Here is a 71147-nt window from a genome sequence, read left to right on the forward strand (position 1 = left end):
TGACGAGGAAATGTAGGAACTGAAATGGAGGATGAATGAAAGTCTAAAACGTTTTGCTGCCGCCTGAACAACTGTTTTCATTTGAGCGTTGAGAAGAGAATACATTTATTTATACATCGATAAGTTTGTTTAAAATAGAGATTTAACTTTAAACCCTTCCCATAACCCAAGAGTCTTTTATAGAATCTGCAACACTGTGCTAAATTGTGTGTGTGTGTGTGTGTGTGTGTGTGTGTGTGTGTGTGTGTGTTCACAAAGGTTTGTCTTCTTAACCTTCTTACAGTCTTACGGGCAGTTGCCTCAGTGCGCTTTTTCTTCTCCTTTTCACTGATCTGTTCAGTGTCCAAAAAGACGACGGCCGTCTGTATGACGGGGTCAGGGTTCAACGGTCCGTTGGGGGGGGGGGGGGGGGGTCACTGGCAGAAGGGCGAGGCTGTGGGGTCAAAGCCTTTGAAAACGTCTTTCAGCGAGGCTTTGTCCTGCTCTGAGGTCGCCTGGTCGGGCTGCACCGGGCTGTTGCCTCCGAAGGGGCTACCCGTACCGCCGGTCTTGGCCGCCTGCTTCACCACACCAAATAAAGAGGACACCGGGAGGTTGTGGACGCCCACGGGCCCCTGTTCACCGGCAGCTCCGGGAGCGCCCTGACCTCCGGCGGCTGCGGCAGGCCCCCCCTGGGCCGTGGAGTTGGGCGAGGGCGCGGGCTTGGGCCGGGGCCTGTTGTAGCTGTTGTATCGGTCGGTTCCTTGTTCTGCGCTTTTTTCCGGCTCCGGCTGGTCCAACGCCGACTTCCTGACAAACAGGGGCTCCTTGGACTTGGGTTTGACCGCCGGCGGGTCGCTGGGTTTGGACTCCGTGCTGGCCGAGTTGGGGGAGTTGCTGGAGCCACTGCTGACACCGGGGCTGCCTGGTTTGTTAGTCCGAGGGTCATACAGACTGATGTTGCTCAGCACGCTTGCTCCCCCTGGTGGCCCGGCCCCCGCACCGCGGCCTGCCCCGCCTGAGGAGAGCAACCGTGGGTCGTAGGGGGCGATGGTGGGGGGGGAGGAGCTAGATGTGGTTGCCTGGGGAGTAGAGGCAGTGGGAGGAGGCACAGGGTCGGATGGTTGCTTCAGTGCCGACTTCTGCGGCTGCAGACGGGGGTCGGTGAGGCCTTTGCGGGACACTCGGGGGTCAACAGGCTTTTCTACCGGCGGGGGAGGCATCGGGGGAGGCGGGCCCAGCAGCGACATGGGGGCAATAGGGGTGGGTAGGAGAGGAGGGGAGGGAGTCTGGGAGGGGCTGGAGTTGACGGTCTTCAGGATACGAGACAGTAGTTCAAAATCTGGGAGGGAGGAGGAGGAAGAGGAGGAGGAGGAGGAGGAGGAGGACGAGGAGGAAGAGGAAGAGGGAGCAGGGCGGTCCAATGAGGAGGGAGGGGGCTGAGCGGGAGGTGGCTGTGGTTGAGGGAGCGGCGTTTGGAGAGGCGGTTGAGTGCGGGACAAACGCGGGTCTATGGAGGGGACGGGAGGGATGCCTGGTGGGAGTGGAAGGAGGTCCTGCTTGGGGAGAGGTAAAGGGAGGAGATCCTCGGGCGACCAGGTGATGGTTTTGGAGAAGGCCGGCATGTAGAGAAGGATATCCTTCTTGATGTGGCTGAACTGCTGCAGCTGCGAGCGCGGGTCTCTCAGAGCCATACCCATGAGCGGGTCAAGAGGAATCGGCACCGGCTTGTCCCGGAGAACCCGCTCAGTCTCCTCCTCCTCCACTGCCGGGGCTGTGAGCGGCGGGGGCTTGTAGACCAAAGGCTGCTCCGGTTTGGGAGCGGGAGGCGAGTGGGAGGAGGATCCCACCGAAACGCCTGTAACTACCCGGGCCAACCTGGGGTCCGCAGGCGGTCCGGAGGACGACAGAGTGGGCACGGGATGGGCGGAGTCAACCGAGTCTGTGGTTCGCGCCAGGCGGGGGTCCCGGGCCAAGCGGGGGTCCGCCGGCCGAGCCGGAGCGCTGGCGGGAGGGACCTTCTGGAGGCGGGGGTCGCTCGGGGGGCCGTCGGATTTTTGCGGAGCCTGGGTCTGCTGACGGAGCGTCTTCAAGATGGAGGTCACGCTACCGCCGCCATCCTCATCCTCACTGGAGTACCAGTTCCCCGAGTCACCTGAGAAAGAAGGACGCACATGTTTGGGTGTTAAAAGGTCAAATAGATTGACCAGACACACAGTTGATTATCTTTACCTACAGCTCACTGTTACAAAGGGATGACTAACTAATGATGCTTGTCTTTACCTTCAGTGTCTCGGCTCTTCTCTGCTCCTCCCTCCGCCATCCTGCGAGCCCTCTCCTCCTCCTCCTGCTGCTTCTGCTGGATCCTCATGAACAGGACGCGCTGCGCCGGGGGCAGGAAGTCGGGCACAGACATCCCTCCCTGATTGGCTGACGCTCCATTAGCAGAGCCGTCTGGGCCGCCAGGCTGATTTCCAGCATTTCCCCCTCTCTCGTCCATACCAGCAAAACCCTGGTAGTTGTCACCTGAGAGGGAACAGCAGGGTGTCAGAGCAGAAGCAGTAATACCCCATTTCCACCAAAATGAGCCCATATATGGAGGATTTCTTTCAAATACCAGATAACTGGTGTTTCTTTTCCCATCTAACTCAGTGATTTAATGTTTATTTCCTACAAAAACCAGAGTCGTGATTGTTGGAACAGCGGAAAGACGGTTCTGAGTGTTTATTGCATTTGTCTGACTGGAGTCTGGTGGCCTTGAGGAAAACTTATTAATTGTATCTTGTGTACAATATTAAATAATTATTAAATTCCTGCTGATATTATATTATATTCACTACAAGGCACGTCTCGTAGCATCGCGCCATGTTTCCATCACTGCTGAATGGAGCTGCAGCCTTCTGTCCCACTGACATCAAAAGCCAGATGTTTGTGGGTATTAGTGAGTTTAGTGATTTCTGGACGCTCACCTTCTTGCACCACTCCCTCCATCTGCATACCGTCCTGCTGATTGAAGAAGGGATTAAAGAAGTTTCCTCCTCCCGGAGGAGGACCTGGAGGCGGGCCGTCGCCGGGGGGGAATCCTCCCATCATGGGCGGTCCTCCGGGGCCCATGTTGGGGGGCCCCTGGTTCATCCCGAGGTTGGGGCCCATGTTCTGCATGTCAGGGGGCATCATACCCGGGGGAGCAGGGAAGCAGGGTGGGGGGCCACCGGGGACCCCTTGGGGTGGTGGTGTCTGGCCCTGGTTGCTGCTGGGAGTCTGACCTCTGATAGAGGGAGGAGAGGAGTTCAGATTCACAGAGTGGGCTTCAAAGAGACTTTGCAGGGTAAAAACTGGAAGATTTAAAGAGAAACTCACTGAATCCACTGTTTTTGAAATAGTAAATCACAGTAAATGATCTCACTTTGCCTGTAGACTAACGTTTAGAACTGGGGCCTAATGGTCATGTGTGACTTTAACTGTGTGGGGTGCTAAAGGAAACGGGGGAACTAGGAGGGACATAACTCTGCTTGTTGAACAGCTCTTAACTGCTCATATAGTTGGCAAACCATGTTCAGAGACCCCTTTCAATCCTACTTCATAATCCAAAGATGTTCCTTTAACGAGGTGCACATGACAACTTGACTGACTTGAATCTTGACTGCGTCACTCTCTTCATAAGATCAGCTACTGCATTTTCTACAGATGTGAAGACATAAAGTTTCTCTTTTATTCTTAATGTTTCCTTTCAGATTCCTTACCTGACGGCCAGTTTATGAGCCAGTTGTCCTGTCGGTTTAACTTTGATCTCAAACAGCGAGGGGATCTTTTTCCCTGCGCAGCCTCCCATTCCGCCACAAGGAGGTGGGGGGCCCATGTGGGGGGGAGGGACATTGGGATTTGGGGGCCCGCCTTGGAAGGGACTTCCGTCCGGACCATGAACAGGGGGACCAGCGCAGAGGTTAGGCCCACCAGGTCCCCCGGGCCCTTGACCTGGGGGACATTTGTTGGCCATGGGCCCCTGGTTAGGTCCAGGAGGACCTCCAAAGTCACCCACCGGAGGGCCGCAAAAATCCCCAGGCCCAAGGTTGGCGTCCAGAGGGACTGGCCGAGGAGGGGTGGGGAGGAGGCCAACTCCAGGAGGGGGTTTGGGGAGGGGGTTGATCCCCTGCTTCTTCAACTCCTCCACCTCCTTCTCGTCCTCGGCTCCGGCCTCGGCATCCTCTGCCAGCATCTAGAAAACAAAGATCTCCACCTGTGAGTTTATCGGAAATATTTTTCTCAAGATATTTATAAAAAAACAAAAAGATCTTTCATAAAGGAGCTGGACGTACATATGATACTAATAATAAAAACATTTAAAGATCTACATAGGACCAGGGGATCAGCGTTCAGAGGATGCTACCTTGTTGAGCAGGTCCTGGGTGTCATCGTTGAGGACGTCATGGGAAAACATGCACTCGTCTCCGTTGACGCAGTTCCCCGTGGTGTGGAACAGCTTGCAGGGGAATTCACGTGGCACTGGAGTCAAGGAGGAACAACAAACTGGACAGAACACACAAACTCCTGGATGTTGCCCTCTGAATTATTACGAATGGCAAGAACCAAATGTAAAGGATATCATGCATGTAAGGACAGTGGTCTGCTCGGGCACAGAATCCAGTGATGTAGAACTTGCACAGCTCCTTCTTCTTGGGCAGCTCGATGTCGTGGCTGAAGTTGCAGTGGTCCCCCTGGTGGTTGAAAAAATAAAAATAAGGGTCAGAATGAAATCTGGGAGACTGACACGTTTGAAAGAGCCGCCAACGCATAACTTATAAACCAGCGAGGACTAAAGAAATGTTTCCTTTTCTTCCCACAGCTCACAGGTGTCCTTTGAGAATTATTTGAGTTCAACCACATTTTAGAACATTTGTAGCCATTTGAATTCCAAGTAGAACTGTTTTTTTAGTCGGGCGATCTTTAGTGGCAGATAGCAGGTCATCTGAAAGCTGAGTTGTTCTAGTCATGAATCAAAATGAACTTAAGTGTAAAAAGGCTAAGGACACCATGGTGGAAGTAAACAATGGACATTTTCATATGTCTAAAGTTGTTTCAGCTTTTGGGTTGATACCATTTGTTACACAGATTTGGTGCTAAATTACTAAATAAATGTCCCACTTAAGAATTAATCAAAATGATCCCTCCAAACTACCAAATTATGGCACCAAGAGCTTGAGGAACACCAGAGACAAATCCATAATGTGATGACTACATATTTTCTAAACTTGTCTTACCCAGGTGCAGCGCCCCTCGATGTAGTACTTGCAGATGGCCTTTCCTTTCTTATCCTGGTGCTTCTCGTTCATATTCCTCCTCCCTTGCCCCGGTCCATCGCGTCCATCACCACCTCCACCACCTCCACCACCGTCCTAAAACACATCAACACAAAGGGAAAGCAGCGCATGAAGCAACAAGTAAGAACGAGAAGATGAATGTCATTTTATTCCTCAGGAGTTTTTCTTTGAGGGGTGTTTTGACAACAGTACAAAAGCCTCACCCCGTTGTCCATGTCCCCGTTGTTGTCGTCGTCGTTGCCCATGTCGCCTCTTCCTCTCCCGCGGTTTCGACCTCGTCCTCCTCTGATCATACCCCGCCCTCCTTTGCCCCTCCCTCGCCCGCGGCCACCTTTAAGCCCTGGTGAAGAAATTGAAGACAGCGTGAGAGGGACTGTAAGCCTGAAGGGACCGAACGGAATGAGCCTTTTCTTCAGGAACAGTAAAGATGAAACACACACACACACACACACACACACACACACACCTCTGCCTCTGTCTTTGGACTTCTTGTACTGATTGAGTTCCTTTGAGTAGTCATCGTAGTCATCGTCGCCCATGTTGTCATAGTCCTCCTCTCCAAACTGTAAGAACATATTTCAGGTGTCAAGTGACACAATAGCACCAACACACTAATGGATGGAGGCAGCCGTGAACCAGCTGAGGATATCACACATATGGCGTGTAGAGGCATCTAAAATATGTGTTGAGCTGACGGTTCTGAGACATTGTGACACGAGAGCGGAGCCGGTAAACATCATAACTTGTGCTCCCAGTTTGGTTTGGGCAAAGAGAACACAGCAATAGTACCAGGTGGCGACAAGGCCTTCCAATTTGTTTTCATGTATTATAATAATTATTCCATCGCTCTCCCTAAAACCACCATCCGGCTTGATTGGTCAATGCCGGTCAGGAACAGGAGCCGATCCACATCCAGAGCGTTGTGCGTGTCCAACGCAGAGTGAACCACTTTCTCACGTAAAAACAAAACGACAAAGTGTTTTTGTTTTGTTCACTGGAATGTTTCCATGTGAAATATAATATAATATAATTAAACAGGCCCTGTTTAAAACTGTGCAAATACACAAAATAACAACTTGTTTCCTGGACTTGGACCAAAGCTAATAGACAGCCGGTCTCATCCCGGACCCCACGCCTCACCTCCATCTCTTCTCCGTAGCCGTCTCCGTCGTCGTTGTCTCCCCCCATCTTCCCCCCGCCACCTCGGCCTCCCCTTCCTCTGCCACCTCCTCCTCGTCCCCTCCTCCCTCCCCTCATTCCTCCGCGGCCTCTCTGGTTCTTCATGCGACCTTTGCCCCCTGCGGAGAAAAAAAGGAGGAATGAAGCGAGTCGAATAAGATAAGAGATAAAAGCTCTTTTGTCTGTCCACAAATGAAACACAGTGGCACATTATTTTGAAAGTCTGTTCCTAGAAGGAACTGAATAAATACACATTTTCATAAATGTAGTTGAGGGCCTTTCCACCACATCTGGCCTCACACACACACACACACAAGATTCAATCTCAAACGGACAAATATTTACCGTGCAGAAGTCTGTTTTTCAACTCCAACAGCTTTGACCCGACGGCCGAGGAGCCGCCTCGTCCGCCGCCCCGGCCGCCTCCTCCCTCCTTGGCCTTGCGGTACTGGTTGAGCTCTTTGGTGAAGTCGTCGTAGTCCTCGTCCCCAATGTCCTCCTCTTCCTCCACCTCGAAGTTGTCCTCTTCGAATTCGTCGTAGCCGCCGTAGCTCTGCTTGTCCATCTTCATGTAGTTGCCCTTCTTTGGGCCGCCGTAGCCCCCGTGGGGCTGGAGACGGGTTCACGTGTTAGGAGATTTCACTTTGCACGGAACTTTTATTGAATATTGACTCATCAGGAATACTTAGTTACTTTTAAAGAAACAAACATTTGATTAAGATACATTTAGTAATCAATCTAGATCTTTTGACTCACAGGCGGCGGGGGGTACTGTGGACTGTACTCTCTGTACTTCCTCTTCTTCTCACTGGGACTGTAGTCAGAGTCGTCACTGAAGTCGGAGTGGTCGTCATCAGAGGACGCATGGCGCTGAGAGAGGGACGAATAATAGAGATGATCAGAGAATGAAGTGGAAATAAAAAGGTGGGTTTTATCATCTCTACTCGCCGACGGTCTTACTTTGTGTTTGGATTTGCGTTTCTTCTTGGACCTCCTCTTCTCTCGATCTCTGTCCTTCTTCCTTTTCCTCTTGCGACGGTGGGATCTCTCGTCATCCGAGTTGCTGCTGGCGTGGCCCTCCTTGCTTCGTCGGGGCCTCTCGCCAGCCCCGTCCCCTCCGACTTCGCCGCCTTCGCCTGCTTCATCACCGCCACCGCCATCTCCTCCTCCTCCTCCTCCTCCTCCTCCTCCTGGTGCTGCTACTGCTCCTGCAGCTGGTACAGAAGTACCTCCACCGGTGTCCTCCTCCTCTACTTCTCCCCCGTCATCTTCCAGCTCGCCCTCCTCCAGCTCTCCATCCTCTGGCCTGTATACATAAAAACACACACGGGTTACATATGTAACTTTCTCGTGGCCTGTGGCTCCCTCTACCCAGCTTCAGACAAGTTTTGGAAACCATTGAAAAAAAGATTTCCAAAAACACACACACAGAAATGTGTATTTTATAGTTTGTTTTCAGCGTCACAGATGAAAAAGGAGTACAGAGGCTCGGCGCGGTTGACATGAAGTACTGTGATACTTTAAGGATTCATAATGTACCCAGCACCCATGTTAAAGTCGCCACATTCCCATTTGAGTCAAACCAGGGTTACCTAAAATAAATTATTTCAGAGGAATTGAGAACCCGTTCAGCATCTAACAGCAGACTGAGACCCTGAGACACATCAGTTATTAAAGTATTATACTAGCAGCACCTATTGCCGTGAGGACTTCTCATTCTAAACAGCACAACAAGACATCTGGAATTTTAAAAACACAAACACTGTGCTCCTATTGGGCATTCCTGTCGCGCTTCTTCTTTTTTTCAGTTTGGAAATGCAAGTATGTCTTTCATATACGTTTCATATATATCCTGTGTGTGTGTGTATATACATACATACACACAGGATATTAATCCAATGATATTAAGTTGATTATGTTGTGGCCCTGATACACTTTCATTAAATATGTAGGAGGCAGCTATTGGCAAAATCTAAAAACTAATATTCTAATTTGATTTTACCACATCATCTCAGGTAGGTGTGTGTGTGTGTGTGTGTGTGTGTGGGGGGGGGAATCTAAATTCCAAAAACACTGATGGTTTTTGACATCAAACTAATACAAACATGTAGCATGCACTGTTTACTCCCCCACCAGCCATCACAATTGTATCTAAGATCATAATGAGAATATAAGACACTCACTGGTCAGTGTCTTTTTCTGTGGAGTGCGACATTATTTGTGTAACAGGTGAGGACGGGGATCACATTTGAATGATTTGACACTCCCTGTATGAGCAATCAGGTCCTGGCCCACACCCAAAGGGCTGCAGCAGCAGGCTGGGAGGCCTGAGGCCACAGGGAATGTGAACAGGATTCCCCGCATTACAATATCCCGAAAACTAAATTCCATCAAAGAGCACCCGGTTTACGGAGGAGACAAAGCAGGTGGTGGCTTTGAGGCAAATTGTGTGAGTACACACACACACACACACAAACCACATCCCACAACATCCTCAGCATGCCAGTTTTCTCTGGGAGACGGGCAATAATCAGACATAATAATATGGGCTTCATCTCTCTGCGGAGCAATACCGCCATACGGAGACTTGCTTTCAGCTCCCGGTGAACGCTACACAGCTTATTTCATCCTTGGAACAGAACTAATTCAAAGCAAACAACTTTTGTATTTATACTGACTATTAAAAAATTTTTTTGTTTGAACATTCTATTAGGGGTCGACTGTAGCTCATGGGGAGAGTGCTCGTCCCGTGACCACAAGGTATCCGGTTCGATCCCCATAGTGTTGAAGTGTCCTTGAGCAAGGCACTGAACCCGTTGCTCCCCGGGCGCTTCACTGCAGCCCACTGCTCCTTAATAACCAAAGATGGGTCAAATGCAGAGAAGAATGTACCCACTGTGGGATCAATAAAGCGTAAATTATTATTATTATTCTATTGAAGTCCCACCAGTTTGTGAATTTGCCGAAATCTTTTTTACATTACATTACATGTCATTTAGCTGACGCTTTTATCCAAAGAACAACAAGAATCAAGCAAGTACAATTTCTTCAATAAAGTTAAACTACAGAGTACTATCCGTAAGTGCCATTTAAGTGCTACTAAAGTGCTAAACAACAAAGTGCTATCGTAAGGGACATTTATGTGCTACTACGGCTCTACCTTCCCTATTCAAGGTATAGTCGAAAAAGATGTGTTTTTAGTTTGCGACGGAAGATGTAGAGACTTTCTGCTGTCCTGATGTCAATGGGAAGCTCGTTCCACCAATGAGGAGCCAGGACAGCAAACAGTCGTGACTCTGTTGAGTGTTTAGCTCGAAGTGAAGGAGCTACAAGCAGATTGGCAGAAGCCGAGCGAAGTGAACGGGCTGGGGTGTACGGTTTGACCATGTCCTGGATGTAGACTGGACCCGATCTGTTCGCAGCACGGTACGCAAGTACCAATGTTTTGAAGCGGATGCGGGCGGCCACCGGTAACCAGTGAAGGTCGCGGAGGAGCGGAGTAGTGTGGGTACATTTCGGGAGGTTGAAGACCAGTCGAGCAGCTGCATTCTGGATGAGCTGTAGAGGTCGAATGGCATTAGCAGGTAGACCTGCCAAGAGGGAGTTGCAATAGTCCAGCCGTGAGATGACCAGAGCCTTTTTACAAGTCTGAAGCCACGAAAGAGACTTTGCCCAAAACCTTCAGATTTGAGGGATGTTTACAGCAAAGTTATCCAGATAATTTAGTGAATTTTTGTTTGTTTTAAAGAGCAGGTTTAAAAAGCTGGAGTTGCTCCACACACAAACTCCTTGCATCTGCTGTGTTACAGAACACAATCTAGAACAAACATATTTCTTCATATTTGGGCTTGTTCGAAAACAGAATCCTCAGTTGCTTTCAGCATCTTTACCGTCAATGTACGAAAAAATCAGCCCCAAAAATATGAACACACACACACCATTGTGGCGTGTTTTTGGTAAATATTGGCTGAGTATCGGCATGTTTACTTAAAATAATTCAACAGTGGCACTTTTGTTGCTTAACGTTTCTGAACTCTTCACGGGTTCCTCGTTCCTGCACCAGCGCCAAGCTCTGAATGCAATCACGGCAAACTCAGGAACATCATCTCACAAACGACCGCGTGCCATGAAGCTGGCCCGTGAATCAAAAACCCCGTAAAGTAGTCGGACACACAGACCCGTCACAATGGAGGCCCCTCTATCACAGGGATGTCACTGTACTATGGGAGCAGGTCTTAATGAATAGGGACTGGCTAGGATTCATTGCAGCCAGAAATGGGGGCCTCCCTGGCCTGAGATGCTGTGCAAACATCACCTGCTGCCAACAATGTGCCGGTTTCAGGGGGAAAAAACAACTTACAATGCAAACAAACTCCATCTAGACTTCTCTACGCTCAGCCAAAGTAATTACCAGGTCAGGTTAGTGGGACCGCAAGTCTACCAACACAAAGCTAACAGGCCCGTGAGGAAAAACTGTTATTGATCAGACCCTACACAGGTACCCATGTACTGCTGCCAACTAGATGCAGACCAGGTACTTCACCCTTACTAACAAGGTCCCATTTATGCCCATTGACGCCACACCAACCCAATACCAACATCTCTGACCATGTCCAGCTAGCAGACAACCACCAAGTTGTAAAAGTTCAACAAAGCACAAGATCGATCTAGTCTAAGAGGGATGGCTGAATCACAGGATTTACCATGCATTATGGTACATTATCGACTAACTCTAGAAGCAAAGGGCCGTGATTAAAGTGGGGAATACTTACTGTGGCAGGGGTTCTTCACATATTGCACTCAAAAACATTGAAAACGTTTTGGTTTGTTTGTTCCCGAATCTTTTAGGGGGACACTAGTGGGGTTTGTGGGACTTGGAAATGGGGCCAACTGAGGCAGTAACATGCAGCACATTTGCCAACTGGGGGACTGTGGAGACAAAAAGGGAACTTTGTGTTTGACTTGAAACACTTCTGGGATGCTTTGCAGACGTTTTACACTTTTTTGGGGGGAGGGGGTGTACTTTTGTGGATGTTGTTTGGGACGACTGTGAATAAAAGTGATGTGTTAATAAGACAAACATCCATGACAGCAGCTAGCAGTTAGCTAGCTAAAGTACAATTTACAAGGCTACGCAACGGATTAGTCGAACACGTACTTTTCGCACATTCATATTTTACGGGTAGTTAACGTTTGAAAATCGACGCGGAATGATCCCAAATATTAAAAAGGACCAACCGGAACTTAAAATATGCGCACATACGAGTTATGAACGTAGAAATACGACGACCCGACAGATATTAGTAAGTGCGTAGAGCTAAACGAGGCTCCGTGTTGGTGGTACGTTTACACCAACTGGACGGAGTATACGATCATTGAATAGCCCTCACTGATCGATTCACATACACGCAGTTGATACCGACGTTATTAGTTAACGCGACGTTTGTTTCGACGGAGCGCTTTGAAACGTCGACGTGAGATTACCATCAAGTAAACATATTAGTCGTTAGCTTAGCGGGCGCCTCTCGTGCCAACAAGCTAATGCTACTCCGTTAGCTTGAAGTAGGCCCGTCGCTAGTGGTAGTTTGAGGATATGTTGCAAAACAGCTACTGGGACCACACACACACACACGGAGTGAATGAAAGCAAATTAGTTAACTTTTTTGTAACAATGGGAACGTAATCAACCGATGCGTTGTAATCGCTGCATTGCCTAGAATGGCGGTGACGGTATTATTAATCGGCTTTTTCAACCTCGTCTTTTCTTTCTTCATACAAGTTGGCTCGAGTCGATTGGTCGATGATTGAGGTAACGTAATAAAATACAGGGAATAACGTTATCCCAGGTGAGATTTGGCCTCCCAGTTGGCGGTGTCGTGTCAACATGGCGTTCTTTACCTCTGTACTCGTTTTCCAAAAAAGGCGAGTTTAATCCCTCTGACAGAAAAAGGAAAAAGAAACCCCGGGCTTTTTGTGTAAAAGCACAGGACAAATAAATGAATTCATATAAATATGATTGTAGAATTACTCGACCTTTCGTCAGTCAGGAGACTGTTGTGTTCGTGGTTGGTAGTTGGGGAGTTTGGATGGACAGTCATGCTTTCCACAGCCATTTCCTCTAGCTACATTGAGGTGCAAAAAAATTACAACTCGACACTGGAATCTACTGGCTTATGCGTCACTTCACTAGGATCTACTTGTTTTTGGTTTTAAGGAAGAGTTTCAGTTCATAGTAGGCAATTCTCCACTACAGTTGTAAGAGAAATATGATGAAATTGAGTCCTGACGTTCTCCGTCCTACAGTAGCGATGTGAAATGACGACTGATAAACTTAAAATGGCCGACTGTCTTCTCATAAGAGAAAAGGGGCGGGTTTCTCCGAGAATGACATCATGACGAATAACGTTCTTGTCCGCTTCTCACGGAAACTGCCGAATGGATATCACACAGGCAAAATTGGCCTCCGAGCTTGACTCGCAGGTGCACTCGCAGAGCAAATAGTGATCAGAGAATATCAGAACAGTTTATTGCGCAGTTCGTTACACATACAAGGATATGTACACGCACACACATATATTACACATAAACATATTAATATATAATTCATTCATATCAATATTTCATTTAACTTTACTTTTTCATTTGCCTTTATTTTGACTGTCACTTTACCTTCATATACATTTACTTACTGTTGTACTACCTGTTTACATCTCAATAAGCATTCATTTGCTCCATTCCTGATTACATTATAGTTCATTATCTCTTTCCATACAGTTAAAATTACCTGTTGACCACAAATACAATTTCGTTTTTGTTATATTTTATCTCTATATTTTAACTTCTTAACTTCACTACTTCATGTCTTATGTCCTCATTTTTAACCTACATGTTTATTTATTTATTATACATATTTATTTGAGCATTCCAAGAAATAAATTGCCAAAGACTGCTTCTCTGTAATTGTAGTGCATCTGACAATAAAATAGAAATTCAGCGGTCTCAACATCTGGTAATAATGCATAACTTTCAAGTGATGCTTTAGAGGTGCAGTATTCAAACGATTAAACTATTATTCACATTGCAGTTACTCCATTAACACACAACAAAGCCTTATGGGGTCCGTGGGAGTTCAAATGTTGCCCCCATTCTCACGAGAAATGAGGTACCCGTCTTATGAAATGTTATAGTTACAGTAATGGTTTTGTGTCATGCCAGGGAAGGAGACATTTGGAGAAAGGTTCAACAATTCCATGTTGAGAACGTGTGTAATAGTAAGTACCATGTGACGCAAAGGTAAACACTAGGATTTAACCACCTGGAGGCCAAGGTAGGGCAGGACTCTGTTCAGGCCTCCTGTATAATATAAAGATCTGCTGTCTGGTTAGGACTCAAGTAAAATAGTTCTTCTGAGTTTTTTGAAAATAGCTGTGTTCGTGTAAGACAACACCGAGGGTACATTAACCCAGTGTCAGCCTGCCAGCTTGTTGAACTACCGGTTCGACATGAAGGTTAAACCAAATATAGAAAAATAGCTACTGGTTTAAAGTTACGTTGCAGGGCTTACTGGCCGATGCATATTTTATTATTTAGTATTACAAGCCAGTAACAGTTATACATATATGATATTTAAATGAAAATTACAAACAGATATAAACACAACGATGAAGAAATGTGTTATATAAATTCAAACGGAACGTTCTACATTAAACAAACCGAGAAACTACATATATTAATATATACAAATGTGAAAAAAGTACGAAAACACATCTATTGTGTCGGCCGCATGACGTCATCACCCAGCGCCCATCCAGCGGGACAACCGTGGCATTTGAAACAACCGCATCTGCAGCTGCACTGAAAAGAGGCTCTTTTTGCACCGCGATCTCCGTCTACAGAGAGATCCAAAATGATCGACACGATCGAGAAGGAGGACCCGGTCATCAGCGAGGAGGAGGCGGCCCAGTACGACCGCCAGATCCGTCTGTGGGGGCTAGATGCACAAAAGAGGTCAGTTAGCTCACTTAGCTCGCGGGGCTAGTCGGCGCCGCGGAAGGTTTGAGACGTTGCTCTCCGGCTCGGTTATGACCGAGGTTTTCGGACTTCTGGGACTCAGACGTGGTGTGAGTCGGCAGTGTGGAGTGTATTCATCCTCCATACTTGTATAGATCGGCGTCTTTGCATTGTCCATCAGAAGAAGACACTCCCATTACAAGTAGTAATACCGCACTGCAACAAAATAGTCCACTACAAGTACAAGTCTTCCAATGCAAAGGGTACTAATATGTACAAGTACATTAGTATAACCAGGAAAATGTACCTAAAGTCTTGAAAGTGCCAAAGCAGAGAATTGTCACTCAGCATTATTGTAAAACCAGTTTTATCAGTTGTTGGGTATTTTGATTTAGAAAGAAACGTCATATTTTTAGAGCTTTTTGTAATAAAAATAAAAATAAAAAATGTTATCTTAATTTGTAATGTAACTAATTCTGCCAGATAATTGTCATGCAGTAAAAAGTACAGTATTTCTACTTGCGATGTAGTGTCACAGAAGTATAGTAAAGAACTAAGTACTTTAGTAAAGTGCTCATTATTTCTACTTTGTGACATTCCGCCACTGATGACCATCGTTGTCCTGTAATAACTGTTCGGATATCAATGTCAAATGTCTGAATGCTTTATCTTTGCTGTCAGACAGAATGGCAGTTTGTCGCTTTGATGTCGGGCGATATTGAGAGAGCATGATATAAATGGAAAATAATTTGTTATGGAAAATATTTTTTGGATTCAAGCTTTAACTTACACGCTACTTATTTATACAAAGAAAGTGCACAGGACTCTGAAACATCAGGTTATATGGAGAAAACAGTACTTGTAATGGTCCATGCAAATGAAATCGATAAACCCTTAAATCTGACTTAAATATCAGTCAAAGGTTGTTTCATCATAAACATAAAATAGTTCATCTTGTATGTTGTTGCTGAACTTGTCCCTGCACATTTATTTAGACAACTTTTTAATTATTTTATTGAGACATGCATTTCAAATATAGGTCATTTAATTTAACTAATTTGTTACAAACCCATATTGCACAAAATCTAAAATAATCATCATCATGATATGCTCGGCATGTTTTATTTATGTATTTTTATTTGCAGATTACGAGGGTCCCGCGTGCTCCTGGCAGGTTTAGGTGGTCTGGGGGCTGAAGTGGCCAAGAACTTAATTTTGGCTGGAGTTAAAGGGCTCACTTTGCTGGACCATGAAAAGGTACCCATGCTCACACGGTGCACACCATCAGAGGAGGGGGCTTGAGCTTGAATCTGGAAGTCTTTGTTTTGAGCTATCACCTAAACATCTAATGGAAGAGTAAATGGCCAGTCTTCACGGTTTGTCCACTAGATGGAGCCCGTGACACAGTAATGCTTTTTACTTTCAGTGAAGACACAAACCAGCTATTTTGCATCAAAGTTTATTGTGGTGACATTGCAATAACAGCGTAATTCTGGCTTCATAGCACATTTTGAGGAGAACATGTAACCCACAGCATGCATGTGAACCTGGGTAATCTTTGAAAAAAAAAATTATATATATATATATATATATATACATACACATATTACACACACATATTACACCCCCCAGGTGTCGGAGGAGTCATGTCGAGCCCAGTTCCTGGTTCCAGTGACGGCTCGGGGTCAGAATCGAGCCCAGGCCTCCCTGGAGCGCGGGCAGAACCTCAACCCGATGGTGAAGGTCCTCGCAGACCAAGACCGAGTCGAAGACAAGCCAGACGACTTCTTCCTGCAATTCGATGCGGTGAGTGTCACTCCGACTCGGACTGACAGACGGCTCCATATATGTTTCTGTCCTTGTATAAAAGTGGATGTTTTAAAACCAAGACTTAAAAAGTACTTCAAACTAATTTGAGCACACGGTCCCCTACACCACCCAGCCTGACCACTAGATGTCGCTCGTCGCCCGCATCGCGCCCCAAGAGCTCTCCTTGTTCTGCTCCGCCAGGCTCCAGGACCAAAACACCTGCCTGAGTCCTATGAAGCACAGCGGTGCTGAGCTTTATTCTGTAGGCGGAGCAGTCATGGACACATTGTTGTGTGTGTGTGTCTTGATTCAAAGATCTGTCATACCGCCGGCTTGTGAAATGATTCCTCTGTAAATGATATAACGAGGACACCTCCCGCATGGTGTTTGCCTTATATGGTTCTGTAAGGTGTGCAGCCGTGGGTGGAGGATGAGCTTTTTGATTGGCTATTAAAGAAATCTCTCCACTCATGTGCTACTTTGCCAAACAGTCAGACCTGGAAGACAAACATGGGCACCTTCCTGCACCAGGCTGATAAAATATGATCTAAATAACCACGTGTCATTTGTGATGGTAAATTAGTATTATATTTTAGAATATTGTCTCTTTAAAATTGACACTGGATGAACAGTGAAAGCAAGAAATACAGCGCTGCCATTGTCCTGCTGCACTCTGCAGAAGAACAGTTGTTAGACTTTAGACTTTATTCCCCTCCGCGGCGCCATGTACGCCCTGGAGCGCTGTTGAAGTCAGTCGTATTGTATCATAACTCAACCTGTAGCAGGTATTTAATGCCCACTGGGTGTCCACGCATTAAACTGTGACAAACATTTCAGAGGAAAAAAAAATGTTCGAGAATGAGGCCCAATGTGTTTCTGAATTTATTTTTATTTTATTTTGGAGAGCGACAGGGAACGTCTCCGAGATCGACGGCTTGGCGCCCCCTGGTTTAGAGTGAGCAATACACACATTTCAATACATTGATTTCCACAGGAGGCTCAACACAGGCTGGATCTCAGCTTTGAGAGGCAACAATTAGAACACCATCAGTGGAATAACAGGTTTTCTCTTCTGCCCTCCCGATGTGTCTGAAATGTTGGCGGTCTAACTCCCTCTGGGGTGCTGAGTGGGGGTGGGGGAAGATAGCACCGAGACAAAGTGAAGTGAGGATGGCATGAGGGGATAGGAGACATAGAGAGAGAGAGGAGGCAGGGATAAAAAACCTGAGATTAAATTGAAAAGCAGAAAATGGAAAGGGAGTGGGGGGGGGTGATTAAAGTGGAGCGGTTGGAGTGCGGTCACAGTTTTCATACGAGAGGCCTAATTACTGAGAGGACATAGAATAGAAAAGAACACACGCACACACACCGTCCATCTGTGAACTTTTAGAGTGCAGCTGATACTCAAGTTCATAGTACAATGTTAGAAATGTTCTGCTGTGCTTCATTTTAGTTTCTTGCAAGAAGGAACAGAAAACACTACATACATTAAACCATCACAGGCCAAGAGGGTTTTTTCTTATTATTTTTTGTTGCAGAATCAACAGATCAATTATATATATATATATATACTGATCAAGAACTCAAATTATATATATATATATAATTTGAGTTCTTGATCAGTTGATTCTGATAATTAGCTCCTCCCCCACACCTCATAATAGATGACGTCACTTTCCGTCGCAGTTATTTGAGTCTTTGATGTCCTTTAGTGACATCACGGAGGCTCCACCAGGCTGGTTGGAGAGGGTGTAGGCCGTTGGAAGGCAGACCATGCGCGACCAGTATGTATATATATATATATATATATATATATATATATATATATATAATTTTTTTGTCGCAGAATCAACAGATCAATTATTTGCACAAACAGGATTTTTGTCCAGCTCGATTTTCCTTTCTTTTATTAGTTATTTGGTTCATCAGGGTGGAGCTATTTAGTTTTTGCAGTTCACTAAAAATCCTCCTTTGACGACACATTGTGGCCGTCGGGACGCTGCAAATACAGCTTTGGTTCCAGAAGTGGACGCCTGGAAGCATCCCTCTATAACTGTGTTCGACCCCAGAACCTCCAGGGTCCAATCCTCCAAGTAGCACAAAGACTGCGTTAATATCAACTCGGCATTAAGCAGCAATAAGTGTTGTTTAATAGAAACGGTCAGCTGCTGTTGCCCTTACTGGTAGTTCTGGTAACACTACAGTTAACCATTTGACCAGCAGGCTCTCTGACCGGTCCCACTGCTCGTGTGGTTTTCTGCCTCCCTCAGGTGTGTCTGACAGGCTGCTCCAGAGACCTGATGGTGCGGGTCGACCAGCTCTGTTCTAAGCACAACATCAAGGTCTTCTGTGGGGACGTCTATGGTTACTATGGCTACATGTTCTGCAACCTCGGAAAAGAGCACAACTACGTTGAGTAAGTGCTGGGCGAACGAAGCATTGTTTTCTTCGATGCCACAAAATGGTATTGCAATTCCTTTTCCATAGAAGCATAATGTCAAAAGACACAAGAAAGAAGAATAAAAAGAGAAAATAGTCACCGCTCCTCTGTAACTTAACTCTTTGTTCCTGAAGTTACAGGATGTGGTCTGGAACACTGTGACAGTCTGCAGGCCGAAGCCACAGGAGGATACTGCCATCGTATTGGTTTAGATGGGCCTATATGGAGGACTTTCTCCAATTTCACAAAAGAAATTAAATACCACACTGAGCGGATTAGAAAATTAAAGTAGAAAGCTATTAACTTGTAAAAAAAACAACCACGTTAAGTAAACAGTAAACCCAGCCTGATTATATTTTGACGATGCATATTAATTGTGCCACTCAACTGAAACTGAGATTTGAAACATTTTGTGCATCACAACCACAAATCCCAGAAAGCATCTCTCCAACAGCTTAAAATTCATTTTAATTTTGGAGCCACTAGCTGGAATATCTATTTCATAATAGTGGTTTGTGTGTCCGTGAACCTTTTATGTGCATGTAATTCTCTCTCTCTCTCTCTCTCTCTCTCTCTCTCTCTCTCTCGCTCTCGCTCTCGCTCTCTCTCTCTCTCTCTCTAGGGAGAAACCCAAACTGGTGAAACCAACTGGAAACGACGGCCCAGAGGCGAAGAAGGCCAAAGTCGACCCCAACGAGACCACCATGGTGAAAAAGGTCAATGAGAGCGTCTTTATAAACATTAAACATACACATGTGTAATTGTTTTTTATTCTACCAGCCAAACTGATACAAAGAACTGTCCTGTGTGAAGAGGATTTCCATCTATTTGGCTCAAAGGAACAACTGTTTGAGCGGTGAATTGGAACACATTGACCAAATATCCTTATTTTGTCTTCAGTTATTTAATTTGTCCTAAGATGAGCAAATAATTCGTTCATACAGCTCTTATTGACATCACTTTTTAAAAATATTCTCCAACCAATCAGACGGCCAGCTTCTGCCCTCTGAAGGAAGCTCTGGAGGTCGACTGGACAACTGAGAAGGCCAAAGCCGGGATGAAGAAGACGCCAGTGGACTACTTCATGCTTCACGGTACCTTAAGCCTCGTTTCTGTGATTTGTTCCATTTCAAATTCAAAACCTTTAGTTTTTGTTTGTCAAACAATAAGAAATGTTTCGATGTTGTAGATACTTTGAGCTCTGGAAGCTGCTGATGGGTGTTTATGTTTATTAGCATTTTACGCCAGTCATCAACTAAAGGACATTCAAATTCGTACACACTAATAGATAATAAAGATAATAAGGAAGTAGATTTTCAAGATTTTAAAAAGTTCTTCAGAGATATTTCTGAATTGGAGGCAGCTCTACCTTTTACATTGTCCCATTCATCCTATGAAATGACAAATATTTAAGTGTTTTCGAAGAATTTTTGTTTTTGTAATGAGTGTTTTTAAGGAATTCATATTTGTTTGCAAAATGGTGCATTCTAGTTCCCTTATGAGATGATTTATTTGTCATTTAAAAGTGATATCAAGCGGTGGAGCCCACAAGAGGTCTCGGGACATTTCTGCGTAGGAGGCACAAACTGAATTTCCATACAAACATAACAAATAATCCTGAAAGGTCTCAAAAAAGAATAGAAATTTGAAACTGAAAAGGCGCAGCGAGAATGAAGCGCCTACCGTGAACATGCAAAGCCACTGGTGCTAAAGTCATGTCCGTGAAGCTTGTCAAATGTCGATCTGGAGAGGAGGGCCAACGGTTAAGATGTCGAGCCCCAAAAAAAACATTGCTGTGGTTGAAAAGGTTTCGGAACCGTCAAACCCGAAGGAACTTTTTGACCCTTTTTAAGTAAATCTGAGATGTTCCTTCCTGTTTTCAGATTATTTACGGTGTCAGATGACCTTCTGTCAGAGTTGTTATTGTCCCTCTTGTCACCTGGCCCTGCACCCCACTCACTGCACGCATAGTTTCCATCACAGGCGTTCCATGGCCAGTCATGTGCACTGAGCGTAGAACAGAGAACCGCCCGACAGCGCATGACGACACGAGCAGGAAGTAACCAGAAAATGGGCACCGGGTGCACACTTGATTTATGGAAACTGCGTCAGAAATAACGTTAAAAAATCTTAAGATTAAGAAATCTGTTAAAGCATGGCAGGTCGCACAGGTCGCACAGGACGCACAGGTCACACAGGTCGCACAGGTCACACAGGTCACACAGGACGCACAGGACGCACAGGTCACACAGGTCGCACAGGTCACACAGGTCACACAGGACGCACAGGTCGCACAGGACGCACAGGACGCACAGGTCGCACAGGACGCACAGGACGCACAGGACGCACAGGTCGCACAGGACACACAGGTCACACAGGACACACAGGTCGCACAGGACGCACAGGACGCACAGGACACACAGGACACACAGGTCACACAGGTCACACAGGACACACAGGTCACACAGGTCGCACAGGACGCACAGGACGCACAGGACGCACAGGTCACACAGGACACACAGGTCACACAGGTCGCACAGGACGCACAGGTCGCACAGGACGCACAGGACGCACAGGTCACACAGGACACACAGGACACACAGGTCACACAGGTCACACAGGTCACACAGGACGCACAGGTCGCACAGGACGCACAGGACGCACAGGTCACACAGGACACACAGGTCACACAGGACGCACAGGACGCACAGGTCACACAGGTCACACAGGTCACACAGGACACACAGGTCACACAGGTCGCACAGGACGCACAGGTCACACAGGTCACACAGGTCACACAGGACGCACAGGACGCACAGGTCACACAGGTCGCACAGGTCACACAGGTCACACAGGACGCACAGGTCGCACAGGACGCACAGGACGCACAGGTCGCACAGGACGCACAGGACGCACAGGTCGCACAGGACGCACAGGACGCACAGGTCGCACAGGACACACAGGTCACACAGGACACACAGGTCACACAGGTCGCACAGGACGCACAGGACACACAGGACACACAGGTCACACAGGTCACACAGGACACACAGGTCACACAGGTCGCACAGGACGCACAGGACGCACAGGTCGCACAGGTCGCACAGGACGCACAGGTCACACAGGACACACAGGTCACACAGGTCGCACAGGACGCACAGGTCGCACAGGACGCACAGGACGCACAGGTCACACAGGACACACAGGACACACAGGTCACACAGGTCACACAGGACGCACAGGTCGCACAGGACGCACAGGACGCACAGGACGCACAGGTCACACAGGACACACAGGTCACACAGGACGCACAGGACGCACAGGTCACACAGGTCACACAGGTCACACAGGACACACAGGTCACACAGGTCACACAGGACGCACAGGTCTCACAGGACACACAGGTCACACAGGACGCACAGGTCACACAGGACACACAGGTCACACAGGACGCACAGGTCTCACAGGACACACAGGTCACACAGGACGCACAGGTCACACAGGACACACAGGTCGCACAGGTCACACAGGTCACACAGGTCACACAGGTCGCACAGGACGCACAGGACGCACAGGTCGCACAGGACGCACAGGACGCACAGGTCACACAGGTCTCACAGGACACACAGGTCACACAGGACACACAGGTCACACAGGTCACACAGGACACACAGGACACACAGGTCACACAGGACACACAGGTCACACAGGTCACACACACAACAGGCGTCCGTGTCCCGTTTGAAAGAGCGTTATATGAGAGCCGGCTGCTCGTAGCTAGCGGCACTAACGGCACAAACGTTAGCATCAGAGCTAACGGTGTTTTTTTTAATGTACACTTTTAGAAAACTTTGTTCTTCAGCTAAAGACTTTTCGGAGGACTTATATTATATTTCACAGCTGTACATCATATGTAACGACAGAAGCAATAAGATGTTTTATTACAAGCTTCAGTCCTGGGAAATAAAATATCAGCCTAGTATTCATTTGATTGTGGCACGGTCACAACACACATGCACGTGACAACTTATCAATATGAAACGTGTGAAAATATTAAAATAACAGATATTGACAAAACAACAGCTTCACATTTCGTGAATTCCAACTCCATCAAAGCTGGTGTCTTTTACAGATCTGGAGGCTCTTTGTGTCATTTTTTGTTTTTTTTAGTTTTTAGAGTGAAAAATCTTAAAGTGACACAACTCTGAAAACCAGACGGGTGACATTTGTTTTCTTTGCCACTCAGTTACTTTCCACCACCTGTAAATAATTAAGTACATTTACTCAAGCTGCTTGTACTTATACTTTGTATTGTATTATACTTCTACTGCACTACAGTTCACACGCAAATCTTGTGTTTTTTTTACTTTAGTTACTTTTGTATTTAGTTACTTCTGTCCAGTGAAAGCCCCGTAACTCCAGATGTTGTTTGTAATGAACTGCATTTAACTTTTAGTTCTTAAAGTACTATTTGCTAATGCTACTTATATACTTTAAACGTTTTAAATGAATTTGTGGTTATACTTCCCTAAAGGATCTAAATACTTGTGTCTCATACAACAAGAAGAAGCAGTGAAACTGTAGCCCCGCCCCTCCAGTCTGATCTCTGAGTGGAAACACTTGTTTTATTTAGTGAACGTGACACAGGAGGTTGTGTTATTATTGTTTCTATATTTGGAGCTGGCGTTTTTTAGTTTTTGGGCGACCGATGAGGAAGTGACTCTTCCTTTGTTACAACTGCTTCCTGTCTGACTAGGAACAGTCGGGTGATCTGAACCGTGTGTGTGTTTTTCTTTTTATCATTAATACCTCTCATCTATATAATACCATTTTTGTCTCGATACAGAATAATACAAGTCCGACTCAAAAACATGTCTGTCTTTGACAAAACAACGTAGATATCCTTCTCACACAAACATGAACTCTCTGTACCCATTTTACGTTAATGAAAATACATCATCTGGTCGTCTTTAATCTGAAGACGTGTGTGTGTGTGTGTGTGTGTGTGTGTGTGTGTGTGTGTGTGTGTGTGTGTGTGTGTGTGTGTGTGTGTGTGTGTGTGTGTGTGTGTGTGTGTGTGTGTGTGTGTGTGTGTGTGTGTGTGTGTGTGTGTCGCTAGTGGAAATGGCCGTGGGAGGACTCGACTTCCTCGTGCGGTTTAAGTTAATGGACGAACAGGAAACACGGGGGCGAAATGTTAAAGTTTGGCGCTGGTGTCGGTTATTTGAAATATTGCTCATGACCAAAACAAAGTGCATGCTTCTGATTTTTCATTTCTCAATCAGTTCTGCAGCCGACTCTTAGTCACAGGAAAGAGGTTGTGTTCCCCTCTAATATGCTCATGAACATGTGTAGGTGTGCGTCTTTGCCGTCTCTTTGGATTTGTGGCGGGGGAATGAGGCGCCCTAATCGGAAGATGCGGTTCACACCGCACACTGATCTTATCGTGTTTCGGAGATAAGACGTTGGCGTGATGAAATTATGAATGGCAATAGATTATATGGGGGTGGGAGGGGAGGGGGTAGCTTTACAAAAACAGTTTCCAGCCTCTTTACTGCCTTCGTTCCGTTCACGTTTCTTTCCGTCTCTCCAAAGTTCTGTTGAAGTTTCGCACCGACAAAGGCCGCGACCCCGACCCGCAGTCCTACCCGGAGGACAGTCGGCTCCTGAGGCAGATCCGAGACGACGTCCTGGAGGCCTTGGAAGTGAGCGCCGACCTCCTGAATGATGACTTCATCAGGTATAAAGCGCGCCCTCGCCCGTCTGGTGACTTTAGTTTGGGACGAGTGATACGGTGAATGGATAATTAGCTGTAGAAGGCCGGATCCAGCAACACTAAGCCACGCAGAGCACCCATGTGTCCACTTTCCAGATATGCAGTATATAAATAAACGGAAATACCATTGAGATAAAGGTTATCGAAAAACATACACGGCCCATAAGTTAACAATAAACTATAATAGCGGTGTACACATTATGCTTGCAGGCCCACATTCCACTTTTACAAATTCGGGTTTCAGATTTCAATGAAAATATGTATTTCATCGTATTTCAGTGGCAGTGACCTGTCAATCACAGTAAGCCCGCCATAAAACATACTCTGCTTTATGGTCTGTTTGACTCTAAATGACCATAATTTACTAAATGATCATCACGCTGTATTGAAGAAGACTTAAAACTAGATTGAGATTGAGACCAAAAACTCATGTTTACAATGTTTACTGAGGGAATAAATAATTTATATAGACTTCTATACAACCAGAGGAGTCGCCCCCTGGTGGTCAGGAGAGAGAATGCAGCTTTAACACATGAATCATAGACTTCTATACAACCAGAGGAGTCGCCCCCTGGTGGTCACTAGAGAATGTAGCTTTAACACATGAATCATAGACTTCTATACAACCAGAGGAGTCGCCCCCTGGTGGTCACTAGAGAATGTAGCTTTAACACATGAAGCATAGACTTCTATACAACCAGAGGAGTTGCCCCCTGGTGGTCAGGAGAGAGAATGCAGCTTTAACACATGAATCATAGACTTCTATACAACCAGAGGAGTCGCCCCCTGGTGGTCACTAGAGAATGTAGCTTTAACACATGAAGCATAGACTTCTATACAACCAGAGGAGTCGCCCCCTGGTGGTCAGGAGAGAGAATGCAGCTTTAACACATGAAGCATAGACTTCTATACAACCAGAGGAGTCGCCCCCTGGTGGTCAGGAGAGAGAATGCAGCTTTAACACATGAAGCATCGCCTTCTATACAACCAGAGGAGTCGCCCCCTGGTGGTCAGGAGAGAGAACTCAAACAAATGAGTTCTAACTGTCAGTGAAAAGTTATTTGGTTTCGACATCAAAACACGTGAATCAGCTGGCTCACTAGCGGGGCTACAGACGAGGATTAAAAAAACCAAAACACATCGTCAGCGTCACGCTGTGCATGTTTGTCCTCAGCTACTGCTTCTCTGAGATGTCTCCGGTGTGCGCAGTCGTGGGAGGAGTTCTGGGACAGGAAGTTGTCAAGGTAAGCGTGTAAAGAGAGGGTGCGGGGGGGGCCTCCTAACACTGGGAAACGGAGCTGCAGAGGTTAAATGTCATCGATGCCCTGTCACAAGATTCCCTCCGCCAGTCAGCTGACAGGAGGCCGCTCAGCTGGTCCTCTGGGTCGGCTTCAGACAGACTGTAGAAGAAGGATGGCCACTGTGACCACGGCCAAACTCGGTGGGACGCTCCTGGCAGAAGCCCCTCATGAGGGGGAATTGATTTCTAAGTCCTCGAGCTGAACAACACAAAATACTCATTGATATTTGATAAAGATATTGGACAATGTTTGTTTTCATACACGTAGTTTCGTACAAAGTCCTGGACACACATTACATGACCATGAACCCACCCGGTCCTGGGTGGGTTCACCGTGAGGGCAACACACACATCCTCTAAATGCGCCCGTTACATTGGCACAAGGCCAACCTGCCTTGTCTCCAGGAGGAGGAGGAGGAGGAGGAGGAGGAGGAGGATGATGATGATGATGATGATGATGAAACCCACTGCAACTGGCCGACTGATCGCCAGGATATTCTGACTGATTTCACTGAGCTCGCCTTGCCGACGGAACTTCATACACTGTGTGTGCACGTGCGTGTGCACGTGTCTGCAGGCTCTGGCTGGTGCTCTCAGTTCACAATTTTACATGCCAAAATATTTCGTGGTGGTCGCAGTGTCATTACTGTGCACTCGTTTAGTCAGGTATTTTTATTAATTGTTTAATTTACATCTGACATACTGTAGTTTTGACATAAAAGAACATGTTCAGAGCCCAGTTCAGTCATGAAGGAGCGTCACTGAGAACACGTTCTACATCCTGTCATGTGACACTGTGGGGACGGCAGGTACTTTAAGTTAGAAGCATTTAAGTCTTCAAAACTACAGCATGTCAGAAGAAGTTTTGTACAAAATGCTCTTTCTCCACGTACAAAACCAAAAAGAGGACTTTGTACAAGATAAAAGATGAAATACCAGTTAGACGTGTATATGCGTCTTTCTGACATCTGACCAGCTGTTCTGTCTCCCTTCAGGCTCTCTCCCAGCGAGACCCTCCTCACCGGAACTTCTTCTTCTTCGACGGTCGTAAAGGCAACGGCGTGGTCGACTACTTTGGACCAAACTAAACCGTTTTACACACCGTGAAGTCCAGCAGATGTCTTTTCATTAGTTTGTCCTGTCAGATTATTTATACCGGTTCTCGTTCCACTACTCTTAAAGTTAGTCTGTTGTTTAAATGTTTTGGGTATTTGATCTTTGTTTTTTACATTTGCTAATAAAACATTAAGTGAAATGTTTCTGCCTCAATTTTCTGGATTTATTCAACAATAACAAGCATGTTGTTTTATGCCTGCATATCAGAATTTGGTGATGTGTATCTGCTTTGTGCAAGTCTCAGAATTTAGCATGAATCGTTCCGCTGCACTGGGGAAATTCTTCAGCTTTTGTTTTCATTATAATCAATATCATTCTTTTAATTATTTTTTTAAGTCCCGTGACAAGCTTGCATCAAGCAAATTAGTACAAACTAATGTTGATCAAGGAAATCTGTGACTCGATATACTTTTCGGTGCAAAAGTGCAGCCATGAAGGGGAAGGTCGGTCGCAGAGTGTATTTGCTAATTACCTCTCACCGGCCCGGCGTGTGACTCACCGAACCAACACATGACTGCCTCAGTGACGAATAAGGCAGTGACTACAACGAGCATTGCTGTGGGGGGGCAGCCCTGTGGTCCCGTGTCTGACCTCAGCCCCCTGGGAGCGGCGGATGGGGTTGAACCTGTTCAGCCGGCCGCACCTTGGGAACCTGAACTGCAGAGATGTGTCTCACTGTCGATGGAAACATTGACGCTTTTGATGCAGTTCAACTTCTGCGAGTGTCGACTGCTCCGTTTGTTTTGAACAGCTCGGCGGTGTCCGAGTCATTTTTGCATTGTCATGTAGGTTGATTCAAGATAGTTTTCTAGATAAAAAAATTATCATATTGTCTGTCTGTCTGTGTGTGTGTGTGTGTGTGTCTGTCTGTCTGTGTGTGTGTCTGTGTGTCTGTCTGTCTGTGTGTCTGTGTGTCTGTCTGTGTGTCTGTGTGTTTGTCTGTGTGTCTGTGTGTCTGTGTCTGCAGCCAATCTCTTGCACCACTGGACCCGTCAGCATATTTGTTTGTGCTCATTTATGACCGTTGGCTCAAGGAACTGTTGTGGTTATAGTGATTCACACTTTGAAAAAAAGATTTTATTAACAGTAGAAAACGCAAGTGACGGCTGACTCTTCATGAGTTGTTGCAAGTTAGTTTTTAAGCCATTATTGGCCTTTGTCGTTGATCCAAAACGGACAACCATAAAAAAAGTTTGGTCCCATTTTTAACGGCAGCATATGCAGATTAATTCCATACCCGATGGTTATGCATAAATCCCTATTTTTGTTATCTTGTTGCCGTCTTGACTGAGGGAGCCGGCGGGGGAGGGACAAATGGGTGAGATTCAACTTGTCTTTGTTTGGAAGGGGGAGCAGGAGACACGCCTGGCGGAGAAAAGCACTTACGTTCAGGATAGTTTGTCGTTCTGTGAAGCCGAGAATACAGACATGACAAATCCTCAAAAGGGAGATTTCAACAGGAACACACTGCAGTCAGAAGACAACACGAGGCTTGTGAAAGAAAACCAGAAACTTTTTTTTTGTGGCGGCCGCTGTGGAACACAAATGTTGCTCCACACAAACGCCTAAAAGGGATCAAACTGTGCCCCCCGTCTAAAAACACAGAAATGATTTTTTTGCTTCTTTGCAAATTAGGATTCAACATAGAAATTGTGTGATCATGCAATAAAACATCATGCACGGTCACAGATTTAACTACCCAACAGTGTGTGACACACTGGTACAACAGTCAAATACAGCGTATTCATTAATGAACATTTCACATTTTTACACATATTATATATTATATATTGTTTTTAAATTGCTGTAAGTTCTGTTTCTCTTTTATTAATTGATTGTTTATTTGTACAAAAAATAAATACACCAACCAGACTATAAATCCCTTGATACATTCCTGCTGAAACTAAATTGATATCTACTTTTATTCCCCGGGGAGGCTTTCGTCTGCAGAAATGTGTGAAAGTTTATTTAAATAAAGACAGGATTGCTAACACTCACACACCGGGTTCATTGGAAGTTCAGAGAGAATAAGAAAAGAATTGAATAATACCCATGAATACATATTAAGCAACGCAAGTCCACTGTTGATTGGTGTTTACGGCTGATTTAGGAACAAAACCAAAGGAGCTGTTGGCAGCACAGACTACCACTTCTCTTTTCCTGGGATTAGGAGAGAAGATTAATTACGGAACGTCCCTTTAAGCTCATTCTGCCCCTTTAATTAAACCTAAACTCTTATCTGCCAACAAATTCAATGCGCTCTTCATGCTGACTCTGCTCTGTCTTTCATGTCCTCTCTTGTTCTCTCTCAACACACACAGACACACACACACACACACACACACACACACACACACACACACACAAAGTTAAATCCCACAGCTCCTACTGTGTGGTCACTCTCTCCACTTAGCAGCAAAGACCAAGTGTCTGTTGCTACAACCAATCAGATCGCTGATTTGGCTCTGAGGGGTCACGTGATTGGCTCATTCTGTAGAGGAGTTTAAATGAGGATATCTGGTCCCAATGCTGCCTGTTGACTCAGCAACAGGCAGTGTGTGTGTGTGTGTGTGTGTGTGTGTGTGTCTTTACTTGTACAGCTATCTTTGTGAGGACCATTAAGAATTGTAGACCTTCAGAGTGAGGCCGCTTTTGGAAAGCGAGGACATTTTTGTGACGTACCTTCAAAAGCCTGTTTGAGTGTTCAGACTTGCACTTTGAGGTTCAGGTTAGAGTTGCTCACAGCGGTGGCCCTACACAAACCCCTTACTTGGCTCCCGGCCCCTGAAGCGTTGCTAGGAAGTTTAGTATTTTCAGCTTCCAACAGCAAAAGTGAACTGCTGTCAATGAGCGAGTCGTGGCCTGAAATGCCCCGCTGTGGGTGACAAGCTCAAGTCTGCAGAGCTTTGAAGCTCCGCCCCCGCTGCTACAGTTTATTAATATTGAACGTGTCGCGTATTCAAATTGCACCATGGGGACCGCAGGAAAAAAACACCCACCGAGTGTGAAGTAGATCTCGTGAGCGTTTCTCGAGATATGCGAAGAACACACAAACCGACAGACAGCGATTCCTCGCTTTGTGGTTCGATGTGAAGATTAGCGACACTGCAACTGACAAGTTATTTTCGGTCTTAATTAATTGGCCAATTATTTCAGAGTTCATTGAAATAGTAAAAAAAAGAATATACCATTTTTCACAGCACATCTGAGAAGCTAGGAGCAGCATATGTTTAGTACTTTTGCTTCAAAACGACTAAAATGATGAAGAAAATTGTAAAAATAGTTACTGATACATTTTCTGTTGATTGTCTAATCAATTAATGAACTAACTGTTTCAGCTATGAAGATTAAAGCAGCCAATATTGCTTCCTTGTGGATGTCAGTTTCTTTAGAAGGTTGATTTTTTTTCCTATGATGCATCAGTAATAACAATCTGATGAATCTAATAGAAATAGTACAATGTCAGGGTATTTTTCTCAGGAAAGACATTGAGCTCTTCTCGAGGCCCTTGTGAATGCTCAGAAGTCAGTAAATTGGTCTGAAATCACAGAGACAACATTTCAAATGTCATTCTTAATTTCCAAACACACATTATTTTTTTAATTGCCAGTTATGTACGTGTTGTGTTTATTGTCTGTTTATTTGCAAATTAAAACAAACAAACTGTAAATGATCAAAATAAAAACATTCCTGCTGTTTTCCGTTGATTAAAACCAGGCCCCTATTTCTCGTACATGGTTTATCTCCGTGGAAACAGTTATAATTTCCGCCATCCACCATGAAAGAAATAACCAATATTTCTGCTTTATACTTGTTGTTGAAATGTGTCTGGGTTCATAACATTAATATCATATATATATATATATATGTACGGTATATACCTATATATATGTGTATATACATACATATATATACGTATATATATGTGTATATACATACATATATACGTATATGTATATATACACACATATATACACATATATATACGATTGGAGGTTTTTGGTTTGTTTCAACCGCTCTGAGTCTGGTCTCAGGTCTATCTAGTCCCCCACCACGATAAGGTGGCGGCTCTCGGAGGAGAAAGATACTGGTGGGGGAACGTAATGAACACATCCAGAAGTTTCTTAAGCGCTAAATAAACTTTACGTACAGCACGACATGCAGCGGATTTCCCGATGTTCTGCATCACCGACACTGTACAACAATGTACCACAATGTACCACACTGTACAACAATGTACCACAATCTACCACACTACCACACTGTACCACACTGTATAACAATGTACCACAATGTATCACACTGTACCACACTGTACAACAATGTACCACAATGTACCACACTGTACCACACTGTACAACAATGTACCACAAGGCTCTGCATACAGTCTGTGAGACAGTCAATGCCCGGCTGTGGCATGTGGTGTTCAATGTAGGCTCCAGAAGGTCTTTATTGATTCCTTGAGGGCAGAATGGATAGCACTCATATAGGAAGTCATCATCACGTGATAAGAACTCTCTCCCTATAAAACGTTAATCTAACTAATATCGCTCCTTCATCAATGAGGAAGGGAGCGGCCACTTTCTTCAGGGGGCGTGGCCAGATTATCCAGCTAGACTGAATGAGCCTGGCTGGAGCAGGTTCAAATCTTTGGATGTGTTGCTATGGTGATTTTGCCAAACTTGCTTCGTGGAACCAAAAAGCCTGATTTATGTAATCTTATCCTGAAAGTTATCCAGCTAGCTACGTTAGCCAGGTACGAGAAATAGGACCCTGGTGATGTGAGTCAACAACATGAATAAATGACACAACAACAATGTATCCACTGTGCAGTACCGGGCTTATTCAAGGACGCAGTGAAAGCATCACAACATGCTCTCTGGAGTATTTTGATGCGCGTCTTGCACCAGCTTGTCATGTTGACCATCGTTGTAAACACACTGTGTGTGTCTGTGTGTGTGCAGCGAGGGTCTTGACCTTGCGTCTACTAATCCGTGCCGCTCTCCAGATGTGCAACAGAGCATGTTGTGAGGCCACAGCGCTGTCTGTCCATCCACTGTCACGGATGGCCAGAGGGCTGCTGCTCCAACCCCCAGACAAGCCGCCAACATCTGTAAACATCTGTAAACATCTGTAAACATCTGCCGAACCAATAAACTGTCGCTGTCCTCGCCTGAAAGCGGCGTCATCCCAAAGGGACATTTGAATCCCAAGTAGAACGAACTCCTCAACTTACTCCTGTGACTATCAGAGTACAAGGGTGGCAATCCTTTATTAATTCCTGAGAATGCATTATCGTACAATTTTGTGGTACTTGTACTTCACTTGTGTATTTCTATTAGCGGCACCACATCTTGAAGCAGCATATTTATTATGATAACTTTAGTTACCTTGCAGATTCATTCATATAAAATATAAACTAATTAATACATCATTTATTATATATGTATTCATTTATATATTCATATATATGTATATACTGTATATTTATATATTCACTGAGCCAAATTACTTATGTGTGTAACGTACTTGGCAGTTTCTGATTAATAATTCTGAAATGGGCCAATCCTGCTTTTATTTTTGATGGACGATGATTTTTGAGGGCGACTGTGGCTCAGTGGGGAGCAGGGTCGTCTTTCAATCAGAGGATCGGTGGTTCGATCCCCACGTCGATGTGTCCCGTAGCTGTGACTACAGCGTGTGAATGTTAGTTACTTTCAGTCAGCTTTGAGTGGTCGGAAGACTAGAAAAGCTCTGTACAGGTCCATGGAATAAGTATATTTTGTACTTTCCTGTACAATCTTGAAGATGTCCTCTTAGTTCTCTTTGGCCAATCGCTATGGCGATACGTGGTAATTGCAGGTGTGTTTTGATCTCACTTCAGAGACACATTTGCAGGATTGCAACACACACGTACGTTTAAAACCCAATTGTATGTTTCATTCAGTGCTTTCAAAAAGCTAGCTTTCTCTTTAACAAATATTATAACACTTTTCCTCGTGACACGTGCAGTCCCTAATATTATCTAATAACAACTATATACTGTAGATATAAAAAAAGATTTTAAAATAAAAATATATAATGTAATTGATGTATTAAATAGTGAAAGGAGAAGGGGGGACAACATAGAGCATAGGGGTTAGTTTCCAACTGTGCTGACTGCAAACGGGACTCAACCTTGAGACATGGGGTGCCCGCTCTGCCAGGTGAGCTTCTGGGGTGCTCCATTTATTAATGTTAGTCATAAGACACAAAACCAGCAAATATAGTTGTCCTTATCTTTATTGTATAAAAAAGAGGGGGGGGGGAGTACAAAATTCATGTAGAAAGTTTACAATAGAAACAAGTTGAAAAACAGCAACTACACACTGCATGGTGACTGACACTGAGCATTGTTGGGGGGTGAGCCCTGAACCAGGACCACTTAACGTTACTATGCGACGACAGCGAACATGGCCGAAAGCACTGCTAGCGAACGGATCTAAAAACACGAGTACACAAGCGTCTGCTGTCAGCCCGAGCATCTGCACGGAGGACTTTATACATCACGGCTCTCACAAATGGTGGAAACAAGAGGCCTGTGCTTCAAACAACAGAACAATGTAGCTCAGGACAAGTGGGAGTGGCAATGTCAAACCGCGACAGCCAATCACGGCCCTGTTTTGGGGTTTTAACGTCAAAAAGGGCCCTCTCTCAGTCAAACATTTCCCCCGATATTAAAAAATGAACTACTCCACTAAGTGGGCGCTTTTAACCAGAGTACGTTACAGTATATAAACGTATAGTTCACGCAGTTTGAGATTTAAATTCACATCAGAAATAATTTTGTAATTACAGGTTTTTTTTAGTTCAGTCAGTATTACTCTTCTCAAGAGTCCGTCGCTTTAAAACACAGTACCGTTTTAAAAGATCTTTAAAAATAAGGTTTTTATTGCAAGCGTAGGACAAAAAGGTGCCAAATTCTAAAGTGGATATTCAAAGTGATGTATCCGCCATCTCTGTGTGTAGCGCAGCGCTTTAGCTCCCATCTTATTCAATGTTTTAACAGTTACAACTCAAGTACAAACTTTATTCATAGTTTTGATCAGGAATTTAAGAAAGTAAATAAATAATACATAAAAAAAAGCTACAGATAGGCTACAGTCCAAAATAAATTATGCTCTTAATGGGAGTAATTCAACATTGTCTCCCAAACTACAGTGAAACCGAAGGGGGGCGGGTCATTTTACAAAAACATCATCAAATACTTTTTTAACAATCAAAAGATCCAGATTATATATTTTTTTCATTCAACTCATGGAATATCATCTCAAATCCACTGGATTTAAATTCAAACTCTGTTGCCGATGGCCGCTCAGAAGAAGAAGAAGAAGAAAAGAAATCTCCCGAACACCGGGAACACACAAAAAGTACTTAGTCCGTATTAGTTCAGATCCCTCTTCCAAAAGAGTATTTACAACCAATCAGGTAACTATTAAAGCGGGCGGGGCGACACCCTGCCCACCCCAACACTGGTGAACGGAGGAATGTACAGTGGCCCACATGTGGGCGGGAGGATTGAGCCTCAAGTCTGTCCTCAAACGTCCTCAAACCATTTGAATGTAATGCAAATGACACCTGCAAACAAAGCATTTTGAAGAGTCTGCGTGTGCGTGTGTGTGTGTGTGTGTGTGTGTGACTGTCCTAGTTTCAGAGATTAGCGCCTCAGCAGTGCGCTGAGTGGAAAAAGGCACGTCGTCGTATTGTGGAACAAAGCCGTCTCAGAAGGGGAGAGAAGTTCCCCCTGTGGGATACAACACCCTTCTTTTATCTTTTTTTTTCTCCCTACGATGCAAAAGCTGCATCTAGTATCACAGTATGTGAGAAAGAGAAACGACAGTTGCACGTCAGACGAAGGTCAAATCATGTTTTTGTTAGTTTACATAATCAAAAAGGGAAGAATCGGAGACGGATCGACCGTTTAAATTAAAAATTTTAAAAAAAGACATCCTCCCAAAAAAATGGGGACTGATATTAAAGCTGAATGAAGAAGATCCCAAAAGATTATGGAGACTTCCAAAAAAAGGTCACTTTAAAACGGGATAGAGAGTTTGAAGTGTCTGTATTTTCTCATTTTGCACTGAAATCTCAGTAAACACAACTTATTCGTTTGACCCATATCTGCCACACACACACACACACACACACACGTACACACGAGATGAGAGCCGAGGCAAAGACAGCAAAAGCAAGTGGATGTGATCAAATATACTGGTAGGAAAGTGACCGTCTGTCCGTCGACTGCAGTCCGGACCAGCAGACCGACTGACAGACAGACAGACGTGGTCCAGTCTCCACAGGCAGCGCCCTGATCCAGCCGACACCTCGGGTTGCTTCCCCCGAATTCTTTGTCCCCCGCGAAAAATGTTTCAGATTCCAGGAACAGCAACCAGTCCGACCAGCAGTAGCCGCAGTCCGTCGGCCCCCGGATGTGTAAAGTCTGGGCTGGCGTAGCGGACGAGGCGGCTCTCTCTCTACGTGAGCCTGTAGAGAGTGCTGAGCGTCTGGGTGATGAAGTTGAGGAGTCCTCGGCAGGCGTCCCTCCACTCCTGCCAGTGGGGGGGGACGTGCTGTGGGGGGGAAACAGAAAGAGATGTCAGTCCAAACTAGAGCCACCTCATCGTTTCATCCTATAAGATATTTGTGTATGAATTCTTATGGCCAAAACAAAACAGTATTTGTGAGGTCACAGTGACCTTTGACCAAAACCAGTCCATCCTTGAGTCCAGGTACTTACAGAAGAACGACCCGAAACCACTATTCCTGCCTGAGGTTTATTCAAATCATGTGGGATTATTCAATATCTGACCTTTTTTGAGAGGCGCCAAGATGCTAAAAAAAAATGTGCATTTATTGACGACCTACAAACAAACTTCATGCAAGTCAACACTGTCTCCTTTTGTCCCCGTCGGCAAAGGTGAAGCAGCAGCTAACACGGGCAGTTTAAAATCTAAACTCCTAGATGTCTACAAAGGGTTTAACCTCTGACCTCTGAGCCGTTTCTGGTGTCTAAAATTTAAAAACAACAGAATCTATATTTCCAAAATTTTTAAATGAGGCTTGTCCAATAATATATTTTGGATGAAATATCACAATTTAAAGCTTCGTTTTAGCTGCTTTTTCTGACGGAGGCACTTGTCACACATGGTGTGTTCAAGGACCGTTGGCCAGATGAAAATGTGACGGCCATGTTGGGTTTACAGCTGGTGGCTGTGATACACGTGGCGATTGTCTTAAAGAGTTTTACTGTGATGATTCTCAAAGTGCTTCAGATGATCATTCAACGGCTGTCTGAACACAAAATAATGACTACCTGGGTGGAGAGCAAAACAAACAACTGATTATTGGATTTCTCATAAAGCCATAAGGAAACATGATGTCATGGCAGAGGGGCTGCATGTCTGCATGGTGGGGAATTATGTTATATTAACACTCAACAGCTTGAACAAGAGGATAAACAAGTGTGTGTCAAAAGATGCTACTCTGAACCTCTCACGTGCCTGTGGTTAACCCTCCCCCTCCCCCCACCCTCTCAGTCGCCATCCCTCCTTGACTCGCTCCTTTTGTTTTAAACTGCTGCTTTAAAAAAGGTGCCTGGCTGTGCTTTTGGCCACGGCCCGGGTTGTAAACAACACACACACAATTTACCCAAATTCCCCTCGGGGGAATGCAGTATCTGTCTTTCTGCACACACACACACACACACACACACACACACACACACACACACACACACACACACACACACACACACACACACACACACACACACACACACACACACACACACACACACACACACACACACACACACACACACACACACACACACACACACACACACACACACACACACACACACACACACACACACACACACACACACACACACACACACACACACACACACACACACACACACACACACACACACACACACACACACACACACACACACACACACACACACACACACACACACACACACACACACACACACACACACACACACACACACACACACACACACACACACACACACACACACACACACACACACACACACACACACACACACACACACACACGAGAGCAGCGGTCTCAGAAACTTGCTAAACATGTCTGCAACAGGCGCTGTTCTGTCCTCCTGAAGTGAGTCATTACTCAGTGACGTCATCTTTGTTTGTGTGCACGAGGCGGGATGGCGAGAGAGAAGTGTGTGTGTGCGTGTGTGTGTGTGTGTGTGTGTGTGTGTGTGGTGGGGGAGGAGGTGGAGAGTTGCTGCCAACTCCTCACGCGATTTAGAGTACGAAGGGAGGGAGGGGTGAGATAAAGACATAACAATAAGAGGAAATAGATAGACAGCCGTGGAGAAACATCGTGTCGAGTTTTGCTTGAGCGTGTCCAGTCTTTTGTTTGTTGTTGCTGAAACGCTACCGTGCGAACAAAGTCATTAAACCATGTGGAGGGTGGAGCAAGAGCGATGAGGACTGAAACTACGATAATAATAAAAAAGAGAGGGGAAGAATGGGAGATGGTGAGGAAGGATGAGGGAGGGAAGAAAGGAAGGATCATGGATGACTGTGTGCGTGATAAAGTTTCTCAAAACGTAATTTATTATTTCTGGAGGAGGAGAAGAACTGCGACTCTCTCTCTCTCTCTCACTCACTCACTCACTCACTCACAAGTATTGATCTGTCCTCAGTGCTGACACACACACACACACACACACACACACAACACACACACGTTGTGTCTGAAGCGATATCGTTATGAATGAACAGGATTTAAAGCCTCATAGAAAAGTGGGAAAATTGAAATTGTCTTTTTTATTATATCATAAAATACTTTTTACGGGTCACATATTAACTCACCATTAAATACTAACTATACACACTATAAACTACACATCGAAGCCCGGGGGCCCCGCCCTCTTACCGCTCTGTGGAAGACTCTGGCGTTAAACTCATCCCCGATGGCCCTCAGCTGGCTGGCCACCACCCTGGCCTCCACCTCTTGCGCGGCTCCTCCTCCGGGGGGGGCTCTCTGGCGCGGGGAAGTCCGAGATGAGAGCTCGTTCTGGGGCAGCAGGTCAGGCAGGGGCCCCTGTCGGCTGGAAACGTCCCGGCGCTCGTCTGAAACAAGAGGCCATATTAATTTAGAAAAAAACAAGATGCCACCTTCATGACTCATATTTGTAACTCTCTCTCTTGTGTCCACTATGGAGGACACAGGAGCATTTTATTGGGTACACTGAGCCTCTGGTTATGCCTAGTTGGTTCTTAACAAGCCGTGTGCATTAATAGCCTCCTTACACACTAATAGTAGACAGTCCAACAAACATGCACAATATCACGCACAGACTTCAGCAGAAATCATTGCTTTCGGTGATCGTAACTGATCGGGACGATGTCGTAACCATACAGGGGAAATATTGCGCGTTTCTTTTGACATAAAAGAAAACCTTGCCAACAGTCACTGTGGTTGATTGTTTAGTTCTCTGGCCACACATATTTCTTAAGGAGCCTGATCTGGTGACTTATTTTCCTCTTAATGGAACCTGGGAGAGTAATCTCTTAATCTGCTTAATAAGTCTGGTATAGAGATGTACCGAATGTGTGTGTGTTTGTGTTGACAGACTTGTTGTGTTTTGTTAAAGGCAGACGGATACCTGTGCCGTCCTTTAACGTGACAAACTACTCGAGGCAGTCGGATTTTATGAGAGCTTGAAAACATGAAACATGAACATGAAAGAGGAAGAACTTGTTTCTTTTCCATTTATGTGAACATACTTGCTTATTTTGTTATTTTTCTTGCTTACATTTTCTTCTTTAACACTGTTAAACCATTTTTATTTGTTATTCAATGTAGAAGAGTGTCACACTAACAACCACATGAATTATTGAACTAAACCAAAGCACGAGCACGCTCTCTTTCTGTATTTGATAATTTCTTTTTACGTAAAGTACTTCACAAATGTAATTTAATGAGATAGAATTCCGATACATTTTTTTCCACTCACTGAAGACGGGCGTGATCCTATTATTTCTTGTTAGGTTCGGATGTGTTATATCGCATTGCATTTCATTGTCTTTGGCACTGTGTTCTTGAGAAAACCAATAGTTAGAAAACCTGTCCGACACTTGTTTGTTGACTTTGCCCACAGCAAACTGTGAAGCGACCCCCGTCTCCATCACGCAGCGCCGCCACAACCCGAGTTGCCACAGAAACGGGCACCCCTGGCAACCACAGCAGAGGATTACGGCTGATCCTTTAAGGATGCAGGTGACTAGACAGACGTAGAGAGATGGAGAGAGAGAGGGAGGGAGGGAGGGAGAGAGAAGAGAGAGCGGTAGAAGAAAAAACCAAAACAAATGGGGAAACCCTGGCTTGTTGCCAAGGTAACTCCGAGCCAGCGCTGGCGGAGACGTCTCTCTATGCGATTGGCTGGCAGAGCAGAGGCGCTGAGCTGCAATAGGGTGTAGGGAGGAAAGGGGGCGGAGCTGAGAGGGGCAAACCTGTCTGTTTGATTGGCTGAGAGACTGACAAGGTGACAGAGAGATCCTTTGACCAGTTAAATGAGTGGGACGGGGGACGGGGTGGGACGGGGGGGACGGGGGCTGGAGGGTGACCTGGTTGCTGGGTGGGGGGTGCCATTAAAAATCAAAACAGACTTAACAAGATAAAAGCTTAACGATGAGCTGGATAACGAACTTGACTTATGTTGTTACTTAACTGACAAATTGACTAAGTAACCGACTGATTAACTAAACAGATATTTGCCTAATTAACCAACGAGCAGACAACAAAAGCAACTAACTCACTAATAGACAAGCAAACTAACTTAGTAGCAGGTTTACAGATCATCTGTCAGGAGCGATTCTGAATATCAACATTTAATTACATTATTTTTGAGAGATGCAAAACAGTCGAGCTCCACGTTTGTATTTTCTCGCTGCAGGAATTCTAACAAAAAAGGGTAAAGTAAAAGGACTGTTCTCAAAACGCTTCTTTTCCTCAACGCCCTGCACGATTCAGCACCTTCATCGCTCATCTCAGAAGCTCCAAACCGTTCGCCCCCCGGCTCGCTGAATTCATCAGAAAAGACAAAACTCCTTTCTCAAACAAAAAGGCCCAAAAAGCAAATATTTTCCAAATCATTTTGTTTAATCAATTCCACCTTTGTCTAACACCACTGTTATCTGATATTCATCTTATGTTTCTCGTATTTGACGTTCTTTATATCTTAAAATCATTGTATTTAGGGTGGGGGGGGGCTTAGGGTCCTTTTTGTAAATACCTGCATTATTGATTTGGATCTCTTGTAAAGCTCTTTGAGCTGCATTTTACAAAAGCTGCTATATAAATAAAGAATATCAATATTCATCGCCTGATAACTGACTAACGAGCTGGCTAATTACACTAATTGGCTGTCATCTGATTCATTAATTAGTATTTGACCAATTGATTTAACTAGGTGAACAATGTACTCACCGACTAGATAAAAAGCGACTGCTTGACTGTGTGATTAGTAGCCTGACTGATAAGCCTGATTAACAAACTAAACCAACCAACAAGCAGAACTAGCTGATGAAATAAACGGCTTCAATGTGAGCGTCCTGGCTGAACGCTCACATTAAGTAGAACTGACTGACTGACTTGACTTTGTGCTGCCTGTCTGAGCGCCCAGAGCAGCAGGAAATGCAGCAGATTTGTCTCTGTGCTGCAGCCAGACTGCAGAGGACAAGTCTGAACATGCCCGATGCACAGCTGACCTGCAGCTGAGAGGAGGAGAGGTGGGGGCAGCCTATCTGTTTACATTGTTACGAATATGTCACAACATGTAAACCGGCCTTTCCTGTGGCGCCACCTGAATTTCCCTTTCTACGGGCCTCTAAAAAAACCCTCCGGGAACTCACCGAAGTTCAGATTAAAGAGAAAGAGGTGTCTCACTCTTTGGTTAACTCAAACACTGAGAAATAATGGCAGAACAACTTTGGTGTCGAGAATCGAACTGCTGGAAGGCACGAATTTACAGCTAAAGATGATTTTCAGCTTTTATTCCCCCAAAATACCTAAACAACACTAAAGAGCACCAGCTGCTTTAATACCTCTCTTTGAAAATGCATGTTTTCCTGTTCATTAATCCCTAACTCAAGTCTAAAGAATTATGTTTTAATTAAATTAATAGTATTGATGCCAGTCATTATAACTGTGATAATGAACCAACCAACCAACGCCCCCCCCCCCCCCAACACACACACACACACACACTCACCTCCCCACACCTTGTGAACTCAAGCAAGTCAGACTTTGAACTTTGTCTGGTGAACAAAACCAGTTTGAGCAGTCTTATAAAAGGCAGCACCACGGACTCCCGTCATGGAGGCCTCAGCCCCCGGGGGACCGCACCGCACACACACACGCACACACACACACACACACACACACACACACACACACACACACACACACAAGATACTCTCCCGCCAACTGACATCTTTGGTGTGTATTTAAGGGTGTCAACTTTGGTGTGTATTTAAGGGTGTCAACTTTGGTGTGTATTTAAGTGTGGCGGTCTGAAAGGCAAACTGTGGCTTGGGGGGCCGAGTCACGTTTCTTGATGATTACTGATGTGCTTGGTGTAAAGTCGGTTTTAATGACGCCACGTGACAACTCACGTCCTATTACTTTTCATCCTCCTCAAAACGTTGTTTTTTATCATGACTATTAAACTCATGTTAAACGGACTGTACTTGTATTTTCTTTTCTAGTCTTCGACCGCTCGACTTGCCCCAATACATATCGACATGGAGCAAACTGCCAATCCTCCTCTGATTGAAGGACAACTGCTCTACCACTAACCCACAGTCAGGATTTGTTTGTGTTTTTTATTGAATTATAAGTCAATGCTATTATCTTACCTGACTGCTCTCCTGTGAAGGCACTGGGAGCTGCGGCACCGACGCCCCTCCCTTCCCTCCGATTGCAGAGTGGAGAACGTGGAGGTGATGGCGAGAACGCAGGTGACCGCTGGTGGTTCCGGGTCTCGTCCTGGTCCTCCTGCTGGGGGTAAGGCAGCGGGTACAGAGCCTGCAGAGGGTGCAGGTGGTGGTGGTGCTGGCAGCTGTGTACGGGGGCGGTCCCAGAGCTGAAGGGGGTAGTGGTGAGCAGGCCGGGACAGCTGTAGAAGGGGCGGGGCAGCTCCATGCGGCATGTGTGGTGATGGGGAAGAGGCTCGTTTCCTCCTCTTCCTCCAGTTTCCCCAACGCTCTCGATGGTCTCTGCGCGGGCCATCTCAGTAGTAGACTAAAACACACACAAATGCCACTTACGTAAATTACATGTCATTTAGCTGACGCTTTTATCCAAAGCGACTTATAATCATGTTACATTCATACACAGCTACAGGGAACAATGCAGGCTTAAGTGTCTTGCTCAAGGACACATCGACTAGGGCGGGGATTGAACCACCAACCCCCTGATTGAAAGACAGACCTGCTAACCACTGACCCACAGTCGCCCTCTAAATAAATGACATTACATGCACTTTGCTGCTTTTGAACTCCAAACTGCAGGAATCCTTCTTGTGTCAACTTGAGCAAATATGCTAAACTCCTTAAAGTTTTAGAAACAAATTACACACCCATAGATAAGTGTTGGACAGTGAGTTCTGCTGCCTCAAAACAAGTTTTAAAACACATATCAATCTGAAATTTTAATCAACAAAAAATGTAATTAAAGAAATGCTAAAAGAAATTAGTTTATAACAATTTGCCACTGATTAAATTGTTGAAAAATGTGTACAAACCCAAATTAATAAATACAAATAAATAAAAACCGTAAGAACTATTTTTGAAAAGGTATATTCAGTAAAAACTAAATGAGCATAATAAATCATTAATGAATTAAAAATAAAAACAAATTGTAGGTTTACTCGACACCGAGGTTTCCACAGTTAAAAAAACATGCGTCCAATAAATATCTATGAATAAAAATATATCCACAGTTCTAATTTTAGCACCATTGTTTATCTTTTTTCGCTTCCAGTTTGACCCACCGACCTATATTTCTTCCTACCGGCCGCTAGGGGGCAGCTGCGGGTCCCCCCGTTTGGGAGAGCACGCGACTTGTTTGTAAACAGATCCGTGCAGCCCGAGCACGAGGAAGCGCACACGCGCACACAAACGCCGAGAGGCGAGCCACGCGGGTCCCTCTGCCCCTTCTAGCGGCATATTTGATGATATGAAGGGAACAAATATAATTGGTCGCAGCAGATATCGGTGTGTAAATTATAATTTCGTGAACAAAAAACAACAACAATATTTTGGGTTAAAATTACGAAATAATGTCCGAATAAAAAATAGAAAAGTAGAATAGATAGAAAAATAACCATTAAGCAAACGAAGGACCTGCTTGAAGCTTGAATTAAAATCAGTCAAATCAGTAATTAATTCATGTTTAATGTAGTAATTATTAAATTAGTTATTTTATTTGTCCACTGGTTCTTTCGGTCAAAAAACATATGAAGCATACGTATCGCGGAGCCCGAGCTCTCTCACGTTTTCCCCGCAAACGTTGTTACCTTTGCGTATCAAACAAGTCTGGACTAGTCTGTCCGAAAGACGAAATGAACCCCACGAGCGAGGAGAAAAGAAAAGTGGTCCAGTCGAAGCTGTCGACAGTCGGACAGATGATGCAACTTTAAGCTGTCAAATGCTCCACAAACTTCTGCAGCAGTACAACAGAACAGCTCATTTCTATCCACAGTGAAGTCTTACTTGGGCTGTCTGACGCTCCGTGGTGAGGCTGTCTGCAGGTCAGGAACCGGCCGTCAGAGGTGGACATCAGAAGGGACACAAATGCTCCAAAACAACCGGCGAAGGATCACAAGACCCTGGTAAAAGTCCGCTCCGGTGAAGACGTGTCATTCCATGTCGAGTTTCCTGATTTATTAATGTTTTGGTTTGTCTTCAGGCTGCTTGTCTGCGATATTATATTATTATATTGTTATTTTAACCCATCAAAACTAAAATCAAATAGAGCGACGAGATGTACCGAATAACGGCTCGTTCCCGGTGCTCGTCGCCGCTCGAGCTGTTCGGTCTGAGCGATTTCCTCCTGCTTGGAGAGTCTTTGTAAACACAGCAGAAGAAGAAGAAGAAGAAGAAGTGCTCACGTCCGGTGTTAATTTTCAGAATAAAACCCCAAATTGACCATTGAACCGTGGGATGATTATTGTTTAAATGTTTTTTGTGTTAAAGATTAGCTGAATAAATTAAATAAATTATTTATGCTTGATTTTATTGATCATGCTATGAACCTTTGCACATTGCTCGGTCAACAGTTTGCACATTCCGCACAAACTGTGTAATCTAAAAAACAGATATATTGTACATATAGTTTCCCAATTCAATTTAAGTTTCTAGATTTTTGCCGTGCTTGCTTTTTATTTTGATCATTGTCTCTTAATAATTAATAATTGAGTTAATCAATTTGTTGAGACAGTCAAAACAATAGAACATTGTGCTAATCAGTCTTTTCTGGCATCATGTATGCCAGAAATGTAAAAGTGTGCACAGTCAGTTTTACTGAAAACCATATGTACTTGTTTGTGAGGATCTGCATTATAAAAACAAAACAAAAATGTCCACCTCAGAAAAATTCCAAAGCCAGACGTAACAATCAGAAACTATATATTTGGTCTTACTTTATGTGCATATAAGGCAAAGATTTGTCTATCATTTAGAATGTTGCACCAATGTGCACTGTGTTTTTTTGATACCAGTTTAATTTGAATGTCCCCATGTCTTTTCAGCTCCAGTTAACATGCTTTTATTTTGATGGCCAAATCACAGAGTCGTCTAGTTGAGATGAGTTCCTCCTCCTCCTCCTCCTCCTCCTCCTCCTCAACAAGCGCTGACATGCTCCTTGACAGGAAGCTGCTGTCTCACTTTCTCCACCTCTCTCTCTCTCTCTCTTTCTCTCGTTCTCTCTCCACCTCTCTCTCTCTCTCTCTTTCTCTCGTTCTCTCTCCACCTCTCTCTCTCTCTCTCTCTCTCTCTCTTCAGTTTCTTCCTCTGCCTGCAGCATTATATACAACAACAATGGTGTTTCTTATATTAGCTATGTTATAGTTGCATGTCTATTTCCCTGTCTGTCTTTGTTGGTCAACTCCGTCCAGCAAATATTATTGTCAATAAATACAATTAGCAGTTAATGCTCCTCACATCCTGTATTTCCCCTCCCCCTCTCTTAACTTGTTATCTCTCATCTAAGGACACAAGACATTTCCTTATCATTTGACGTCAACACCCACCTCTGCCTACACACACACACCTCACTCCCCCAGCTGGCTTCCTATAATTACCTTCACAGTTCGACACATCAACAGCTGTAAAGTAACACAATGTGATCCTGGTTGGAGGGGAGCTGAGTCAGCCTTTAGTGTGAGTTATTGCTGTTTATTAAAACGCAAGCATTGCAAGTGCCATTAATACCCATAATCACTTCTGACAGTTGTGATATAGTTTTGCATGCTGTTCATGCAAAGAAAGATAAACCTCTGATGTCCGGCCACAATGTCAACAACCACCATTCGGCATGCCTGGATATCCCTATTGGAGCGCTCTGGAAGCCTCTTGGATGAGTTTTCAAAAGGTCCTATTGTGTGCAATTGGAAACCAGTAGATTCTTTCTTTTCCTTGGCATTATTACTATTTTCATAAAATAACGGAATAAAAGAAAAAGAACCTGAAGTTAAGTAAAGTAAAATGTCAATGCATTTGTTATGCTCTCAAGACAAAGCAAGCGGCGATGTGTGAATACAACTGGTGGGCCGAGCCTTGTGCAAACAGAAACTCAATATTTACTCTTGACTAACTGTGATTAGAGTCCAAATGCTCTACTTTTTATATGTGTACTGCAACTGAAATGTTGACAATGAAGTGCGCTGATTCGCCTGTGAGTTACAATTTCTTTATTGTGGTCTTTATCGGCAGCATAAAGTATCCAGATATCTTATTTTAGTAATAAAAAAGTAAAAAGTTCTGCACTCATAATCTTGAGTATCAGCATCAAAGTACCAAAAGTAAAATGACTTATATTGTACCATGTCCCATTTGAGAATCATGTGAAATAGATTTCTGGATTATAATTATTGATGCATTCATTTGTTCAGTACTTTAATGTTTCAGCCGATAAAAGTAGAGCTAATTCCCATTACCTAATATACTGCGGGGGAGCTTAACCGGTACATTACATCATTCTGTTGGTCTATATCGTGTTTTATATTGTGGTCAGAATAAAGGAAAGAGAGAGTCGGAAAGCTGAGCGCAGGTGGCAAAAAACTAATCTCCAGATTCACTGTGGTATCTGTAAAGAGAGACTTCGCAATTATAATTTTGAACTTAGAAATGCAAGGCAGTCCTTCTCTGACATCATAAACAATAACAATACACGCGTCTTATTTGCTACCGTTGACAGGCTAACAAACCCTCCGGTGTCAGTAACTGCTACGCTCCAATACACAAAGAATTGACTCTAAAATCCTGCTGCTGGTTTATAAAGCACTGAATGGTTTAGGGCCTAAACACATTTGTGATCTGCTGCTCCTTTATGAACCATCCCGACCCCTCAGGTCGTCTGGGACGGGTCTACTTCCTGTTCCAAGAGGCAGAACTAAACAGGGAGAAGCAGCGTTCAGTTCTTCTGCTCCACATATCTGAAACAAAGTCCCTGAAAGCTGCAGGTCTGCAGAGACCCTCAGAGACCCTCAGAGACCCTCAGCTCCTTTAAATCCAGATTGAATACTTTTCTGTTTGCTGTTTAATTGAACCAGATTCAAGGATATCAATCAATTTCTGCATCCCACTACTGCATTATATTTCTTTAACTGCACTGCCATTTTTATTCTATTTCTGGCTTTTTGACTATTTTTAACGTTTTAATGAATGTTCTTAATTGTTTTTAAATCTGTTTTTATTATGCATCATGTTTTGGTGCTTTTAATTGTTTCACGTGAAGCACTTTGAATTGCCTTGTTGTTGAAATGTGCAATACAAATAAACTTGCCTTGCCTTTAATAATATAAATCTGCAAAGTAACTAATGTTAATAAATAAATGTAGTGGAGCGAAGTCTCTTGCAATCTTTACGGAAAAAAAGCAACAATCCAAAATGCAAAACATACCTGAAATTAGCAACGAACACACAAAGACACCTCAGAGCCTTAGCACTACAATAGGATCAGATTAGATATGGTCACCTTTTTGGTGACAACTCTGCAAACATGGAGGCAATGAGTGTCAAAGGAAGAGGAAGGGGGAAAGAGGGAGGGGGAGGAGGAGGAGGAGGAGGACAAAGAAAGGAACAAGTAATTAAAAAATGGCCTTTTGAGTTTCATTTCGACATAGAGGTGAGATGTTTAGTGTTGTGCTGTGGAGATCTTTGACACAATGAGCCACAAGTGTGGAAGCAATCACACACAAAAAACCCTGTAACTAGAGGACTCGAGAGTAAATACACTTCGGAACGTTCCACCGCGGGTCAGCGATAAGTAGTCCAACAAGTCAGACAGACAAAATCATAATAGTGAACATGAATATAATGTATTTTAAAGTGTATAAACACATTATTTGTTGCAGCTGCACAGATGTTCTGGGGCTCTGTGGTTGTTATCTAGCAGACTGTCTTGCATTATTTATGGGTTAGAAAAAGGAAACACTTTTAATGAGAAAGCGTTGCATGTTTTTCTTGTCTGAAGCCACGATCTGTTAAAGTAAGCATTGTTGTCACGGGGGGTGTTTGATACTGGGTCAATCTTGTGTTTGTTATAGTCTGCTGGTTTTCTCTGCATGTCATCATGTCCAACAGTAGATTGATTGATAAATGCAGATCTGCAAGGTTTGTGTTAATTGGTTTCCCTCTGAGGTATCTGTGATGGCTACACTACCGGGCTTTTCTTTGAAATGCAAACTGAATCTCTGCACTTCAAGCTTCAATGGAAATCCTTTTGATGGCATTTAAAGTAGACTTCCCATTATAGAGCATTGACTAAATATCTTTCACACAAGCTCAGTAAAAGTGTTTGATTTCAATTCATACCCGATTTATTTTGTAGTTTAGTGGGTGTGATTTAAATATAGTTTCTTATATATTTTCATTACTATCTACCTAAGATCTTCCTCAGTCAGTTAGAATAATATTATATATATATATATATATATATATATATATATATATATATACACTTAACAGTATTTCACTAATTTGTGTGTGTGTGCTTAGTGAGTGTGTAATGGAAGCTGTGTGTGTGTGTGTGTGTGTGTGTGTGTGTGTGTGTGTTCTCAAAACATTCTCAAAACCCCTTTTTTGTTTGTTTTATACTGCCACTGCCTGCTGACTCCTCACTCAGTACTCTTAAGGAGCCTCTGGCATGTGCATATATATCTATATATATCTATATAGATATATATGCTGTAGTAGGCTGCAACACTCAGATTTTTTTCACGAGAGAAACCTGCAGTCACAACAGCAGCCTAATTGTTCAAGTTTTTAAAACACCCTCTCTGGTCTGAAAACCCTGCATAACATTAGCATCCCAAATGACTCCAGACGTCACTGCTGTGTTGACCTCTGACCCTCAGACCATTGTCCTCTGGGTCCCCCTCAGCTGCAGGGCAATGAGACAGGGGCGGCTCATCTGAATGCAGGGTCGGAGGCTGTTTAATTGGCTGGAACAGGCAGCTTGTCTTAAGACCCCGCCCCCCTTCACTTCCTCCAGCAGCAGATTGATGCACACCCCTCTTTTTGGGGAGGGGGTTGTGGGTGGACTGTCAGGTACATGCCCAGGCGAACATCCTCTGCCAGCTTTGAGGCAGAGACACTTTGCATGACATGTGGCCAATAGTTAGCTCGTAGAGACTAGATAATGAACGCTAAGGGGACTCAAGGCGGTTTACCATCAAAAATCCTGTTAGGGTGCTTTTGTTATATTCCGTTAATAACAATAAGCTGTCAAAAGCTTTCTGAAAGCTACGATACAATTCAATTAAATTCAGTTTATTTTGTATAGTCCACAAATTACAAATTTGCCCTCAGAGGGCTTTACAATCTGTATACATAAGACATCTCTGACCTTTGACCTCACATCGGATCAGGAAAAACTCGCAAGAAAAACAGAAAAAAACCTTTCACGGGAAAAAAGTGAAGAAACCTTCAGGAGAGCAACAGAGGAGGATCCCTCTCCCCGGGTGGACAGATGAATAGATGTCATGTGACCAGATGAACAGAGTTACAGAGTTACTACACATTACATGAATATGACAGAAATTATGAATCATGAGTAGTAGGCATGGACCACGATCCAGACCTCCACAATCCATGAAACAGAAGAAGGAAGAGAGGAGAGGGGGGTGGGGCATCAGCAGGGCCATGGCAGGAGGCATCACGAAAGAGGCCTTTTAGTGGGGCATCAACCTCACGTTTACGCCTGTATTGTGGAAGGAAAGAAACTTCAAGCCGAAATAAATGCTTCAAGTCGCACTTTGCGGCTTGTATCCATTCAATCAAACAGTACATATGTGGTTATTATACAGCTGGAAGAGATCTGCACTCTAGTGCACCTTTCTAGTTGATACAGCTTTTGTTTTCATATTGATCCTCCTCTGTGGCCGGGGCTCCCACCAATGAAGACGGTGACTTTGATTGATCATCTTAATCTGAATTTGTTTCATTCATAAGGGCTTCTGATTCTGATAGTCTTTACATTACATTATATTTAGTGGAGATTCGTGCAATGGGAGAACGAGTGCCGGTTAAAGGGTCAGTCACGCATCGGCACCCGAAACACCAGCTGATGCCAAAGAGTGATGCCACCCGAGATGATGTCACCCACCGGGTCTTTGGTTCCAAACTGCAACGGCAACATTGTCTGCAAAGTGTGTGTGCGTGTGTGTGTGTGTGTGTGTGTGTGTGTGTGTGTACGTGTATGTGCAAGTGCATGTATGTAACTCGAGTGCAGCTATGCAACTAGAGAGACATGACAACACCAGATAAGGTGAACACACAGCTCTCTGACCCTGTCTCTGTGTTCACCTGAATCACACACACACACACACACACACACACACACACACACACACACACACACACACACACACACACACACAATAAGCATGTAAGTGATATCTGGCGCCTTGTGTCTCACTTCTGCAGGTAGAACCAGGTAACTCCTCCCTCCCTCTCTCTCCCCTTCAGTCCCTATTTCTAATGTCCAGTCATCAAATGGGCAAATTGTATTCTCTCAATATTCATACAGAAAACTAACTCCAAAAGCTGTGAATGATTCTCTAAATGTAGAGAAACTTGGCTTTGAGACAATAAACAGCTGAGTGTTCCCTGCTCATCATGCACAGATACTGCTCATGTGATTTGAATGGAAGAGATTTGTTTAAAGTTCAGCCTGTTGTAAAGACGTCACGTTACACACGTGACAAAGAGGGAGGCGATGTTATCAGAAGGCAAACGGTATATTTCACTTCTTTATGTCACTGTGAAATGCAATTGTCATACTTTTGTTTTCTTTTTTTAATCACGAGTTATATATGTTTATGTCATTGTATAGGCATACATATATTGTGGTGTGAATGGAGATTTCTTTAACTATATTTGACCTTCTCAAAACTAATTAAAGAAACGGAAAAAAAACACATAGATGTTGGGCTTTGAACTGGGCTACTTTGTTTTCTTTTCTCAGTTTCATTTTTAAGGATAATCGTGGAAATCGGAGCGTGCTGCTTGTCGACATGGCCGCTGCCGGAGAGAGAGATCCCCAACAAGTGTGTCTGATATGGGTCCATGTGGTAACCAAAACAGAAGGCCTCCGCATGTGTCCTCGCAACTGAAAGCTGGGCCAGTGTTTGGGTTGCTACAATGACATCATGGGTTTCACCCTCACCTCCTCCACGTGTCATGGCGCTCCTCCCCCCTCCATGCAGAAACATCTGAACGGGGAGGGGAGAGGGACATTCATTGTTTTTCTTTCTGTTGTTTTTATCCTTCATTAACACAGGCAGGCAACAATGTGGAGGGGTGTCGGCATGATGGGGTGCTGAGCGGACAGCTCAAGGGCACCTCAGCAGTGCCCAGGAGGTGAACTGGCACCTCTCCAGCTACCACTCCTTACTTGGTTCGTGCTGGATTAGAATCACTGACCCTCCAGTTCTCTATGGAGTGAGCTACTGCTACTCCAATCTTTACATCATTATATCATGTCTCTTTATGATCATTTAACATGTATTTTTAGTAGTTTAGCGTATCTTTCTGCTCTTTTAATGTCACTTTTTTAGTCATTTAAAGTGTTTTTGGTAGTCATTTAGCCTCTCTTTTGTCTTTAAATGTTTTCTTTAGTCATTTAATGTATCTTTTTAGACATTTCGCCAGTCTGTTTGGTCTTTTAATGTCATTTTTCAGCATTCAAAGTTCTAGTGTGTAGCATTAAGGGAGCTATACTGGCAGAAATGGACTATAATATCAATAAGTATGCTTTCTTTGGTGTATAATCACCGGAAACTAAGAGTCCTGTGTTTTTGTTACCTTGATGAGACGCTCATATCAAAATGCTGTTTCAAAACAGAAAGTGTCTTTGTGTGGATGGAGCCTGAGTTCCTTCCTTTCTTTCCTTTTGTATCTTCATCCTCCATCTTTCTTCCCTTCCTCCCCTCTCTCTTCCTTTGATCATCCCTGCATCCTTCTACCCTTTTATCTTAGCACAGAAATCTTCACACACACACAGTTTGATCTTGTAGTGTTTCATTTCAATGGAGTGTGAATTCAAAACCTTCATATCATCTCAAATCGCCCTCCTCTCTCCTTTCCTTGGTGTCCTCATTTGTTTCTCATCGCCTCCCCCCCTCCTCTCTCTTTTCTCACCTGGATCTCACAAATGAGCTCCCACTGCTGTTGTGATAATTATCCGCTAAAGAGGCACCGCAGGAGGTGAGCGAGACGCAGCGGCCCTGTCAGGCTGAGCTGTTAAGCTGCCCGTTAACAGGTAAAGGTAAAGCTGTCTGCGAGGGCAGCCCAAAACTCACTGATACCTTCTCAGGTGTACGTTGGAACGTTAGCAGAGTGCTGACGGGGCCATAAAGGTGCTCTGTGTTTGCAACCAGAGATACAATGAAAAGAAGCTCCACTTTTATACGTCAGAGAAACCACAGTTATGGTTTCTCTGACATATAAAAGTGGCAGACTAATGTGCAGAGAAGGTTTTCTGGCGTGTAGAGCAGCTTAGATGAACCGGAGAAGAAAAGGTGGCCGGCTTCTGTGGAGCAACACCATTACCTCATCCTTCAAACAGAGCAGGACAGATGGACCTGGTGTGTGTGAGTGAGTGTGTGAGTGTGTGAGTGTGAGAGTGTGAGAGTGTGAGAATGTGAGAGTGAGTGTGTGAGTGTCAGTGTGTGTGAGTGTGTGAGAGTGTGTGAGAGTGTCAGTGTGTGAGTGTGTGTGTGTGTGTGTGTGTGTGTGAGAGTGTCAGTGTGTGTGTGTGTGTGTGTGTGTGTGTGTGTGAGAGAGAGAGTGTCAGTGTGTGTGTGTGTGTGTGTGTGTCTGACAGCCCAACAAATCCCTGTTGTGATAAGTCGAGTCAACACAGTGTGGAGGAATGTGCATCTGCAGCACATCCCGTCGGTTCACACACGGCTTCATTTCTCCTGCAACACCAGGACATGTTGCGTCTTTTGAATGGCGATATAATATATACATATACATATATATATATATACATATGTATATATATATATATGTATATATACATACACATACATACATATATATATCTACGTAAATATATATATATATATATATATATATATATATAGATATATATAAACATATATATATATATATACACACACACACACACACACACACATATATATATATATATATATATATATATATATATACATAAATATATATACTCAAAGGCAAATATTTGATAAGAAATTCTTTTGAAGATTCAGAATAATAATAAAATATAATCAACTAATGAAATATAATATTACTATAGATTTAAGATTTACAAAGTAGTTGAAATGTTGATCTCCACCTTTACCAGCTGCAAGATTAAAGTGATGGACTTTAAATATAATTAAATAACATGAAATACATTATTGTATGTCATGTTGACTCGTTGGTACTTTAAGTATAGTTTGATGCACTTTTACTCTTTGAAGAAAAATAAATGCTTCATGAAGTTACAAAAGGCAGAAAAACATGATCACCAGTGGTGGAGTAAAGTAGGACAGACTTCAGGTATTTTCACAAGTTTCTCAGAGGAAAATGTGTGATTTCCCCCCCAATGAATAAGAGGAAACGGCAGCCATTGGTGCGTACCCCCCCCCCCCCCCCCCCCCAGCGCTGCTTGTTTATGTCAACAAGAGCAACCGTCCCACTTTCCTCTCTCCGTGATCAGGGCCTCGAGGGCTTCTCAAGTTATCCTCGGGGGAGGCCGCTCCGCTTGGCTTTCACAACAATGAGCTCATCGCTGAGCCTCCTCCCGCATCCACAGCTCTGCCCTTTCAAACCAGCATGAGGAGCTCCAGGATCATTAAGATAGGCTTAATCTGGGCGCACCTGTACTGCTGCTGACCGCTCATCAATGCATCACGATTAAGACATCAGGAGCCCAACATGAACGCTTCAGTCAGGAGTTTCTTTTTATTACAGAGCTGATCAGATAATTTGTTAACTGAAACTTGGAAATGTGCCCTCTCGGGAATGTGTGAGCGTGATTACATAATTTTAAAAACAGTAACATCATAGGCACTGTCATTTTTTAATATAAATAATTGTGTTGTTCTTTTCTCAGCATATACTGCGGTACAATATGCCGTGTCATCGGAGGTCACGCTGTGCAATGTCATGTGAGGTCGAGTAACATAACATGATGTAAAGATAACACGCAGGACAACACATGATATGATGTTCCATAACGTGTCCCTAAACCCCCGAACACAACATGATATGAAGTTATCTGTATCACTTGTGTTCCCCTGGTGCACCAGAGGATAAGGGGGGTTGAGAATTAATCATTTTACAACATGCAATATATATATATGAATGTACAGCAGCTCAAAAGGTACTGCCATGAGCAGATTATGACCTTATATAAGTTATATTTAATGTTTTAGAACACGTTCACAATGATCCATACAATAACCATCAAAAATCACTATTATTTCAATTATTTTACAGTGAAATACTGTTTAAATAATCACTCAAACGGACAGGTTTCGTTTTGAAAAAAACATTATTCAGAATGTACTTTATTTATCCCCTTGGGTACATTTATTTATTTCATTCTGTTGTTATGTTCCTCTTTGACACACACACACAGTGTGAGATAGTATTTTAAAGCTCTAGAGGCAGAAATAATATGGTCTATGATTAATTTCACGGTGATCCCCTGGAGAGGCATAAAAAGGAAGGCCAGCTGATCACCCTCACCGTCTCAGTTTCTACCGAATATTATAATCTGTGTTATCGCAGCTGTTTGTTATTCTGTCCAGACTAACCTGCTCAAAACAGATGCCATCCTCCTGAAAGGTGAGAGAGGTTATTGAAGTATGCTTAGTCATGGAAAGGTGGTTGATCCAGTTACCTTGTGTATTATAATCCAGTTAAGATCTCCGTGTTTGGCTGTATGAGTGAAGTACAATAACATAATCTCATGACAAACTCACACTTACCATGTGTGCAAAAGGATTTGTTAACCCTAACAAGGCAATAAGTAACTGCTAATAAATGCATAATGAAGTATGTATTAATCTTAATAAAGCAACAAAAAATGATTTAACAATGAAATGATAGTCAGTTAATTGAACTCACTAAAATGTGTTTGTATTGCTATTATAAACAATAATAAGAAACTCATAAGGCTTGTAGTAACGTTCCATGCAGTCTCTACACTGTTAACAAGTGTTGATGAACTTCTTATAATTGAACAATAAATGTGTTTATGACACTGTTATCAATAGTGATTTTAATAAGCATCAAGGACCTTCATCGAAAGCTTAACCCCAAACTAAAAATGTCCTAAAAGCTTATTACTGAATTTTTTTCTATATTGTTGTTAATATACACAATATTATGTTGTATTCCCAGTAAGCCATGACAGAGTAACAATACGTGGACACTGAAAATGAAGCAACTAAATGGAATATAACAGTGATTTTTATGATTTACACCTTTCATTCTGTGGCATATTAAAACGTCTTCTGTTAAAAAGGTTGAATGAGAGGTCCCTGACATGTAAACTAACTACATTTTAATATTAAATAAAATGAATGAGGTGTATTTAAATTCCCCTCTATAAATATATTCAATATCTAAAATAAATACTAATAAATTGGAACTGAGGACAACAAAATTAAATAACCTGGTTTCAGTAGTGGAACATTAACTTGTAATTAATTTTAGTAGTGGTACATTAACTCAAGTAGGCTACTGCACTTGTACTTCAGATTAATGATACAAAATATAATCAACAAATACAAATATTTTCTTTCTACTCTTTCTGGGTACTTCTTCCACCATTGCCTGGCTTGAATTTATGAATATGCAAAAACGTTATTATATTTTTCATCTCAGAAGTGAAAGGACACTAGGTGGCTCCTACATGTGTATGTTCCTTTAAGAGTCAGGATATCTAACCCGATAGCCGCCGGTTAGTCCACTGACCGCTGGCGCCCTCTGGTGGTCAATTATCAAAACACATTTGCTTAAAGCTTTACTTAATATATGTTAGTTTCGATTATATACATCGTCGTTTACAAAAACATGTATTCAATATTAATTAAACAACAACTTATCACGGTATTAGTTCAATTTTATCGACACGAAGTTTATCGCGCAACTATCTCTTTAAAACCACCGAGACGGGGGTCCCTATTTGGCAGGAAGTTAGCCAGTGGCTAACAGGAAGCTACATAATGAGGGCACATTGAGGCGCAGGAATTGGCAAAGAGCAACGAGTCCAAATATTGCTCCTTACAGTCGTTACTACTCCACCTAATACAGGTAACACAAACAAAGTGGGGCTCACGCGCCTGTACGTGTTTATGTGGCTGTTTCGTTGTGTGTCGGTCGTGTCTGGTCTGCCGTGTTTCCTTCTCTTTGTACCGGAGCAGACGTGGTTCAGTGGGCATGCGTTACTTCACAGCAGAGGGAAACAAAATGGACCAACGTTAAAACAACTGTAGGAGGACGGCGAGGGTCTAACGGGCCGTCCGCGTGTCGCTTGTTGAGTCTCCGGTAACTTATATTCTGTCTGCTGCTCTAATACGCTTACAGGAGCTTTGGAAACCACGCATGGAGGATTTATTAATGTGGCTCCTGTGTTCGACTCTCTCTCACACACACACACACACACACACACACCTGGCTGTAACCTCACCTGTGATTAGCTGTAGCATTGATTAGTCTGGTCACAAAGGGGAGCGGAGACCCCGTGGACCCTTAAGACTGGAGCCAAAAGGGACCGCCATTTATTGATTCATCTGAGGGTTGTTATCATTATATTTTGTTCAACAATTGAAATGGAAATCCTTTTATTGTCATTGTACACAATACAACAACATAAGGAGTGCTGGGCATGATCAGTGCTATTTAAAGACACCACAAAAGACAAAACAACTCCAGCAAACGTCCACACGGGTCCTAAAATGATGCGTGAAATAGATGAATGCAATGTAAATTTACACTAGAATAAAGGTAGTTATTACACAAGATCCAGTAGATTTGTCCTCGAGAAGACGGCCTCATATTGCACGCGAGGAGCCTTCCAATGCTTGTTGTGGGGTTATAGAACATGTGGGGAAATCAAACACATATTTAGTTGACTTTCAGGCTCCCTCTAACAATGTTCAAATACATCTATATGAAAAGAAAATCACACTAGTATAAAACGGGAACCTAAGACGCAAAAATAATGCAGAAGTTAAATGGGATGAGATATATATATATAAGTCACTCTCAGGGTAAAGTGACAATACAAATAGATAGGATATTACTTTATTCATCCCCGGGGGGGGATTTAGTGAAGCAGCACCAAACATGTTTACATATATACAATACAATAAAATAGCAGGGCAGGACATATTACATTTACATTTAAGAATTTATATAATAAAGGAAAAATGAAAGCAGTGCAAGGCTTATTGATGTTCACTTGAAGAGGATCTGGCCAGAGGTGATTTATTATAAAGTCTAATAGCAGTGGGCAGGAATGTTCTCCTGTATCAGGAATGTTCTCCTGTATCAGGAATGTTCTCCTGTATCAGGAATGTTCTCCTGCATCAGGAATGTTCTCCTGTATCTGTCCTTGTGAAAGCAGAGCTGTTGGAGAACGTGCTCCGCTGTCCCTGCGGTACGTGGTGGAGAGGGTGGTCCTGGTTGTCCAATATGGACAATACTTTCTTCAGTGTCCTCCTCTCCACCACCTGTTCCAGATAGTCCTGTTTGCAGCCAATAAATACTAATATCAATATATAGTTGTGCTATAGTGTTTCCTAAAATAAATTTATGATCTCAACATTAAATATACTCTTTCTCTCTCTCAAAAATACAAACATTCGATATTTAAAAAGTAGAAACAAGATGGCTTCAAGTTTCCGTGTCACCCATGAGTGTTTTTTAAACTGGTCGGAAGGGCACGAGGTCACACGCCTGGAACTCAGGTTTAAGGTGAGCTCAGATCAACTTTCCTCGTTCAGCAGGCTTCTAGTGTCAGACTCTGCACGTTGAAGCTCAAACATCCAAGTAAACAATACGCAAAACACTTTTTTGCTTTCAACATCACAAGTAACGAATGGACTGGTTTGCCCGGCAGCGTTATCTTCATCCTCCTTTTATCTTCATCCTCCTTTTATCTTCCTCACCACAGGAGGAAAAAGCAGTCGGCCGCCCGTGTATGAAGACGAGTCAGAGGCAGCTATGGTGAGTAAAAGAGAGAATTAAAAGACGTTCAATAAAATATTGTCGGCTCTTGTGAAGTTAGGGTTTATACAGGCAGGAAGATGCCAAAGTTAAAACACAGCCATGTTTACATGATGTGCATTAAATAAGAATAAGGGCGACAGACTGGCCTCCTCATTTCATTGCTCTCCTCACCCTCCTCCTCATCTGTGTGCCAGTCTTCAGCGGTGGATCTCAAGACCAAGGAGGAGAAGGACGCCGAGTTGGACAGACGGATCGAAGCTCTTAGGAAGAAGAACGAAGCTCTGGTCAAGAGGTACCAGGTACGGAGTACTTTTACAACAAGGCACTCAACATGTGTGTCTTGTTTCTACCCATCACTGATACTACCAGAGGATGCTATAAGATAACTGAGGATATTATCGCTTAGGAACCAAAAAGCAAATAATGACTTCAATGGATGTCCGATTATATGGTAGAAATACACTCTATACATTGTTAATGTGGTAAATAACTAATCTAGGTGGAAACGTCTGGTTTTTAATGAAATATCTACAGAGGTGTATAGAGGCCCATTTCCACAACTATCACTCCAGTGTTCTAATGGTACATTGTGTTCTGAGAAGACTAATGATGATTAGAAAACCCTTGAAAACCCTTGAAAACCAGTGTGCAATGATGTTAGCACAGCTGAAAACAGTTATGCTAGTGAGAGAAGCTATACAACTGATGCAAATGGAGCATTCTTTGATGAAAGCAAAGTTTGAAGAACAAAATTAATATTTCAAATATAAATCATTATTGCTAACCTTGTCAATGTCTTGACTATATTTTCTATTCATTTTGCAACTCATTTGATAAATACAAGTCTGAGTTTTCATGGAAAACACAAAATTGTCTGGGTGACCCCAAACTTCTGAACGGTAGTGTATGTTTTAAACAGTTATTAGAGGTCTTATTTTTTCCACTATAGGACGTGTTATCTTTGCGTCATTTACAAATATGTCAACGTCTCCCTGCCGTCCTTGAGTCAGGGAATGGAATACAGATATTTTATTTGGAGAGCACTGTTTTTTGTTATTGCTCTATATAGCAGCTACCATTTCTCCTACCTGACATTATATATTTTATTTATTCTATGTTTATGTTAAGCACCTTTCACCAAGTCAAATTCCTCGTATGTTCAACGTACTTGGCAAATAAATACTTCTGATTCCGATCCCAAAAGGAAATAGAGGAAGACAAGCAGAAGGCAGAGCAGGAGGGCATCGCTGTGACAACACCCCGGAAGCCCCGCCCCCATGAGGCTGAGACGGACAGGAGGAAGGCGGAAAAAGAGAACTTCTCTGTCACAGTCGACCTTTCTAAGCCGACGGGGGTAAGGCGTGGTGTGGATCTGTTGTTAAAATCATAATTACACAGAGGCACACAATCATCCACTAAAACTGTGACGTCAGTCACATGACAGATCAGTTGTGGAAGCACAGTACGCGTCTTTCCACAATTCTTTGTTGTTTTGTTAACCTCTTTATCTGGTTTATCATGATCCTGCAGACAGAAGACTCTGCTTATAAACTGACAGATGTTCATTACTGTGTTCATCAGTTTACCCATCATGCTCTGCATCTGTCCTCTGCCCACTGCTTGTGTTGCATGTGTGGGCCGGCAGTTGCATTTGGGATAGATATATTTTCATTAATCTATGTAAAATCCTACCCGCAACATACTTAAAGGACAAGTGAGGGATGCAAATATAACATACACTAATATAGAGCCATTAATAAATTACTTAATATAAAATGAGATGTATCTGTAATAAACGCTGCTTAAAAAAAACCAAAATGGATATTCAACAAGGTGAACAATGATAACATGGAAGAATTATGAAGTTTTTTGTATAGTAAGAAATATGGATTACTTTTTCTTAGAAAAGAAAATACACATTTTAGTTTATATTTCCAGTTATTATTAATCACCAAGTCGCCTTATGATGTTCTGAGCTGCAGTGATGTAAAAGTCAGTAAACCTGTCGCTATGAAAAACGTAATTCAAATGCAGCTTTAAGTGTCATTGTGTATTAAGTGGTAATGTACACAGTGACATTACATTTTGATATTGATACATTATTGAATATAGTAGTTCTGGGTGCTGAATGGAGAAAAAGTTAACAGATGTGCATGTCTGTTGTTGGTTAATCTGGTGATTTAAATGCTCATCACATTGAGGCTACAACATCCTATGAATTCAAGTAGTCCTGCTGAATAATTTTCCACTTTGCCTTTTAATGGCCCAATAAAACCAGCAGTAATATTAGCATAACTACCAATTCCTTACTGTATGGAGAAAAAAAATCCATTCTGGAAAAATGGCATTAAAAACAATCTTGCTGCAAAATTAGCACATGACATATACAGAAAATACTACAAGTTAGCGTAAGAAAGTTGATTAGAGGATTGTTTTCATGGGTTTTGTGTGTACACCTCTGTTGCTTGGCCCATCGAGCTCTGCTCATCCTCACTTTGACGTTAATGTTGGAACAGCAGATTATGTCCTGTAATCGGTTCATCCAACTCCGTATGTAATTCAGTTCAGTCCTTTACATCTGGTATCATGTACTGCAAATTATTTAAACGCATCACAGTGTACCAGCAGCTCCATATGAACGCAAACAAATCACGTTTTGAGCTGCCTTCGTCATATTTCCTAAAAGTCTTCCTTTTTTAAAGTGAGTGTGGGGGTGGGAGCAGCTGAAGTGATTTTTGGCTTCACATAAAACCTCTTTGCACATTATGAGAAATTATACCAACAAAAACAAACGGTTTGTATGCAATTTATGCAACTGAATGGTTGAATATGGCCGTGATAGAATAACAAGCCTGTAGTCACACATACTTTAAAGTTAGAAGCACCTTAACTTCTGGTAAACCGACAAGAACTGTTCTTCTGTCCACTTGAGGGCAGCAGAAACAATAACACATCATCAACTTTCCTGTTGAAAGTGAACTTGAATGCAAACAGATGTTTATATACACACACCCAGCAGCTCAGGGCCAAGAGGTGGACTGCGGTGTACCGGTGCCGGCCGGCTCCTGCTGAGTACCAAACTGTCTCAAAAATTACGTCCGATGACTGCAGAGTTCAACCTGCAAAGGTTACAAGACAAACTTGGCGTCACACGTGTACCAGTCTAAATGGATATTCATTCAAGTCAAAAGGTCACATTTGGTTCATTAGCCTGTTCAACAGACTCCTGATCCACGAGCTTAAAGAGCTCCTTGAAAAACGGTCGTTGCCGTTTTCTCAGAGTTCACCATGTTGTATTTTGCATAATCCATAGCCCGATTAGTCTTTTGTACTTCTTATATTCAGATTGAGGAGACTGCGTGTGTTTAAGTTAAGTACAGATACTTTTTCCCCACCCCATTTGGCAACTTGAACTTAGAGAATTACCACTTAATTACCTGCCAAATACCGTTTTTAGAATAAAATATGATAGCCGTGTGCACAGATGATTTACAGTAATTTATAATATGTTTGGTTTAAGAGACCCAAAACAAACTATCCTAATCATCTTCTGACTGGCAAGGATTTTCTTATGACCCCTGAAGTTCCCGCACGCCATGTTGAGCTCCATATAGTGACTGAAATTATCAAAATATGGTTCTCAGTAACTGAAACCTCCTGTCCATGCTGTAAGTACTGTGTGTGTGTTTCCTGCAGGACAAGAGAGTCGTGAACGACTGGAAACCTGGAACGCCCCGCGGCCGGAAGACATCTGAGGAGAGCGACGGCCACCGAGGGTCGCCGAACGATGGCGGCCACCGAGGGGGGCCAAACGATGGCGGCCACCGAGGGGGGCCGAACGATGGCGGCCACCGAGGGGGGCCAAACGATGGCGGCCACCGAGGGGGGCCAAATGATGGCGGCCACCGAGGGGGTTCGAATGATGGCGACCACCGAGGGTCGCCGAACGATAGTGGCCACCGAGGGGGACCGAACGATGGCGGCCACAGAGGGGGGCCAAATGATGGGGGCCGGTGGGCGAACGACGGCGGCCACAGAGGGGGATCGAACAACGACGCCCACAGAGGAGGGCCAAATGATGGGGGCCGGTGGGCGAACGACGGCGGCCACAGAGGGGGGCCAAATGATGGCGGCCGGTGGCCTAACGACAGCGGTCACCGAGGAGGGCCGAACGACAGCAACCGGGGAGGGCCGAGTGATGGCCATAGCCCCCCCAGGAGGACGAGTTCTGGACGAATGGATCGGGGAGGTCAGAGAAGAGGAGGAGGAGGAGGAGGAGGAGGAGGAGGAGGAGGAGGAGGAGGAGGAGGCGGCCGTCGCCAGGAGAGAAGAGAATGGGAACCTCGCACACCCAAAGATGGAGAACCTGGGGAGTCAGGAGGTCCGGGACGCAGAGGAGGAAGGAGAGGAAGAGGAGGTGGTGGAGGTGGAGGAGGAGGTAGTGGGGCTGGTGGTGTTAGTGGAGAAGAAGAAGGAGGAGGCGGGACACCAGGTGGCACGGACAGGAAATCCAAGGTGAGTGTGGATTAAAACAAACATCTTAAAGCGACTAAACTTAATTGATTGATATGAAGTCACCGCGAAAATCCTGTTTTATCAGTTTACCTGAGAGGGAGAGAGAGTGGTTCATTATGACCTCAGACAGATGTTCGTCATGCTTTGAAAAGACTCTATTTGACTCTGAATTATCATAATTTACTAAATGAACATCACACTGTATTGAAGAAGACTTGAAACTAGAGATTGAGACCATAAACTCATGTTTACAATGTTTACTGAGGGAATAAATCAAGAGAAGTAGAGTCATTTATATAGACTTCTATACAACCAGAGGCCATTTGAAACAATGCAAGTTTAAGACACTTAAACATTGGCTTCACTTTTCAAAACAAAGGTTGATGCCTGGACACAGAGTCATCCTGCAAAATGTCTCCTCATTACCACGATGCAAAGCCATCCGGTGCACATTTCAGATGAGATGTGTGTGTGTGTGTGTGTGTGTATATATGTGTGTGTATATATAGATAGATAGATAATTGTTAAATCCTTTCTGTTTTTGGTCTGCGTGCCAATATTAACGTCTTGTAGTTGTAAAATAATCAACTGTTATCTGTCAGTAATGATGCAGCCCTGTGTTGTTGTTTTTTTGGACAGGAATGGGAGGAGAAGAGGCGACAGAACATTGAAAAGATGAATGAAGAGATGGAGAAAATAGCAGAGTATGAGCGAGGACAGCGGGTATGAGACTCACTGTTTACAGATTATTTTATAGTCTCATAGCTCATCAGATGGTATTGATCTGTTGAGCTTTTCTTTTTCTTCAAAACTATCCAAGATTCCTGTCTTCTCAGACTCACAGATTTCAGCTTTATTGATCAACCTAAAACGCTCATATTTCCTCTCAAAGAAAAAAACGATGCATATTAAATCATGGATGAATCATATTTTCCTTATTTTTTTAAGTGTTCCCAGATTTTAATATCTGCTGACCTCCTATATGCTTACATCTTTTGGCTTTACTTGGTCTGTGGTCAAAAGGAACATGGAGGACACGTCAAATGTGGCAGCTTTAATGAATGAATCTTCTCCTTAGCCGGATGGAGACAAGCCAATCCGTAACTTCCTGGACGACCCGAGGCGTTCGGGCCCGGCACCAGACATCGACCGCAAAGAGGGCAGCAGGAGACATGTACGAAACTGGGGAGGGCTGGACTTTGATAACGTGAAGACAGGAGCCGAACTGGAGAAGGAGTGGACTGTGAGTGATGTCGTTCTTTGTAAAGGTCCTATGGCTTTTAACAGTCACCCAGTCTTGTACTTTCTACCGCAGCATTATTATATTTTCCTCACTTTGTAACACCTGATGTCTTTGTAGAGCCGAAGGCCCGGACCAAAAGGCTCCATGGACATGACCATGTCCATGACTGGCCGGGAGAGAGCGGAGTACCTGCGCTGGAAGAAGGAGCGTGAGGCGATTGACGAGGAGAGACTAGCGCGCCATCGTAACGCCACGGGCCAGTGGAAACGAGAGTGGGACGCACAGAAGACGGAGAACATGTGAGGAAGAACATGTTGAACCTCAGTTTGAAAAGATTAGTTTGAGGAAGAGGAGGAGGCAGGAGGCAGGAAGAGGGAGGAGGAGGAGGAGGGAGGAGGCAGGAGGAGGGAAGAGGAAGAGGGAGGAGGAGGAGGAGGAGGAGGACCAGCATTTTCCGTGTGCTTGATTTTTTTAATCTAGCTGCAACTTACAATATTTGTTAATTATTAATTCATCTGGCTGGTATGTTTTTTTAAAATGTACTAATTCATTATTTTGATGTCAGAAAATAATTAAAGGAGCCAGCTGAAATTTCCCAAAGTGCCAAGATGATATATTCGAAATGCTTGTTTTATTGACCAACAGTCCAAAACAAAATTTATAATCCATTTATAATCAGATGTGTCAAAGAAAATCTTTAACCAGGAAATGATTGGATTGTTTTTTTTGTTGGACAAATGACAAACGACTTGAAATTGAAAAGTCTTACATCTGAAAAGTAGGACTATCAAAAACAGAAAATATCAATTTAACTTCTTCAAACATGTACAATGTTCAGGAAGAAGTAAAGGATCTGAATGCTTCCTCCATCTCTGGACGGAGGGCGGGTTAGGACGAGAGGAAGTGTTGGTCGTCATCTTCATTCTGAGGAGTGGCGAGCCGGACTCACGGAGGTGTGATGTGTTTGTTTCTAACCCTGCAGCCTTCTTCACAGGTTCAAGGAGGACGCATATGTGGCCTCGGAGGGCATCACACCCGATCAAGGCAGCAGGAGAGGCAAGTCTACGCACACACACACCACACTACCAGTGTGCTGTTGCCGTGGTTACACAACAGCTGGCGGGACGATGATCCCTCTATGACATCACTCCAACACGTCGTCTCATAGACACATCGTAAACGCACACCGCGAGACACAACCTCCCTCCTTCCAGCTCGTTAAGGCTGTTATGTAAATGAGAGTTGATTTAAGCTCGTTATGTAAATGAGAGTTGATTTAAGCTCGTTATGTAAATGCTCGCTGCATTTCCCCGAAGTCCAAATCGACCTAAGTCGCAGTCGTGATCTGAGAGCAGCTTTTAGAAGGAACCCACTTTTCCTTTTAATGGCGCCGATTGAGTCCCCTCTCAGTGAAGTCATGTTACAGTAATAACAACAAGTGAGGAAATGGTCCCGACCATTTTATGTCAGCCTTTATTAAATACAATTTATATTTTAAAATGGATTTGTGCCGTGTCACCTGAGGCCCGTGCTGTCACTGAAATAAAAGAGAAATGGTTCCCTATGATAACGTCTCACCACAGCAAGGCGATCGATGACTGCATCAATAGTCCATTTATATTAATGATATTGTCAAGCTATATGAATACATTTAGAATTCTGTTATCCTATACTTCAAACCGGAAGAAATGTCAGCATGATTGTGAAGTGTAATTTTCTTAAATGGTGACTGTGTAATGTTGATGAAATGTGAACCATTAGTGGAAAAGGTTTGGATAACGGCACACTGATTGCACATGCCTCCTCCAACTGGTCTGGATCACTTGTACATGGTTCCTCCTAAGAGAAGATTCAAAATACAAGAACAACAACTGTGAATGCAGCCGGTTCTAAATGACTCGTACGAGCCACTTAGCAACCGATCTGCTGGCCGAGTGGTTCTTGAGGCACGTTGAGTATCTGAAGTCGTCTCCTTACAGTGTCCTAACAGGGGAGCTTTATTATGACATCATTTTGCTCATGCATGTTTTTAATTCCAGGCAGTCATCCGGATGATAAAATAATTCACTGTGGGACCGTAGTAATCCCACGACACCAGTCCGACTCTGCATCTTTAATGCTGCTTCCTTTCTGTTTGCGCCTCGAATGCAGATTTAAAGAGCACAACTCCATGTTTCAATGAAACAACCTGTCACTCTGGGCTGATTGACATGTGAAAGATCAACATATTAAAACTAAGGCCTTTAGAGGGCGATGCTAACAGAAATATTCTTAAGAGTTAGTTTAAATCGTGCTTTTATGAAATTAATGCAATTCAACAATTTGAAGAAATTCATAATAATATCAACATTTTAATAAAACAAACACTATGTGGACCAGGTTGTTCCAGGTAGCCCTCGATACACCTCATCTCAGTGCCTCACATGGTTACCTTGTAGGAGATCATTTGTTTTGGTTTATGTAGCAAAATGAATAATGTTTACATTGTTATGATATCCTTGATTTATCTTGGTGTGTGTGTGTGTGTGTGTGTGTGTGTGTGTGTGTGTGTGTGTGTGTGTGTGTGTGTGTGTGTGTGTGTGTGTGTGTGTGTGTGTGTGTGTGTGTGTGTGTGTGTGTGTGTGTGTGTGTGTGTGTGTGTGTGTGTGTGTGTGTGTGTGTGTGTGTGTGTGTGTGTGTGTGTGTGTGTGTGTGTGTGTGTGTGTGTGTGTGTGTGTGTGTGTGTGTGTGTGTGTGTGTCCGTCTCCGTCTCCGTCTCCGTGTCCTCTCTGCAGCCCGGGGGCGTAACTGTCGTACAGAGCCTCGGGGCAGGGCCTCAGGTTAGACCACAGCATGGGACTGAGATTACATTGTGTGTGTGTTTTAAAATGTTGTTTCCATTTGTGTGTCTGTCTGAAGCACAACAGCTGCATCCAAAACCAAACTCACAAACCAGAGTTGAGTCAGTAAAAAACAGTTGTTTTCATCAGCGTAGTTCACCATTATTAATGTGATTTAATAATTACAACCTGAATAGTTTAGTTTTTTTAAAGTATGGAAACATGGCCGTTTTAATGTGCTACAAGTACATAACCAAACATGTCGCATGCATCGTCTCATTTTATGTTTTAATTAGTTTATCTAATAGGGCTGTGTAATCTTTTAACGCTCTTACAAAGTCTTAAATGTTGCTCTCTGAATCCTAAACTCTGCACATTAACTTTAAGGCCTTTTACCATAACGGCTCTAAATTGTAATCATTTGTGAAAGTGAGGTTTGGCCACAAACAGTCCAATTCTGCTCAGGGTTTTGCTTTGGAACTGGGCGAGTGTCTGTAAACATCTGCTTCTCTTTGATGCATTGAGAGCTTCTGGCTGCACACACACACACACACACACCAAAATCCGTATGTGCGAGTGTTTTTAAACTAGTTTGTCGTTGCCTCCTCGGAGTACCTCGAGGGGGACGTTCGCCTTTCCATGTGGCCAGAAAAGGAAAATAGAAATTATTCTCTGATGTTTTCTAACAGCTGTTCAGTCCCTGTTGCTTCATCTCTTTGTGTCTGACTGAAGAGCACACTACAGATTTAACATTGCACCACCTGCCCCACATTGAAGCCTGCGCTCGCTTTGGCTTGTGGTTTTCTTTTTTCTTCTCCATTTCTATTTTCTGGAATGACTCGCGTGTCCTCTTCAAAGCCCCAGGGTGCTCTGTGGAATCTCTTCATCCTGAATTATTATTTCTTTTCCTCACTGATCCCTTCATTTTGTTTGTATTTCTTTTATGGAGCTCCTCCCCCTCTCTGCATCTCCTCCGATGTTACATAAGACATCCACATGTTGTTTTGTTTGCCCAAATACTTGTTTGAAGGCAAAACACTACAGCAAAATAATGTTTTTCATTCACTTATGAATTTGGAGATTTGGGTTATTTTTCTTCCGTAAAGTATCTACTTTCTAGTGAAAAGGAAACGTCTAAAATACACATTCAGGTGTTTATTTTATTACTATCTATTTACATCTGTAGATTTCTCCTAAATTCACCAAAAGTTATCATTAGATAATGGCTCATTTGCTAATTTAAATTTTAGAAAACTTGTAATAAAAAATTTACATTTCTTAATGAACCTGTTTACCTTTCTGGTTTGGGTACCAGATTTGTTTTTTGCACAGTATTGATAATCTTTATTATTTATAGTTTGTTTTTACCCGCACTCTATTTATATATTTGTACTCTGCTGCTGCACAATAATTCCCCACGGGCTAAATTAAGTTATTTCTTATCCTAAATACAGTTATCAGAGGAGGCCACTCTGAATACAGAACGGGGTTAGTGTGACATGCATGTAGTTCACAACTCATATTTTTATATATACTGTTTGGCCTAAACTCTCAGATTTACAGTTCAATATAATCTGAAATTAGAATTTATTTTTAATTGAATATTAATTTCGGCATGATATAGATGTCATACATGTTATTGACTCACTGGATCATGAATTTTGGTTCCTGCATTTTGAATAACTCCCTTCCTGTAAAGTATTTCCCCTCCACGGCCACCATTTCTTTCCCCATCTTTCAGTCCCTCTCCTCTCGGATTCACCGAGATGAAGTATCCCAAAACGATATGATTTACACTTGCCATCAATTTCTTATGTTCATTTTTATCCTTCCAGACGACGGCAAGCGACCTCCGAAAGCGTCTTCATTTGGTGACTTCCTGTCCCAGGGCAGGACCCCGGGGCAGCGAGGCGACCGGGGAGGAGGGAGGGGCCGAGGACAGAAACCGAGCTACAGGTAAGGTTGAAGGTGATGCTTTATCGCTGCGAACTTTTGATTCGGATTTTCAAGGTTGATTTATTGGTGACAGTTTTCATTTGTTGGCCTGTCATTCACAATATGGAATGTAACCTCGTGCATTTACTCAAGTGCTCTTCTTTCCATTGTACACAACTTTAGTTACTTTGCAGATTACAAAATAAAAAATCAACTAAATAAAGTTAAGCAACCCAGCAGTGTATAAAGTAACTAAGTTAGATTAGTTCAATTAAAGGGATGCATAACGTTTTCATATTTATGATCCACTAATATAATACATATGATTATATATAGTTTGCATAATGAGTACTTTTAAGTATATTTTTATCTTAATATCTTTTAGTAAAGTTCTACATTTATAAATACTTTTACACTGTAGTATTGCTACTTTGACTTAAGAACAATATTGGATTACTGTAATATGGTTGAGTACATCAAGGACCAGTTTGTTTACTCCGTAAAAGGCATCGTGTGTGTTTTTAGGGAGACTTGATATCTTTCTTTGTTCGTCGTTATTTGCCTCCAACGTTGATTTGTGTTGATGCCTTTCGACAGCATGCATGATAACCGCTGGGAAGGAGAAAAGGAAGAGGAGGAAAAGGAGGACAAGATGAAGAGAGAGGAGAAGCCTAAAAAGAAGGAGAAGGAGGAAGAAAAAGCCAAACCTCCCGCAGCACAGAAGGTAGTGAGGCTTCATCTGTATTAATAATGCATGAGTCGGACTCGGGCAACAAGACATTATTTCATTAAATGAGCGCTTTAGATAATTGTCAATTTATAATTTTCAATAAAGACGTTTTAAATGATCACCCAACTCTCCTGTTCCCCAGACCTCGGAGGGATGTTTCAGTGTCTTCCAGCTTTAAAGCCCACTGTACTACTACTGCTGCTCTGCAGCAAACAAACTAGCTGGTGAACACCGTGGAGCATTTAGCTCATTAAAGGAGTGATTTAAATGGTGATTGTGTAAAGTGACAACCTGTATGCAAACAGCATCACCAAATCAACGCCTCATTTTGCTGCCGCCAAGTGACCAAAAACTCTTGTTGCAGGTTTTTAGATCGCTTTTTAGAGGTAATTACTTTCCCATAAACCTCTTCTTTTAAATCTTTTCACAGGCGGAGCCGAAGAACGCAGAAGATGACGACGAAGAATGGGAGGATGCCAGTGAAGGAGAAGACGACGAAGGGAGCGACTTGGAACACGACTCCAGGGGCGACGAGAAGAAAGACACCGGGAAGGAGAAGCCAGCCAAGGGCAAAGACAACTCCCCTACATCTCCCCCACCTCGTTCTCGACCGCCATCCACAGGAAGCCCCAAAGATCAGAGGCCTCCCAGGCCGAAGGTCCACATCCCACCCCCGGCAGCAGTTCAGGAGTCCCCAGAGGGAGGCAAGCCCCTCAGCCCCTTCTTGCCCCTGGAGAGCCACCAGCCTGTGTCAGACTGGGGGGAGGAGATGGAGATGCTGTCACCCCGCAGCAGCATGGGAGGCGAGAGCCCACTGAAACCCCCCAGCGTGGAGGCCAGCCCACCCCAGAACAAGAAGGAAGAGGAAGAGGAAGAGGAGGAGGAGGAGAAGGAGAAGGAGAAGGAGAAGGAGAAGGAGAGCAAAGCTGTCAGCTCCAATGAACCTGCTGAGCCACAGAAAGAGGAGGATACAGGTAGAATACTTAAACCCAGTTGTCTCCATCTCTGTATTTTCTCTGCTTGACTTCTTGTTTCTCATCTCTTAATCCCGCCCCTTTTTTTTCATCTTCAGCCATAGACGTCTCCTCTGCTTCACAAAACACTAAAGCCAAGCAGACTGTGATGGTGTCAGAACCAGAGTCTGTTCCCACAGACTCCCCCGCTGCACCGCCATCGGACGCCGCCCCAACTGAGGTTTCTTGCTCCGCCCTCTCTGAGGTCAGCGAGGCTGCCGTGGCGATGGACCAGGATACACCTGCTGCTCCATCACAAGGTAATAGAAACCTCAAATAACAAACTAAACACGACTAAAAGTCGACAGTCATGCCAGAAGCTCTCTAAAGCTAGACCGTGGCAGATTTAAATGCTAACACTAGAGTAACAATGTATCAACAGCTCATTGTTACGCTGTCCAGAACAATGCAAGGCGCTCCACCCAATAGCTGTTAAGATATCTCCGTCTACACTAAATGTGTTGGATAAAGTGTTATTTGAGGGTAAAAAAAAAAAAAATTGAAGAGAAATCAATGAAATGGATCAGTAGCTAAAATGTTGTCAACTTTTCCTCTCTGACAGAGGACAAACTGGACACCCCTCCCCCTCCAGCCGCCCTGGAGGTGGACGGTAGCTCTTCTGAAGAGGAGGAAGATGATGACACGCCGGCTGCTGGGACCGCCGCTGCTCAGACAGCAGAGGAAGTTGAGACCTCGGAGTCAGAGTACTCAGAGTCAGAGACCTCGGAGTCGGATCCGGAGTCGGATCCGGAGTCAGAGCCGGAGTCGGAGCCGGCATCCTCGGAGCCGGCGTCCTCGGAGCCGGCGTCCTCGGAGCCGGCGTCCTCGGAGCCGGCGTCCTCGGAGCCGGCGTCCTCGGAGCAGGCGTCCTCGGAGCCGCCGTCCTCGGAGCCGGCGTCCTCGGAGCCGGCGTCCTCGGAGC

At 43.8% G+C, this 71147-nt stretch overlaps 4 protein-coding genes across 8 annotated transcripts in view; 2 read left to right on the plus strand and 2 right to left on the minus strand.

Annotated features, from left to right (window-relative positions):
• Positions 1-401: 401 nt before the first annotated feature.
• Positions 402-12838, minus strand: zc3h4 (zinc finger CCCH-type containing 4). Of its 3 annotated transcripts, XM_034529228.1 has the most exons (15): positions 11961-12484; positions 11249-11405; positions 7437-7782; positions 7233-7346; positions 6822-7086; positions 6438-6595; positions 5764-5860; positions 5501-5637; positions 5238-5372; positions 4583-4694; positions 4367-4476; positions 3723-4195; positions 2949-3247; positions 2263-2505; positions 414-2134 (listed from the first exon to the last, which is right to left on the minus strand). In XM_034529228.1, exons 2-15 carry the CDS (start codon positions 11284-11286, stop codon positions 414-416), a joined length of 4248 nt encoding a protein of 1415 aa, XP_034385119.1. In that variant the 5' UTR covers positions 11287-11405; positions 11961-12484. The 3 variants fall into 3 exon arrangements, with proteins under 3 accessions (XP_034385117.1, XP_034385119.1, XP_034385118.1); XM_034529226.1 differs by lacking the exons at positions 11249-11405; positions 11961-12484 and adding an exon at positions 12510-12838 and having other exon boundaries at positions 402-2134; XM_034529227.1 differs by having other exon boundaries at positions 11249-12484.
• Positions 12839-13791: 953 nt separating this feature from the next.
• On the plus strand, positions 13792-27069 carry sae1 (SUMO1 activating enzyme subunit 1). The gene is made up of 9 exons (XM_034529229.1): positions 13792-14483; positions 15632-15743; positions 16119-16292; positions 18566-18711; positions 19358-19451; positions 19724-19829; positions 24331-24475; positions 25686-25755; positions 26807-27069. Exons 1-9 carry the CDS (start codon positions 14383-14385, stop codon positions 26897-26899), a joined length of 1041 nt encoding a protein of 346 aa, XP_034385120.1. The 5' UTR covers positions 13792-14382; the 3' UTR covers positions 26900-27069.
• Positions 27070-33839: 6770 nt separating this feature from the next.
• On the minus strand, positions 33840-44111 carry LOC117728026. The gene is made up of 4 exons (XM_034528687.1): positions 43748-44111; positions 41891-42275; positions 37905-38101; positions 33840-35536 (listed from the first exon to the last, which is right to left on the minus strand). Exons 2-4 carry the CDS (start codon positions 42261-42263, stop codon positions 35441-35443), a joined length of 666 nt encoding a protein of 221 aa, XP_034384578.1. The 5' UTR covers positions 42264-42275; positions 43748-44111; the 3' UTR covers positions 33840-35440.
• An 11828-nt stretch (positions 44112-55939) lies between these two features.
• ccdc9 (coiled-coil domain containing 9) overlaps positions 55940-71147 on the plus strand; it is a 20495-nt gene continuing 5287 nt past the window's right edge. The window contains exons 1-16 of one of the 3 annotated variants that reach the window (XM_034528690.1): positions 55940-56050; positions 57915-57967; positions 58165-58269; positions 59175-59324; positions 61667-62036; positions 62085-62485; positions 63125-63208; positions 63564-63728; positions 63846-64027; positions 64723-64784; positions 66503-66547; positions 68383-68503; positions 69080-69206; positions 69643-70186; positions 70285-70485; positions 70788-71147. The exon at positions 70788-71147 is cut by the window's right edge and continues 78 nt beyond it. In XM_034528690.1, coding sequence (XP_034384581.1) covers positions 57965-57967; positions 58165-58269; positions 59175-59324; positions 61667-62036; positions 62085-62485; positions 63125-63208; positions 63564-63728; positions 63846-64027; positions 64723-64784; positions 66503-66547; positions 68383-68503; positions 69080-69206; positions 69643-70186; positions 70285-70485; positions 70788-71147 — 2920 coding nt within the window. In that variant the 5' untranslated portion in view covers positions 55940-56050; positions 57915-57964. Of the gene's footprint in view, positions 56051-57914; positions 57968-58164; positions 58270-59174; positions 59325-61666; positions 62037-62062; positions 62486-63124; positions 63209-63563; positions 63729-63845; positions 64028-64722; positions 64785-66502; positions 66548-68382; positions 68504-69079; positions 69207-69642; positions 70187-70284; positions 70486-70787 lie in introns of all 3 variants that reach the window. The other 2 variants (XM_034528689.1, XM_034528691.1) reach the window with 2 other exon arrangements.

This window comes from Cyclopterus lumpus, chromosome 25 (assembly GCF_009769545.1).
Source record: "Cyclopterus lumpus isolate fCycLum1 chromosome 25, fCycLum1.pri, whole genome shotgun sequence".
Classification (NCBI taxonomy): Eukaryota; Metazoa; Chordata; class Actinopteri; order Perciformes; family Cyclopteridae; genus Cyclopterus; species Cyclopterus lumpus.

What these genes read in the sequence shown, in the direction of transcription:
- sae1 (XM_034529229.1), top strand. Translation starts at nt 14,383, where the DNA reads ATGATCGACACGATCGAGAAGGAGGACCCGGTCATCAGCGAGGAGGAG. An exon ending in GGGCTAGATGCACAAAAGAG is followed by an intron (nt 14,484 to 15,631) that starts GTCAGTTAGCTC and finishes TTTTATTTGCAG; the next exon opens with ATTACGAGGGTCCCGCGTGC. An exon ending in AGACCACCATGGTGAAAAAG is followed by an intron (nt 19,452 to 19,723) that starts GTCAATGAGAGC and finishes CCAACCAATCAG; the next exon opens with ACGGCCAGCTTCTGCCCTCT.
- zc3h4 (XM_034529226.1), bottom strand. Translation starts at nt 12,589, where the DNA reads ATGGCTGTGGAAAGCATGACTGTCCATCCAAACTCCCCAACTACCAAC. An exon ending in GCTACGGAGAAGAGATGGAG is followed by an intron (nt 5,861 to 6,437) that starts GTGAGGCGTGGG and finishes ATGTTCTTACAG; the next exon opens with TTTGGAGAGGAGGACTATGA. An exon ending in GGAGGGAGTGGTGCAAGAAG is followed by an intron (nt 2,506 to 2,948) that starts GTGAGCGTCCAG and finishes GTTCCCTCTCAG; the next exon opens with GTGACAACTACCAGGGTTTT.
- LOC117728026 (XM_034528687.1), bottom strand. Translation starts at nt 42,263, where the DNA reads ATGGCCCGCGCAGAGACCATCGAGAGCGTTGGGGAAACTGGAGGAAGA. An exon ending in CTTCACAGGAGAGCAGTCAG is followed by an intron (nt 38,102 to 41,890) that starts GTAAGATAATAG and finishes CTCTTGTTTCAG; the next exon opens with ACGAGCGCCGGGACGTTTCC. An exon ending in CCAGAGTCTTCCACAGAGCG is followed by an intron (nt 35,537 to 37,904) that starts GTAAGAGGGCGG and finishes TCCCCCCCACAG; the next exon opens with CACGTCCCCCCCCACTGGCA.